Below are 72,089 nucleotides of genomic sequence, written 5' to 3'. Positions count from 1 at the left end.
TTTATCTTTTAAAACCACAGTGAAAGTAGCTAGACCTCTGAAGACTCCTGACATTCATATTATGCCCTTAATTAATCTATGGATCCAAGCTTTGGCAGGCAGTCCACCTGGGTCAGCTGAAAGCCATCCATACAGGCTCGCCTGCCTCCACCCAAGCCACGCAGTCAGCCAAGTCTGTCAGCAATACCCTCTGGGCTCAAGTGTCTTTGGGACTATTTGCCTGCAGGTCACAGCCAGGGAGTACACATTTATTCCCTCTACCTGAGGGAACATTTAGTCTTATTAAATTCTCACTACAGCCTTTATTTCTCATAAGGATATACACACATAGTAGCTCTAAGAATGTTCATCAAATCGTTGTTTTTCATGCCAAAAGGCCGCAAACCATCTGAATTTCTGACAATAGTATACAAATAGATTAAAGCCCATCTATATCATGGAATTATACATAGCGCCCCAAAATGTTCCATAAATGGATCCATGGATATGAAAAGATGCTCACTACAGAATGCTCACTAAAACATAAGCTCCATGAGGGCAAGGGCTTTGTTTTGTGCATCAAGATACCCCTAATGTCTAGAGCAGGGCCAGGCATATAGTGACATTCATTAAATATCTGCTGACTGAATCATATAAGAAGTGGAAAAAGCAGGTAATACAAGAGTGTTCTTCCATTTCTGTAAAAAGAAGCACTACACACATATATGTAGAAAAGGATCTGGAAGAATATGCATCAAAATGTTATCAGTAGTTTTCTCTAGCTGGGCAGACTTTCCTATACTATTTTATTTTATTTTATTTTAAAGATTTTATTTTTGTGAGAAAGAGGATGCACAAGCAGGAGGAGAAGCAGAGGGAGAGGAAGAGAAAGAATCTTAAAGAGATTCCATGCTGAGCACAGAGCGTGACGTGGAGCTCAGTCCCATGACCCTGAGATCATGACCTGAGCAGAAACCAAGAATCAGATACTTAACCGAATGAGCCACCCAGGCACCCCAATACTCTTATTTATATCTTTTTTTTTTTTCTGTGCACAGCTCAAGGTTCTATCATAACATGGACCAAAACAAAAAAGAAACTACTGGGGGTGGGGGATTGGAGGGGAGATCCAATTACAAACTGAGTTCTTGCTTCTCAAGTTCACCTACACTTTGCATGCCAGAATAACCCTACATTACTTACCCACAATTCCGCATGTAACCTGGAACACTCATTTGCACTCACAGAACAGTCCCCTTGGCTTTAACCTCATTATCGGCCTGGGTTCCATCTAGTGCCCAGAGTCATGAGGGACTAGAATGGGGTCCCCCATCACTCTTGATAGACCCCATTCTAGTCCCTCATGACAGAGCTCTGCGGGAGCATCCAATTCCCCATCCAACTGGAAAAGGGACATTTACTCTCTCTTCATAGAAAAAGATTGTCCATGTTTGCAGGACAGTCCTCCTTTCCTTACTACCACAAGCATGAGAGTGTGAATACTTCTCACCCAGTTTCTCCACCAACAGTGAAAAAAAGCACCCAAAGGCATCACCTGATGGGGCCCAGTCCCAGCTGAACTATGACTGCCCTGGGGGAAAACGGGGCAAACAAAACCACTGAAACTTTGTAAAGTCAGCTTGTGTCAAGTCGCCTTGCTACCAGAGCTGGTGCGTATTATCCTATCTGGGCTGAGCTAATTGGCTGGGCTCACTGATGATTTTATAGCCCCAGAAGCTGGTCTCTGATTGCAAGAATGAGAGTTGCCAAATGATCTTAAACCACAGCACAGACGGGCCCAGTGCCATCAAAAGAATATTTGGGGAAAGAGCTATTTTAAACAAACGCTCCTGTGGGTATAAGGATACTTTTCTGTCTAGACTCCTTCTAACACCTGTCGCTCACTCATCCTGCCCCCCAGTCCACCTCCCCCTTGACATCACCGTGGCCAAGACAAACCATAGCCACCCAACCGAGCCCAGGGATATAGCCACGTAAACAGTAGATGCAGGTAGCTCAGGCATCGCATGTTCTGGCAAAGCCTGTTGGGCCCAGAAAGCTCTGCTGCCAGGTGTCCAGGAGCCATTTACAGGCAGAGAACAGTTCTGGCAAGCCATTATTTTAAAGTTTCAGATGGCCAGTGAAAAGTGTCTTCTTCCTGAGTGTATCACAGCTTTGGCTCTGGCATGCAAACCATCATCAAGCATAGAAAAAGAGGATAGCAGCACACTTGCTCAATCCAGTACATCCCTCCATCCCTAAGTCCCCTTTATCATATCTCCAGTATATGGTTGTCTAGCCTATCCTTGAATCCTTCTAGGGACTAGGAAGCTCACTACCTCATGAAACAGCTCACTATTTGACAGCAGTCTTCTTTATACTGAGCTGAATCCCTTCCTATAGCCTCTCCTTCCCCTGTTATACTTTAGAAAGCTACATGGAGGAAAAAATCTCATGGCTCTCTCAACTAAGAGAGGCACAAGGCACACAAAACAGTTCAGATACACAGGGAAAGCAAACTCCTAGGGGAGTTTGTCAGTTCTTGACACCTTAGAGCCTGGGGACAAATGGGTAAGCCTGGGTTTGTGCTGGGTTACTGGTCAGATCTGGGATCACTGCATAGTCAGGATTCCAAAAGGGTAATCCTCAGAAAAAAGAAAAGAACAACAAAAGCTGGTATACCAAAAAGATATTATGTGATTCAAACTATATTCTGGATGGAATAGGGAAAAAATTACTGCCCCAATAACTCCCTAAACACATTTTCACATTCTTTCAAGAAATATTCATACTATATATGCAGACTGAAAAACTTAAGCTGAAATCTTCATTTTAAATGGTCTTTAGTTAGTTGTACAAAACCAAAGTAGATCCTCTCTGGAAGAACACACTTTAAATTCAAGCCTCAGGATTTATCACAAAGATTTCAGAAACATCAGCCCAAAATCAAAAATCATCAAACTTACAGGAAATAAGCTACCATGATCAAGAATTAGAAGAAAGAAAAAATTGCTAAATTAGAGCCATACACATCACAGATAATATAATTATCACACATAAAATATCAAATAAGTACATTTAATGTGTTTAAAGAAATGTTTAAATTTTTAAAGAATATGACAAAGGAAAAAGAAAGCTTATCAAAACCAGTAATTTAGATTGGAAAAATACCAAAGTAGAACCATTACAAATAAAAGAATTCAAGAATGGAAATTACAAGTTTGGTTCATGAGTGAAACTATATAAAATGGAAAGAGAAGGAGTATATTTTTAAAATAGGTTGAAAAGGGTACCTGTGTGGCTCAGTGGGTTAAGCCTCTGCCTTCAGCTCAGGTCATGATCTCAGGGTCCTGGGATCGAGTCCCACATCTGGCTCTCTGCTCAGCAGGGAGCCTGGTTCTCCCCCATCTCTCTCTGCCAGCCTCTCTGCCTACTTGTGATCTCTCACTGTCAAAAAAATACACAAAATCTTTAAATTTTTTTTAAATAGGTTGAAAAAATACACAAAATACAACATGGAAATACAGAAATGAAATATTGCAAGAGGTTAAAAGATACGGAGGACAGAATGAGAAGGTCCAACATATGTCTAAACTGAAATCTAAAAAGAGATAACAGAATGAGGCAGAAGCAGTATGACTGAATGTTTTTCCAGGGAAAAATCTACAGATTCAGGTAGCACAGTAAAGCCCAATGAAGATAAGAAAGAAAAAAGGAAAATAACAAGCCTTGACCCATTATAGTGAATCTGTAAACATCAAAAGCAAAGAGATCTTTAAAATAAGCAGAGAGGAAAAAAACAGATTACTATAAATAATTTAAATCAGACTGACAGCTGATTTCTCAATTGCAACAATATAAGACAGAAACCAGTAAAAATGATAACCTTAAAGTGCTGAAAGAAGATAAATGTCAAACCAGTATTCTCTACCAAATGAAATTTACTTTAAAGACTAAGAGTGAAATCAAGATATTTTCATGAAGAATCAAAACTAAAAGAGTATGTTACTACCTGAAAATCACTAAAGAATCTTCTAAAAGATGCATTTAAAAAAAAATGATACTGGAGCGCCTGGGTGGCTCAGTTGATTAAACATCTGCCTTCAGCTAACGTCATGATCTCAGGGTCCTGGGATTGAGGCCCACAGACTCCCTGCTCAGCAGGGAGCCTGCTTCTCCCTCTGCCCTCTCGTCCCCCTGCTCCTGCTCACTCTCACTCTCTCTCAAATAAATAAAATCTTTTAAAAAGAGAAGAAAATGATCCTAAAAAGTAGGTCTTATGCAAGAAGGACTGGAGAACAAAGTGTTAGTAAACATAAAGTAAACATAAATAAATTTTGGCTATATAAATAACAATTATGGTCATTTGAGAGGCTAAAAGATCAACATAGAACTAAAACAATAGTTATGACAACAATCTTTTTTTATTTTATTTTATTTATTTGACAGAGAGAGACACAGCAAGAGAGGGAACACAAGCAGGGGGAGTGGGAGAGGGAGAAGCAGGCCCCCCTCCAAGCAGGGACCCGAATGTAGGGCTCAATCCCAGGACCCTGGGATCATGACCTCAGCCAAAGGCACACACTCAGTGACTGAGCCACCCAGGTGCCCCAACAATTTAATAATAAAATAAAGAAAAGAAGATTGATGTTACGGCATTTGATTTCTCATACTAAAGGGGAATAAAGATAGTAATTATCTTTGGACACTATTAAATATATCTGTTCTTTATGGGAGGGAGACAAACCATAAGAGACTCTTAATCTTGCAGAACAAACTGAGGGTTGCCGGGGGGAGGGGCGGTCAGGAGAGGGTGGTGGGGTTATGGACATTGCGGGGTGTGTGTGCTGTGGTGAGTGCTGTGAAGTGTGTAAACCTGGCGATTCACAGACCTGTACCCTTGCGGCTAAAAATACATTATATGTTTATAAAAAAATAAAAAAATTAATTTTAAAAAATCACAATACCTAATTGCAAGTGAAATTAGTTCACTTTTAAAGATATCGCAGGGGCGCCTGGGTGGTTCAATGGGTTAAAGCCTCTGCCTTCGGCTCAGGTCATGATCCCAGGGTTCTGGGGTTCTGGGGTTCTGGGATCGAGCCCCACACTGGGCTCTCTGCTCGGCAGGGAGCCTTCTTCCCTTCCTCTCTCTCTGCCTGCCTCTCTGCCTACTTGAGATCTCTGCCTGTTAAACAAATAAAATCTTAAAAAAATATATATATATATATGTGTGTGTGTTAAAATTTCTAGAGTAACCATCTAAGCATTTGAAATAGAGTATATAATTTCCAAACTACTGGTGTTAATCAACACAAAACAAAAGGAAATAAACATTGAAAACACGGGGGAAGCACGCAATAAGATAAAAAACAAACCCAAATCAAATGAGAATAATGATATAATGTAAATAGATTAAGCTCTCCAAGTAGAAGCAAAGGTGATCATTTTTTTAATCCAGCTATATGCTAACTATAACAGAAAACAATAAAAAATAAGAATACAGAAACAGTGAAACTAAAAATATGAAATATGTCAAGTAAATACTAATTAAAGAAAGCTGAGATATTCTTATCAGATAAAATACATTTTCAGGCAAAAAGGAAAGTATTTATTCACTTGGAAGGTATAACACTCTGAACCCATAAGCCCCTAAGAATTAGGGCTTTAAAGATAAGAGGCAAAAGTTAAAGAAACCACAAAAATTGAAAATTTCAGTGTTATAGAGGGAAACTGTATACACCTCTCTTAGTGAATGATAAATCAAACAGACAAATATATCACAAAGGATATGTGGATTTTCCCACTTAACATCTATTCTAATCTTGCTTTAGTATGTCTTCCTATATGTGAATCTAGAAACCTAAAACTATATTTTCCAGGTTTGCATGTATGACCCAGTTTTCTGGTATAATCCTGGTCTCTTTGCCCACTTCCCTGAGATAACGATTAAAAGCACCCCCTTTTACACTCAAAAGCATCTGGTATGGATAATAAATTGTACTGTTACTCCATTTATATGTAAAACACCATAAAAGCAAAAGTTTTTGCAAGCAGTCTATGACTCACATATCAAAAGCCATATTACATTCAGAGCTACAATTTTTCCAAAGAGGTGAACAACTCTTTTGGACAAAATAAGATAGTCTTCTTGGATTTACATGATAAGACATTCCTCAGAATTTGGTATATTTTAGAAGATGAAGACACTTTAGAAAGTCATGCAGGATGTGGGACAATTCTTCACTGTATGAGGCTGTTCTACACATTTCAGAACATTAAACATTTACTACTTCCTGCCCACTATATGTACATAATTATATACATAATTTGCAGTGCTATACATTATTATTATTATTAACCAAAGTTCATATTTTATTCAGATTTCCCTAGTTTTTACTTAATGTCCTTTTTCTGTTTTAGGATCTCCCTTCTAAGATACCACATGATATCTAATAGTCATATCTCCTTAGGCTCCTCTTAGCTGTGACAGTTTTTCAGAATTTCCTTGGTTTTGATGACCTTAACAGCTTTGCAGAGTCTTAGTAGGTATTTTGTAGAATGTTCTTCACTTGAAATCTGTCTCATAGACTGTACTTATATATTCTTAGAAGGAAGATCCTACAGATGAAGTACCATTTTACTCACATCATATTAAGAGTAATTGCTATCAACAGGACTTATCACTATTTATGTTAATCTTGATCACCTGACTCAGGTCATAATTTGTCAGATCTTTCCACTGTGGAATTACTAGTTATTCTCCCTTTCTATACGGTACTTTTCGGAATGTACAGCTCACACTTATATGGGGAGTTAAGCTCAACCTCCTTGAGAACACAGTACCTACATAAACTATTTGGAATTCTTCTACATGGAAAATTCCAACTCTCTCCCATTTATTTATATATTCAATTATTTATTTATATCAGTATGAACTCATGGGTATTTATTTCATAATTTGGGTTACTATCCAAAAATATTTTATTTATCTTGTTTCTGAGATTTTTCCAGCTTTTGCTATTGGAAGCATTTTCCATTGTCTCCTATGTCTTTTTACATACCCTGATTATTGTTGGGGCAGGGTGATTTGGGGCCTTGGGGGTTGGTTTTTTTAAATGTCCTTACTCGCTAGCACTACAAGATGCTCCAGGATCATCCTGTCTGTATCCGCAACCACTCCTAGAATCAGCTGTTTCTTCACTTCTTTTACTGGAGAATTGAAGAATAATGTTAGAAGCAAGATGTACAGCTTGCTATAGGGGTCATGTTGCTTTCAGCCTCCTCAGCTGACAGCAATGAAATACGTGTGCATATAGTAACCCAAGTATATAATCATATCGATAAATATTTCTACACATAATCATCTGTATCTGTATTAACCTAAATATATTATGCTATGAGTTCATACTGGGATCTCCAAATCTCCCCTACAAAGATCAGTCTAATGTCCTCTCCTTGCTTACCTATAACCAGCACTCCAACACTGAGAAACCTGGCTCGCACCATCCATCCATCCATTTACTTAATCATGTAAATCCAGTATTCATTACAACAGTATCAGAATTGTTAATTCATGCTCCCATGGGAAAGTTTATTAACCTAAGTATAATGCTTATGTATATTTGCATTTGCCTTTAGACCCACAGACTGCATTATTTCCACCTTTCCCTCCATCCCATCAGTGAGGTTCTCGCATACATTTGTAATGTAGCTAGACTGTTTTGTCACATTCTCTGTTCCATCCTAGGATCTCCTGAAGTCCTAAATTATTTTTTTATTTGACTACATTAAGGTTCACTCTTTGTACTCTAAAGTTCTATAGGTTTTAACAAATGCATATTGTCATGTATCCAATAATACAGTAACTTATGAACAGGTGGACCACCCTAAAAAAATTCCCCTAAGGTATGATGCACCCTCCTACCACTAAAGTCCTGACCACCACTGATGTTTTTACCAACCCCATAAGTTTTGCCTTTTCCAGAATATCATTTAATTGGAATTATACAGTATATAGCCTTGTCAGAGGGACTTACTTCATTGGCAATATTCATTTACGATTTATACACATCTTTTAATAACTTTATAACTCATTTATTTTATCACTGAATAATATGCCATTGTATGAATATAACGCAGTCTTTTCATCCATTCACCTACTGAAGGACATCTTAGTTATTTCCAGTTTGGGGCAATTATGAGTAAAGCTGTTATAAACATTCATGTGCAGATTTTTTTGAGGGCATAAGGTTTAAATGATTTGGGTGAATACCTACAAGCACGCTTGTTGGATACCATGGCAAACTATAATCAAATTTGTGTGGAAACTGTCATTCTCATTTCCAAAGTGACTGTATCATTTTGCAATGAATAAGAGTTTTTTGTGCTCTGCATCCTTGTCAGCAATTGGTATTGTTAGTTTTTTTGAGATTCTGACCATTCTAATACGTGTGGGATGGTATCTCAGTGTTGTTTTAATTTACAATTTACTAATGGCAAGTGATGTTTAGCATCTTCTATAAGCTTGAAATCTATAAAAAATGTTTTGGCAAAGTGTTCAGATCTTGCTTCCATTTTTTTATTAGATTGTTTTCTTATTGTTGAGTTTTAAGAGTTTTTGCATATTTTAGATACAAGTCCTTTATAAGATGTGTTTTGTAAATGTTTTCTGCCAATCTATGGCTCGTCTTTTCATTCTCTTAACGGCACCTTTCAAAAAGCAGAATTGCTGATTTTAATAAAATTCATTTTGTTATTTTTTTCTTTCATGGATTGTGCTTTTGTTATTGTATCTAAAAACTATGAACCAAACACAAAGTTACCTAGATTTTTCTCACATTTTTCTTCCAGAAGTTTTATAACACTGCAATTTACACTTAGGTCTATAACACATTTTGAGTTAATGTCTGTGAAAGGTATAAGATCTGTGTGTTGCTTCATGTTTTTGCATATGGACATCTAATTGTTCCAACACCATCTGTTGAAAATATTCTTTTCTACATTAAATTGCTTTTTTTTCTTTGTTAAAGATCAGTTGATTATATTTGTGTTAATCTATTTCTGGGTTTTTGTCTGTTCCGTTGATCTCTGTGTCTATTCTTCAGTGGCGTCGGATACTCCACATAAACTTTAGAATCCGTTTGTTCATATCTACAAAATACATTGCTGGGATTTTGATTGAGATTATTTTGAATCTATAAATCAAATTAGAAAAAACTGATATCTTAACCATACTGATCGTCCATGAATACAGAATATCTCTCCACCTACTTAGATCTTTGTTTTTTAACTAGTCTTATTGTATTCTGAGTATAGTTCCTATATATTTCTTTAGATTTATATCTACTCACTCTTTGCTGCTATATGTGGTATTTATAATTTCAAATTCAAATTGTTCTCATGAATAAAGTATGTAGGTAACTTACAAAGAGTATTCCTAACTCATCCCTCCTATTTCTTAGGACAGTGCTATCATTCATTTCTTTTATTCATATGCTATAATCACCCAATACACTGCTGCTATTAATTTTATAAATAAATAGGTACTTTTAGATCAATTAAGAATAAGATAAATAAAAAAATCTTCTTTATTCCTTTTCTAATGTTCTTTCTTTACATCTTTTCTCACCTATTTCATTTTCCTTCTACTTGAAGAATTTCTTTTAACACGTCTTACAAAGATCTAGTGGTCATAAATTTCTTTAGTTTATTTTTAATCAGAAGATATCTTTATTTCTTCTTCCCTTTTGAAGGATAATTTCATTGTTTATAGAATTCTAGGTTGGTAGGGTTGTTGTTTACACTTTAGATATTTCATTCCACTGTCTCCTTGCTTGCATGGTTACTGATGAGAAGTTCATTGTAGTTCTTGTTCCTTTCAAGCAAAATGTTCTTTCTTCTGGGTTCTTTCAAGATGTTTTCTTTGCCTTTGATGTTCTACAGTTTGAATATGACATGTCAAGCAGGTATTTTTCCTGCTTGGTGTTTTCTGAGTTTCCTGGATCTGTTCTTTGATGCCCATTATTTATTTATTTATTTATTTATTTTTAATTTTTTTTTTTTTTAATTTATGAGAGAGAGAGAGAGAGAGAGAGAGCGAGCACAGGCAGACAGAATGGCAGGCAGAGGCAGAGGGAGAAGCAGGCTCCCTGCAGAGCAAGGAGCCCGATGTGGGACTCGATCCCAGGACGCTGGGATCATGACCTGAGCCGAAGGCAGCTGCTTAACCAACTGAGCCACCCAGGCGTCCCTGATGCCCATTATTAAGTTTGGAAAGTTCTTGGACATTACTACTTCTGTTCTGTTTTCTCTTTCTTCTTCTGGTATTCCAATTGTACATATGTTATATCTCTTGAAATTATGCCTACAATTCTCGGGTGATCAGTTTTATTTTTTGTGGCAATTTTTTTCCTATTCTTTCTTAATTTGCATATCAGTTTAGGAAGTTTCTATTAACCTATCTTCAAGCTCAATGATTCTTTCTTTGGTTGTGTCCAGTCTACTAAAGAAACCATCAAAGACATTCTTCATCTCTGCTGCAGTGTTTTTTATTTCTAGAGTTTCCTTTAATCCTCTCCTAGAATTTCCCTTTCTCTGCTTACATTATTCACATGTCCTTGTACGCTTTCTACTTTTTCCACTGGAGCTCTTAACTTATAAATCATGGTTATTACTTTAAAATCTGTATCTGATAATTCCAAAACCTGTGTCATATCTGAGTTTGGGGCTGATGCTTGCTCTATCTCTTCAGGCTATTTTATTCTTGCCTTTGGCAAGCCTTGTGGCATAACATGAGAGAAAAATAGCATCTTATCATCATACGATTAAATCCCATCTTTTAATGGGCCTGTGTCTCTGGATTATGACCTTCACAAATTCTTCTTCTAGCTTCCCTCCATTCTCCCTCCAGAAAGGATGGCTGGAGGGAGCTGGAGAAAAAAAGAATGTCCTTTCCCCAAGGAGCTAAGGCTTTGGCAAAGTATTTTCCCATGGAGAATAGGCCTGTGTTAGGGGACATACTCTTGGCATATCAGACTGATTACCCTTCCCCTCCTTCTGCCAAAGCCACAGCGGATTTTCCTTGGATCTTCACCATGAGAACCTGGTGGTATTCTGGAAGGTAAAACCCACAAAAGCAAGAGGGTCTCCCTAAGACTATAGCACTAGGAGTTTTTCACTCAGGCTAGTCCACACTCAGCTTCCAGTAACTCATAAATTACCACTTAATTACCAAAATTTCCAGCAGCTTCTACTGACATATGTAGTTCTCATGTACGATTGTTTGGATTCACCTGTCTCTCCAGGTTTCATGGTGGTGATCTGCCTGGCACCTTCATTCCCGTGAGATAGGTATGAGAAATGTCACTGATACTCACTCTGGTTAGTTTTTCTTGTAAGAACAGGAGTGATGACTTATAATATAAAGAGGTTTCAGAGCTGAAACTGAAAATCTAAAAATTATTTTAATTTTTAAAAATTTAAGTAAGATAGGCAAAATGTGGTAGTTGTTAAAGCTGAAGATAAATTTATAGGGGTTCTTTATAAAATCTCTACTTTTAAGTGTATTTGAAAACGTCCATAACAAAAAAGTTTGTTTTTAATGAAAATTATTGCTAAGCATCTGAAACAGGTCAGCTTTAATTAATAGGGCTGGGGAGGAAAAAGTCAGTCATTAGTCAACAATATATACTAAATGTTTAATATATGCCAAGGACTGTGCTATTTGAAATAATAGGATGAAAACTATTGTTTTCTACCCTCATGGAGCTTAGAAAATGCTGGCTTAAATAAGTAATTATGAACTAATTACTTATGCCAGCGGCTAGAAAGATAATTTTTTTTTTTTTTGACAGTGCTGTGGGAGCAGATAACAGAAAACAGAGAACCTAACCTGGTCTGGAGGGTTAGAGGTGGTCACCTCAAAAACTATGAAAAAAAGATGGTCCTGGAGGAACCCTTTGACTATGTCTATCTCCAGGTGACCCAACAGTGTGGATCAATGATAAAACCTGATGTTAGACAGGACTGAAGGGCTTCCAAGGGTAGATATAATAATGAGAATGTTAAAGATAAAAAGAATGCTTCCAAAGCAAACAAGCTTTCCGTAGGTTGCAATCCCAAGTAACCACTTAGACCTCTGACCACCTGAATTTAACTTGCACAACAAGGTAAGATTTTCACAACTCATTCTTGATTTCTGTAAATATCAACTTCTTCATGAACCCTCCTTCCCTACACACTCAAATTCTCTTTACATACCAGTAAAGTCTGGTTTAATTTGTAGTTTTGTTCCTAATGTAATCTCGGAGGAGGACTGAGACTTCACGGAAAAAAAAAACAAAAAAAACAAAACAAAACAAAACAGGAGCAAGGCAATGAGAAAAGATTGAAATTTTGGAATTACATGCTCAGGTGTTCCATGTGTTTGGTTGCAACATATAAATTAATGCAAGTTACATGTCTTTTGTGTGTAACAATTTCCTCAGCTGGCAAAATGCTACACACAGAAATTATGCCACTTACCAACTCTGGTGTGGACCATTATTAAGCAAGTTAAACAAAGATGTCTATATAAGTGTTTTCTATTGACTTATTCTATAGCTAATGATAATTTATGATGCTAATTATTAAAAAATAGATTGATCACAACATTTAGAGCAACAACTAAACCTCCCGTTATTATCAATTTATACTTTTTTAAATAACAGCAATTAATTGTCATTATTATTACAGTCAAATGATAATGATTTGTAATATGGTATCATATGTTTGCTCTAAACAATAAGAGGAGCATTAATCTATCATGGTGAAACTAATAACACTAATAATGGAAGAGTGACAACTGTTAATCCCTTCCTATTATTAGTATTAAAATACCCAAATCCTCAAAAATCCAATGAAATAAAATATAGTAAAGGCATATGGGCAAAAAAGTGATCTGTTTTCACCAAGTCAACAAAACCAGGATTATAGGTCAGTGGTCAACAACACCAGCTGCCCATTAGAAAAGATTGGGGATCTTTAAAAAAAAAAAAAAAAAAAAAAAATCAGTGCCCAGCCCCACCCTCCCAGGGAATCAGGGAATCAGATTTAATCAGCATGGGGTGGGCCAAGTTTTTTTTAAAGTTCCCTGAGAAATTCTAATGCACAGCCAGAGTTGAGAACCACTGCTCCAGATGTTTGATTTTCATGACTGGGAATGTAGATGAATTTGCTCCTAGGGGCACATTGAATTCGGAAACCCACTTGCCCAGTCTCTGTCAATCAATCCTGTGTATAGCAGAGGAATGAGTTGTTAGCTTTAGTTGTCAGGGAATTTTCTTCATGGAAGAGAAGTGCATTAAAATACCAAATTACAGTATTTACATATTTCGTGTTTTTTTCCAACTATGTTCCCATAGCAACTAAATCCATTTGCTCCCTACTTTCTTCTGAGTTATTTTCCATCATGAGCCATGCTTTATTAGAGAGGCAAACAGTTTGCCCTCTGAAATGACTGTTTTGCTGTTTACTATTTCTTTGCCAGAGAATTCAACTCGAGTTGCGTCATCCTTACTCCTGCGCTCCCTGAATTCGATCAAGTTGGCTTTGCTGGTTTAGGCAGAGATAGTGACCCTGACCCCTTTCCTCCATCTGGAGCAGTCCCTGGGTTTTTTCCAATGAGCTGGCCAAGAAAAGGCAAGTGGAGAGGAAGGCCTCCCTCAGGGAACCTGTGAAAAAATGCACGCGAGGAATCGATTAAACCCCAAACAGTGACCAATTAGCCTAAATCAGCAGTGGATGAAGGCTAACCCAGCTCCTTGGGACCTCACTATGTTTGGCCAGGCAGATGTACTGGTAGAAAGGCAGCGTGGTAGCAGTTGGCCACCTTCTAGCAAGCAGGGAGAAAGTGAGTCCTGCTCCAGCCACAAAAGAATTACCTGAATGCTCTGAGAGGAGGCCCAAAGGAGTCCTAGGACACTAAGATTTCTTTGTGATTTCACCCAGGCTTGGCAGATTGCAGAGCCTGTTTGTTTGAAATGCGGACATTTCACTTGCTAATGGGGCTCTGCTTTGCAAGGGGACAGGAATGCCAAAGGAGACTGAAGGAGGGAGGCACCAGGCACGAGGCTTCAGGGCAGCTCCCCTGCCTGATCCCTGATGCCAGGATGGACCTGGCCTGCCAGTGCCAGAGGAGAGACAAACAAGTGGCACCAGAGATCAGGCAAGGCTCCGAAATGGTCCCTTCTCACCTGCTAACTCAGAAGCTTCCTTCTGTGCCAGCAACATTAATGGAGAAGACTGGCTTCCTCCCCTCTCCCAGATGGCAAAGTAAATCCAAAGCTGTGGTGCCATTGCCCCCTGGGCAAGGGGGCTTCTCCCCCAAGCAGCATCTCAGGATGCAGCATCAGAAATCACACACAGTGGGTTTCCCTCCCACCTATAGGATCCCAGTGCAACTTACATATGTGCATTGTTACACTGCTTACTGCCAGGCGCTAGGGGTCATAGATAAAGTCCTTCAGGACCCTTCTACAACATGATTGATTCAAGAATAGACCCCAGCATTAGTTAGGGTCAACAGCAAGCAACAGCACACTCAAACTGGGTAATTCGAGGAGAGTTTCATTAAGGGACTACTGGCAAAGGTATGGGCAGAGTATAGGAAAAAACACAAGAGATGGTGTGCAACCTCAGAACTAGGAATGGTAGGACACAGTTACCACCTTGGGCCTGAATGGCAGAATCCAGAGATGAAGCTGGGTGGAGCTGACTGGAGCTGAGACCTTTGGGTGAGGGAGAAAGCCAGCACACCAGAAGCCACACAGGGAGAGGGCCAAAGAAGTGAATACCTAGACTTCATTCTCCTCTCTCTTTTCCATCTACAGCCAAAGTTCCCACTGCCAAACCCAACTAGAAGCTGAAGGCATGGCAGCTTGAGGCACAAAACAAGGTGAAGTGGGGAAAAAGAATATGGGACAGCAGGTAGAGAAATGAAGCACCCTGTGTTACACACTTGAGCTGCAGAGATACCCAGTGACAGAGATATATATGAGCCCTCCCAGATGTCAGCCAACATGGGGACAACAGTGTCCAGGGGTTGAAAGGGAACACCATAAGGGCTTATGTTATGTTCAACCACAAAGAAGGCAAGTAGAAGCCTTCCACAAGGACACAGATCATGATACTGAGAGCACAGACACAAGCATCCTAGCCCTTTTCAGTGGTACATATCAGTCTGGAATCACACTGGACTTGCATCCTATGCTCTTCCTGCTCAATAGGAAATCATGAGCACCCTGACATGCCCACTTCGCATGGAGCATGTGCACAGTTACCTATTTAGACAAGAAAGTGTAAAGGGAAGCCCATTATACTGAAGTTTTTTGTCCTTTGCACTGAGAATATGCAGTCTTAACAATAGTCAGGCTTTAGGAATCTGACAAGATGATACTTGATGATTCAAAGTCTAATGCCTAAGGAAAATCTATAAGACTAGTGGCCCCATTCTGATGGAGCTGGGGGAAGAGCATTTGAAACTGGATGTACAGGGGGATATGGAGGCAACGGCACCTTTGAGGAGGTGCAGGGAGGCACTAATGATTATAGCATCTATCCTACATGATTTTGGAGACACTGTCAAACATTCTGGGTTTTGGCTTCTGCTTTTATTACAAGGAACCTGAAGAGTAAGCACCATGTATGGCTCCAAAAGGAAGGTGTGTTCACATACTCATGGTGACAATGGAAAGTATCACAGCTTTTTAAATTCAAGATTACATACAGACTTGACAGCTCATTCTCTATAGTAATTTATTCATGAAAATTCAAAATTTCATGTCCTGGATTTCAAAGCTAGCCCACATCTCTACCTTATCAGTTCAGCTCTGAAACTGGCCCACTCTCTAAGGTTTTGTTTCTTTTTTTTTTTTAAGATTTTATTTATTTATTTGACAGACAGAGACAGTGAGAGAGGGAACACAAGCAAGGGGAGTGGGAGAGGGAGAAGCAGGCTTCCCGCCACTGAGGAGGGACCCAGATGTGGGGCTCAATCCCAGGACCCTGAGGTCATGACCTAAGCCAAAGGCAGATGCTTAATGACTGAGCCCCCCAGGCACACCTAAGGTTATTAATAAGATGACAAAATTTACCAAACTGCTCAAAGGAAGAGAAGGTGGAACAGGAGAAATCAGATTCTAATTAATTTAGACTCCCCATGCTTTGCACTGCTTTTATTCAACGTTACTTTTTTCCTAATTGCCTGCCTCATAAGGCATTTCATATACTGGTCATCTAGAATCATCTTCATTATACTCCATAGCTATGGTGAGCATATTTTCCCAAGTAAATATTAAAATTTACCACCTTGACATGCGCTAACCTGGAAAACATATGGTCACCATGGTTATGATACATACAGAGGCACTCTAGGGGTAACAGCATCCAAAATAATTGCCAAAAATAGTCTCTCAAAAGCCACTCTTTAACCCATGAACCTGTTCTCCAGGAAACATGACTCCTGCCATCAGAGTGGTTCAGAGTTAAGTTCGGACAAATGGGGACATTTGTCACTTCCTTTGCACTTTCATCCTTCTGCCCCCCCATATCCAACAATCACCTCTGTTTCACCTCGAAACAACATAGCAAACATGCTGAACACAAAAAATACCCTCCACTCTCCTCTCAAGCCATGGAACTTCTCTCACTGTGGTCACGACATGCAAGCAACAGCGTTATTTGGAGCGTGGGAACCCACACGGCCCAGACATCTGAGATGGTCATCATGGAGAAAGACCCTTTAGTTTTCTTACATCTGTTCTCCATTCCTAGTGATATTTGGGGTCTTCACCGCTCTTGTCTTTTTCCCAGACCCAAGTCAGTAACAAGTAGCACCTGGACAGCCACACGTTGTCTTGTGTGACTGTAGAGAAGGTTTGGGGCAGGAGAAATACAACTGGGCCCAACTGGAAGGGCAGAATTGATCATCCTCCATCCATTGAGTTTGTGGTTGGATATAAGACAAAGGATTTGTGTAACCTTTCCTGTCGGTAATGAGGAGCTGTCATCAGTTTTTAAGCAGGAGAGTGGATTAATCAAAGCTAATTTTGATGGCCATGTGAGGGATGAAAAGGGAAGAATAGAGCCATAGGACTACAGGTGGGACACCAGTTGAGCAAAGGTGACAGCCCAACTACGGCAGTGGCTGCAGAGAAGTAGACAGAAACAGAGAATTTCTGAAAAGAAAACTGTTCCACATACTCAAATGCTGTCATGAAGTTAAGAGAATAAGATTTTTTTAATTTAGCCATTTGACTTTGGGGCTGGTGTTAAGAAACTGAAAAGGACATGATCCCTTTTCTCAGAAAACTTTTACTCTGGTAGAGGAGCCCAAAAATGTCACTGCAAAAAGTAGCTAGAACATAGTTTAACATCTTGAAATATTTGCTAAATGACTAAGAAGATACTTTTCCATCTCTTATTTTCCTTCCCACCTCTTCACACATTTCTTTTCTTCCCAGAGAACTATCTTTTCCCAGCAGACAACAGGTCACCATAAAAATCAATAATTTAGTTTATGAGTTTCCTTAACTTAAAGATACTTTTCTTTCTTTGTGTTGGTTTGAGCCTCATTTACCATATGAAGTGGTAAGGTTTACTGTATTTTATTTGTATTTCCTTGTGTTTTACTGAGAGGAGGGATATGGAATGGAGGCAGAATGGGGAAAGATTCTTATACCCCTTTTCTGGTCACTTGAAAAGGCAATCCCAAAGGGTGAGTATTTACTCCTGACAAGGCAAATTCTAACTCCACTGGCACAAAAACACAAATATGCAACTACAAACCAAATCTTTTCCCCAAAATAGTAGGACTATGTGGTCAGCCGAATTTCTTAGAAGACACAGTTCCTCAAAGGGGATCCCAGGCTGCTCCAAGAAGAGACAATAAAGCTCTTGCTTAAATTATTTGCATGTAAGCCCAAAATTCAGAAGTGCCCAAGGTGTAAAGTTATGAAACCATGAGATTGATTCTGCAAAGCACACAGAAACAACCAAAAAAAAGAAACAAATCTGTTTTGATATTATAAAGCAACTATCAAATATCATAAAATCCTCTCAAAGTCTTCGGTTTCCTACCCTGAGCCTCATTTCATTAAAATGTCCCAAACCACCTTGTGGAAATGTTTTACATGTCAACAGAGGCGCAAACAGTAACCAGAGGAGACAAAGAAAAATCGAGCTCAGACTTACAGGTTTATATATAGAGTAGCCAGACATTCTTTTCTTTCTTCTGCCCTTTGCACTCGCATTCTCTAGATCAAATGTCTAATTGCTACGCTGGATGCTCAAATGCCCGTGCATACAATATACCACCTCTTGTTGAAACCCACATTGTCTTCCCTCCACTTTTTGGTAGTCTTCCCACCCTCTATTACTAGCGTAGTGGTGGGTTTTGCTTTCATTCCTCAGCTACATATACAAATTCCATCCAAAGCACTTACTCGCCTGGCTTGTCTGGCATCTTTCCACGTGCGGCTGCATTCCTGTAAGGGTAACATCTTCATCCCCTTCCATTTCCCCTCTTTTCCATTTCCTATGATTTTTCTCTGTTTCTGTTCTTGGGCCAATCCTCCCTGCAGCTACATGTGTTTTCAAATCTGCCCTGTATTTTTAAATTATCCTGGTATTCTTAGCCTTTGGGCTTGCAGGACTCATTCAAACTCTCTCATCTTTCTTTTGCCGCCTTTCCAATTATTTCTGGGTCTCATTTTGCATGGTCTACCCATAACTTCCTTTTAAGTAAAATTTACTTTCTAAACAGTGAGATGCTTTACCAGAATCGATTGTTTCTGTAACCTGTCCTTGAAGCACAAATTCAAGGTCTTCATGATGACTGATCCACCCCATCCATTTGCTTCAAGTCCGGCTTATCCAGAGTTCTATTATCTCCTCATGCTGTTGGAGTGAGGGACACGTTCCACTATTAGAAAATGTTTCTAAGAATTAGAAACTCATGCTAAGAGTGAAACTGTGCCAATGGCCAGTTACCTGCATCTCTTCTAGTCTCCTTTGTTGCTTGCCTTCCCTACAATCTAATCATCCCACCCAAAAGGAATTTCTGAGCCTTGTACAGGCACATACACAGAACACATAGATTCACCCTGGGAGCCCAGTAGTGAAAATGAAGCAGTAATTATCCCACAAACCATATGATCCTAATTGTCTTCCTATTGGTGTTGATGCTCAATAGTCAGAGATGTGAATTCAGTTATCTAGGAGTCATCCTCCTTCTCTCTGTTGTGAGCTGACACAGCTGGATGAAAGCCCTCACTGAGTAGGGATAGTCTTGGCATCTCAGTGAGTACAGTATAAGATCATATTTAACACCCATTGAGTTTTAGTTCAAAACACAAATTTTAAATGCCACAGAAAGCAGATTTATGGATCATTCTGCCTAATGCTCTGCTTATAACAACACTACAGACATATGCTAAGATATTCCTACCTAAAAAAAAGACTATAATATAAGAACATTTGCAAGATGCCCATTTGAACCCATGCATTAATTTCCCTTCCTTCCTTTATTCCAACTGAAATAACCAAATTAAATTAAAATGAGGGGGGAAACATCTATGTCAACCCTGGAGAACAGGGAAAGTTGTGACAAATATTTGACCAAAAAAATCATTGTGACCTTTTTTCTAGGAAACTATAAAATAACAATACTGACCCAAGAACAGATAAGAAATATAAATAACCTAATACCATCAAAGATACTAAAAACAGCACTGAGAAACTGTCAAATCATAAAGGACATTCTAATGCTATTTAATCTGTTAAAGAGAGAAGAAAAAAGATCAAAATTTTCCAATTCAGTTTTAAAAACCAGCTAGTATAACCCTGGCACCAGAAATCTGGCAAATATAGCACAAAAATCTATAGACCAACAACATTTAGTAATGCTCATGCAAATATCTTAAGAAATATTAGCAAATCAAATCAGCAACATATTTTAAAAATAATAAGCCATAACTGCGATAGATTGAAGATGACTCCAAATTCTTTGCTATTCCTCCCATTAGGAAGTGGACCCTAATTCCCTTCCATTAGAATCTGGGCTGACCTCCACAATAGCCAAACTATGGAAAGAACCTAGATGTCCATCAACAGATGAATGGATAAAGAAGATGTGGTATATATACACAATGGAATACTATGCAGCCATCAAAAGAAATGAAATCTTGCCATTTACGATGACGTGGATGGAACTAGAGGGTATCATGCTTAGCGAAATAAGTCAATCAGAGAAAGACAACTATCATATGATCTCCCTGATATGAAGAAGTAGAGAAGCAACATGGGGGGTTAAAGGGGTAGGAGAAGAATAAATGAAACAAGATGGGCTTGGGAGGGAGACAAACCATAAGTGACTCTTAATCTCACAAAACAAACTGAGGGTTGCTGGGGGGAGGGGGGTTGGGAGAAGGGGGGTGGGGTTATGGACATTGGGGAGGGTATGTGCCATGGTGAGTGCTGTGAAGTGTGTAAACCTGGCGATTCACAGACCTGTACCCCTGGGGATAAAAATATATTATATGTTTATAAAAAATGAAAAAAATAAATTAAATTAAAAAAGAAAAAAAGAATCTGGGCTGACCTTAGCAATTTGCTTGACCAACACAACTTTGCAGAACTTCTGTGGTTAGGTCATAAGCAGTCTTGCAGCTTCCATGTCTGTTGAAAAAACAAATTACATGACAATATATGTAGTCTGAGTCCACTTAGATAAATCAAATAAATAAACAGAAAAAAAAAGTATTGAAGCTACTTACCAAAATATCAACTGTTATTCTAAAAGATTATAGAGGGTTTTAATCTTTAAAAATTTTGTATATATAATTTTTCTAATTTTTTCTCCAATAGATGTATGTCATTTTTGTGATTTAAAACAGTGTGGGCATAGTTCTTAAATATACCCATTATAGACCATATATACTTGAGTTTATCTAAGCCCTTCTTGAATACCATCATGCTGTGACCTAAGTACTTCTTAGAATGAAGAATTTCAGTATTTTACTATGTGCAAAACTTTACACTTTCTTTTGTCTTTAAACTACCATTAGTTCCTTATTCTTTCTGAGTTGTTATTCACCTGATTCTTTCCCTTCATGACACTACACATCTTTTATCATACACTACTCCACTTCCATCTTCCCAGATTGAGAACATTAAGTAGCCAGCTCACCCTCAGAAAGAAGCACTCGCTTGCCCCATCTCTGTTTTTACTGCAGAATTAAAATGACCACATGGCCAGAAATAAGCAGTCTAAGGACAGTCCCTGACTTAACGATGATTCAGCTCACAATTTTCAACTTTATGATAGTGTGAAAGCCATAAACATTCAGTAGAAAACATACTTCCAATTTTGAATTTTGATCTTTTCCTGGACTAGGAGTATTTGGTACAATCCTCTCCCTTTGTGAAGCTGGCCATTGACAGCCAGCCGCAGCTCCCATCAGCTCCCAGTTAGCTCCCAGCAGCTACACGAGCATGAGGGTAAACAAGCCATACATTGACAACTATTGTTTCCCACATTCCGTACAGTATTCAGTACATTACAGGAGATTCAACACTTTATTATAAAATAGGCTTTGTGTTGGATGATTTACCCAACTGTAGGCTAATGTAAGTGTTTTGAGCACATTTAAGGCAGACAAATTAAGCTACAGCGTTGGGGAGGCCAGGTGTATTAAATGCACTTCAGTTTAAGATATTTTCAACTTTTGGGGCACCTGGGTGGCTCAGTCGGTTAAGTGTCTGCCTTCGGCTCAGGTCATGATTCCGGGGTTCTGGGATTGAGCCCCACATCTGGCTCCCTGCTCGGCGGAGAGCCTGCTTCTCCCTCTCCCTCTGCCTGCCATTCTGTCTACTTGCACACTCTTTCTCTCTCTCTCTCTCTCCCAAATAAAGAAATAAAAAAAAACTTAAAAATATATATATATATTTTCAACTTTTAATGCATTTGTCAGGATGTAACCCCAACATAAGTCAAGGAAAATCTGCATTCCCAATTTATTTCTCAGTTATTTGTACTATATAAGAGTAATTCTCCCAAATGTGAAATATCATCCTCAATATAATTTATAAGAATTTTAAATTGAGCCAAATATGTTTATGAATTACTTCTGCACTATCCACTGGGAAAGCAAAAATCTCTCTTTAGGGTCAATTTCAGTGACAACATCTATAACACTATAGCTTTTTACCTCCCAAATAGACATAGATATCTCTAGACTGCACAGATGGATCTGTATCTAAATTCACAAGGAAGGCCTTTTGTGAATCAATAAGTGCTATCCTAGTGTCATTTTTCTTGCTGTCAAAATGCCATAGTAAAGGGAAAAGGTCCAAACTCAGCCTGTGTAAATTGTTAGTTTTAGGTTCTTCCCAAATTACTTGGGTACTGGGGGAGGGATGTGAGAGTGTGCACACACATACACACAGAATGTCTGAAATTGTCTCATCCATGTGCAAAGCCATCAGGAAGAAACAAAAAATCTACTGTTTGGTTTTGGATAAAAGAGCCTAGGAGTGGGGAGGAAAACAGGGCAAGACCGCATAGTAGACAAACGGGAAGAGGGCTGAAGGAAGATGTCAGAGGATACAACTCAGCTGCTAATCAAGCAGTTCCTGCGGAGAAGTTGAGGGTGGTGGCAGAGCCGTGAGCCACTCTGACAGTCAGCATGAGGTGGCTCACACAGGCCAGCGACAAGCGCACTCTTCCACGTGCACCATATAATGTCACACAGAAGGATACGGATACCTCACTTCACCTTCATTTCTTCTCACCCAATCTGCTACAGCCTTCCAATACAGTTCCATTTCTCTCCACTTCATCTTACACATGGGTATATGAGTAATTATGTTGAAACAAACAAACAAAAAAGGTGTGTTTTGGTCCTCATTGCTTCCTTAGCAAGCCTTTCTGAATCGAGCCCAAATCCCATCACATAGCATACGAGGTCCTTCCAAAGAGGCCCAGACTCCTCCCCAAGACTCACATTATTACTCCACCTCCCAAGTTCTTCTCTCCTCAAAGAACCCCTCCACTTGTCTTTACTGACCATCCCTCCAACTTTGACCCTTTTTACTTCCTATTCTCAAAGTACTTTAGGTGAAACTCAATAAATCTTTTAGCACAGTAATAAAGCAATAAGCATTCATGGAACATTCATTAAATACAGGGTACGGAGCTGAGTGCTCGTCTTAATTAGAGATCCTTAGGTTGTGGGAAAGAGAAACTTGCTGGAACCAAGAAAAGGGGGATTTATTATAACACATCAAAAAACTCAGGGCATTTATTCAGGGATTTATTATAACACATCAAAAAACTCAGAGCAAGATATATAATCAAACTTCTAGAGGGACTGGAAAGTGATCAGAAATCAGGGAAGTGCTTGCACACTCGCTCACTTGCACACATGCGCTCTTTCTCTCTCTCTCTCCCTCCTATCTCCCTATCATCTCCATCTCTCTCAATCTCTCCTCTGCCCCTCATTTAGCAATGCTTCTTCCTGGTTGCTAGGGTCTACAATGGATAGAGTTATGAAGATCTTCCTTTTCCCTGCCACTGGCCACTAGAGAGCTATTTAAATGACTCCATGTTTATTTAGTACTGTTGAATGAATATTATTTTGCCATGCAGATCATTATGTACAAAAAATGGTTTTTTTGAAAAAGAGCTAAAGTAGATATTTTGTATTGGGTAAACATACCCTAATTAATCAAGTCTAAGAGTCCATTGATTATGATATTCACATCCATTTTTTCTGTATCATCAAGAAAGAAAAAAATGCTACCTTTTGTCATTATTAAGAAGCTGTCAATTTTAAGACTTCCTTATTATCAGAGATGTTAAAATGTTAAACAATGAGTCTTGATGAAATGTTATATAGAAAATGAAGCATGAGCTGACTTTGTACAGCACCTACAATCTCAAAAGGAGAAGTTGTTTATGCCATCTTCCAGGGAAAAGCCCAAAATGACCAGTCTACTACTGCATAGGCCCCAGATGGAGAACCCAGTAGCTGGGGCTCATACCAGAAACTGTCAGAAACCACATTAACTCACCTCAAAGATGACATCAATGATAGCAAGTTGGTTATGAAAAGCCTCTTCGATCAGTCCATATAGACTACCCAAATAAGACCTGCAAAGACCTTGTCACAGGTTTCTGACCCTGGAGCAGAAGAAAGATTCCTCGCTGTCTACTCCTTGATCCCTGAAACAACCTACCCCAAGTCCAGACTTCAAACAAAGGGTAACCTTAACCTCACCACCAATGTAGACATTTTTCCTCCCCATGACTCTCCCTCCCCTTGGGTGATCCATGTGGTGGGTCTGAACAGTGGTGGCTACTGCCCAGTTCTGCTTCTACCACAGCCTGAAACGAGGCTCTTGTCAAGGCCAGTCATCAAACTGAGCACCAGGAGGACGGCGGCTGGAACTCTTCACAGAGCCTGGCTCTCCTTAAAGTGGTTTGACTGTCATTCATTATTGTCTCTAAGATCCATTCCCCTTGTTGCATGTACCTGTAGTCCATGCAACTACATGCAGTGAATATGAATATCATATCCACTCCTGCATAACCGTTCTCTACCATGTGAAGACACCACAATTTCTCCACCTATCCTCCCATAAATAATCATTTGTTTGAATTCCTTCATTTGTTTAATTTTTTCCTGTTACGAACAGAGGTTTGATAAGTCCTTATACATGTCTGCTGGAGCATATACGTAAATGTTTTTCTGGAGTCTATATTCCAAAGTGGAATTGCAGGGTCTTAGACTATGGTCACATTCAACTTCACAAGATAATGTCAAGGCTTCTTCCAATTTACATTCTAATAGGAGATATATGAGTTCCCATTACTTCAAACTTCACCAACTACTTGAAATTGTCAGATTTTCTAACTTTTGCCTATCTAGCAGGATGAAGTAAATGACATAGAGTATATCATCACTTTTATAAAGCTCAAAAATAAACAATACTGAGTAATACATTTTTAAATATATATTTCCTTGTGATAAAACTATATTAAAAACAAAGGAATGACAAATTCAAAATTTAGGACTGTGATTTACCTCTAAAAAGAGGCAAGAAAACTGGGATTCATATATAATGTCCATACAATATATGTATTATATATATATTGATTTTTTATTATTTTAAGTAACATATAATAATATTTTAATTGCTTTATTTTCTGTTCCCACAACACTAAAGCAATGACACCTTTGAAATTAAATTCTTACAGCCTCATCACTGGGGGGAAAAAAAAAAGTTTTTCCCTTTGAGCACTTGACAGAAAAAAAAATCTCAGGGCAGGACTCTGACTGGCCCAGATTAGATCATGTCCCTATCAGTGAACCAATCACTGTGGCCAGGAGTAATAAACCCTAGGATTGATCTATTTTGTGTCCAACTCTGTGGCCAAAGAGTTGGAATCTGTTGCCATAAAGTATGGATAAATGGTATGAAAAGGAAAAGCATAACAAAAACCTTAAGCATTAATTTCTAAATCAATTTCTAAAAGCCACACAGATAATAGGTAGCAGAGCTGGGATTCAAACTCAGATCTGGATGACTCTGGAACCTAGACATTAACCATTTCAATTCCAGCTTCTGCTAGATTAAAATATTATGAGTTTTCTCTAGTGCTAAGCCAAGATTTTCTTAAAGCCTGGGACCCTGTCTTATTTATCTTTGTCCCTCCAGCTCCTAGAAATACTACCTGGCACTTTTTAGGTGTTTTGTAGAATTAAATCCCTGAACTGCAAATTGCTTATTTGAACATATTCTTAAATCAACATGGATGTGACCATTTCTGAGACCAGCTGTGTGGGTCTTATGCTCAGAAAAGAACAGATGGGGATTTGAAGAGTGGGAGGGGGTGGAACATTTTAATTTCAAGAACATTTTAGCACCACAAAAATCAAAAGGGAAATAGAAATACTAGAAATTTTATACTTCAAGCAAAGTTGTCTGATGATCAAAAGTGAGCATAATAAGAGTAGCAAGGAGTAGCTAGCATACATTTTTCTTATTGAGAAAATCATGATGACTTAGATTTGTTATTTCTCTTAACATTTTCTAGTAAACTGTGCGGGAAGAAAAGTGAGATTGGGTGGAGCTAACAAGAGACCTTTCCTTTGACTGTACCACTAAAATTATAACAAAAATATATTCATGAGATTATTTGCAAATTTAAAAATAATCATTGCCTCAATACATGTTTTAAATCTCTTCGCAATAATTACCAGTTTTCTTTTTCTTTTTTTTTCAGTGTTCCAAATAATTACCAGTTTTCTGTCTCCACTTCCCCTCCCAACTGTGCTATGAAGGTATTGTTTAAGAAATGATCTTTACCTTCATTTATTTTCATTTGGGTCATGTTGGTTTTCACCTTTTTTCTTCCATAGAATCATGTATTTTCCTAGCATTTGTCTTTTACGTTCCTTTGTGAAGCCTAAAATAGAACAAACCAAAACCCACTTCTTTGTTAAGTGCAATCTTTTTGTTTCTTGCTATTTATTTTGTCCTGCTTTCGAATGCTTCTAGTCTCTTCTGGACTTTGGATCCACGTATTTAAACTTTTATCTTCATATTAGTCTTTCTTTTGTTCTCCTCTCTTTGTTTCAAAAAAAAAATACTTCTTTTTAAATGACTCACCATTGTATTGCTTCCCTGGCTTGCACGGCCATTAAATGGAATATAGTCTATTAATTTAGAGCTGTGTTATGCTGTCTTGGTCTAGGCTGCTTCCAATTTTGCTGAAGGATCTGTGTGTGGCTGCAATTAATTTATTTTTAAGCATTTTCTTTCTTTCCCTCTGTCCTCTTTTCTGTATTATCCAATCTGATATCCACCAGAGCATTATACTCTGATCCAAACTTTGCCGCATTCCAAATTTTGACTTTTTCTTCTTTTCCCTCCTGTTAGAGTCGTTTTGTTTCTAATTACAATCCAGCTACCCACAGGCTTGTTTCACCAGAGGCCTTTCCACTGGTGTTTATTCAGGTGATTTTGAAGTAAGTTTTGTCCTGATTAACTGAAAAAAAGGAGGAGGGGAGAGAAATTGAAAAAAATAATTGTTTCGATCTTAAAAGCAAATATTCCCTGCCAGCTATGCACACTGCTGGGATTCTCTGGGCCCTTTTTTACTCTTCCTGCTGCTTTGCCTGTATGGACTTATGCAGAGTAGACTCAAAATAGAACTAGAGGGCCCTCACTAAGGGGCCTGACTCAAGGCTTATGGCTCTTTGCCCTAAACCTTTTCCCCTACCTCTTCCCTAGCAAATATTAGGTCCAAATCTACCCTTGTTTGGGGGCAAAAGGAAGAAGTTCCCTTTTACCTTCTTCTCCTCCAGTCTAGTTGATGTAAGCAAAACAGAGTATACTCTAGCTGGGCTCTGCAGATTTTTCCCAGATGACATTACAGTCTTGTCACAGGTGCAAGGTCTTCTAACATTCTTAATTCATGGAAAGCCATGGTGCAAAGAGGAGGAGATAGGTGTTTTACAGAATTAATTAAATCTCCGAACCACATGTTCTTATAAGCAACATGGATGTGCATCTGAGACCAGCTGTGTGAGTCAGGTGCTCACGAGAGAACAAACAGGGTTAAGAGCCCATCCCATGGAATGTAAGAGTGGGTAGGTCCACTGCTCTATCAGAGTAAGTAGGATGGACTAAAATGTGCCCCCACCATGATCCTCTCTGAGCTACTCACCACTTCTGAGATCCATCACTAAATTCATGGGCAAAGTGACTCTTGCTCCCAAAACGAGTTCTGTAGCCTCAGTTATAAAGAACTGAAGTGTACTCAGCTAATCATAATGCAGTGCAATGCATTCTCTGCTTCAGGTACCAGACAAATAGCAACTTGAGATTAAAATCTTCAACAAACTGCTTTTCTCTATGTCTTGTGGAAGCACAGGAAAGTCTATGGAAAAAAACAGAAAAACTCTGACATCACAGAGAAGCTGGGTCTGGAATCAAGAGCTCTGGCTATGTGGCCCAGAAACCATGGAAAAGCCCAAGTGACTCTCTTGGTGAGCATGAGACTTCAGTGGAGGTTGAACTAGACGTTGCACTGACGTCTGCTTCCTGCTCACAAGAGTTTCCACTGCCACCCTACCATGATTCACTAACCCAAGTCTGGAAAGCCGAGGTATAGAACCAAATCTCATAGAAAACCGTGACTGTTTTTTCCAGGAAAAGCTAGGGTTTTCTGTTGGTTAGAACTGAAGCCAATGAAGCCAAAGCTTGGGCAATACATGAGCTAGTTTATCATAGGAGAAAATTCTACCCTGTAGTCAGAGACTAAACGTTTAAGCCCAGCCAGGCATGTTGCAACTACAACCATAATGAAGTCGATTTTGTGTTCAATTATCTACTGTGTTAGAAAAGATACTGTCTCTTTAAATTCTGTGTCAGAACAAATCTCTAAAGAAGTCAGTTGCTGGAACAAAGTAGCCAGAGGCTATCTGTGAAGCATAAGAGAGAAAAAGATTTCTTCTAAGAAAGCATAAAAAAATTAAAAGTAACAAAAGCTGAAAAGCCTCCTATGGATAGAGCATGCCAGACAGGGGTGTATTCAAGTCTCTCTGTTCTATAGATGCAAAGGAAAATTGAGGTGCTTCTGGGTAGCTTCTAAATTCAGGGATGAGAAACTGAATTACACAGATATCAGAGGCAATTGCTGGAGGTGATGCTAAACATGGTAAGTAAAGCTACATCTCTTCTCACTGAAAACCATCTCCCTCAAAACAAACTCATGACGTCCTCACATTAATTAAGGAAATGGATACCTGAGAGAAACTACCAGGAAGTTGAGACCAAGATAAGAAGGGGGGATTTAAGAAGAGAAAATTACCTCATTCACTGTGATAGGCATATAAATTTATACACTTCTGGAAAGCAGTTTTGGAAACATACCTTTCCAAAGCCCTTCAAAATAAGTGTTACCTTTGACTTAATAACCCTACTTCCAAGCATCCACCCTAAGAAAATAATAAGAATGTGGAGAAATATGCATGCCACAGAATTATCCATAATGGTGAAAAAGTAAATCTAAATATACAATGGAACAATCCATGCTATACAATATTATGCTATTATTTAAATTGTACTTTTAAGATTAGTAATATGAAAAAGCACTCATAATATGTTAAGTGAAAAGAAAGGATGTAAAATAACATAAGTATAGTTACTTTAGGTTAGTTCATATATATTTTTAGAAGAAAATACAACATTGATGGTGATTTTCATTCCATTGTGGAATCAAATGTTGTGTCACAAATCTTCTACATTGAACCAGTATTACTTTTACAATCCTCAAAAAGGTGTTTTGTTTTGTTTTTTTTAAGAAAATTTAGAAGATTTTTATGCCAAGGTGTTGGGGAAAGGGAGGAGCAGATTACAAATTTGTAAAGGGGGGAAAAGGGCCTTAAAGGAAATGCTTAAAATATTAATTTTTGTTATTTTAGGATTATAGTCACTGTCTAATTTTTTGCTTTCTACTTTTTGGTATTTTCCTATTTTTCCTTTAAAAATTTATGTCTTTTATACAGGAAGAGGTGTTTTTTTTTTTTAAGATTTTATTTATTTATTCAACAGACAGAGATCACAAGTAGGCAGAGAGGCATGTGGGTGGGTGGGAGAAGCAGGCTTCCTAAAGCAGAGAGCCTGAAGCGGGCTTGATCCCAGGACCCCGAGACCATGACCCGAGCCAAAAGCAGAGGCTTAACCCACTGAGCCACCCAGGCACCCCATGAAGAGATATTTTTAAAGAGAAAGGAATTAGAGAATAAGAGCATGCTAAAAATTCTCATTGACAATTACAAAGCCACCTACGAAGTAAAACAGGGACCTCCTTCTATTTGGTCTTTTATGGGAAGATAAAATAAGATGAGGGCAACTTTTTTTTTTTAATTGGTTTAATTTTTTTTTTTATTTACTTGATAGACAGAGATCACAAGTAAGCAGAGAGGCAGGCAGAGAGAGAGGAGGAAGCAGGCTCACCGCCAAGCAGAGAGCCAGATGCAGGGCTTCATCCCAGGACCCGAACCGAAGGAAGAGGCTTTAACCCACTGAGCCACCCAGGTACCCTAAGGGCAACTTTTTATGTTGCTCCTCAAATGGGTTACCAAACCCAAAGCAAGTGAACCATAAAGATACCATACATCATAAAGAAAGACAAAAAGTGAGGGGAGGGGGCAACCTCCTATGAGAGAAGGCTGACCTGGTTCAGCCAACCCTGTCCTATCACTTGTCTCCAGTGTGTACATGCAGACAACTGGGGGATATGGAGGACCAAAGGAGAATCTTTGTAATCATGAATCATTAGTCTGGCCTAAGGAAGAACGTTTTCGCTGGCAGTTGCTGAGGACATGAAAATACATCACTCAAATTATCTATTGAAGGGAGCATAACCATCACATTGAGCCAAGATCAGGCTTTCCACTGGCTGCTCCCAGACCAATGACTGAGCTGCATCAGGAAAACTAAGGCAGACCCATTCTTGACAGCTTTGATGGAACTTTCTTAGAACTGCACTGAAGTTTAAGACCTTCTTCCTTTCTGCCCTATCCCCTCCACAGAGATCAGACCAGCATGAGAGTCTGGTGGCTCTTGCAGCCTTCTCCAACTCCCACCCCTTCTGTCTTACAAGCATTTCCCTCCATAAAGCCCTTGAACATCTCACCCCATCTTGGCATCTGCTGCTCCAGACCTGGACAAACACAGGGGTACTCCTCCATCTAGTCATCCACCTACAGAATCCAGTAACAGACCCATATACAGAGATTGAGGGTGCTAGCTATATAAGAGTGGATGGGTATCTCATATCCCAGTGGAAAATCTGTTTATGCAGTAGACTGACTGATTGGGTTTTAATGCCCATCTTGACATCAGGAGAAGAAAACTACAAAGATTTGGGAAACACCAAAAAAGTGGGTAGGCTTTGAACCATCTACTCTCCTACCAGTTGGTATAAGTTTCTCATGAGTCAAGAATATTGCAGCATGTAGATGGATTTGAATTGTGTCACTTGTACCCATACAATAGATTTAAATTCAGATTTACTCAGATTTGAAGGTGATGAGAATTCAAAGTAAGGGATCCTGTCACCAGCTTCAAAGTTGTGTAAGGGCCTGAGGAAAGTCTGGGAGAAGGCACCTGGAAAGGAGCCAACAGCAGCCTCCCAAAGATGACAGCAGTCCTGAGCTGACAGCCAGGGAGCTGGGACCTCGGGCCTACAACCACAAGGTTGTCCTGCCAACAGCCTGAATGACCATGAAAGTGGGCTCTTCAAGATACTTTAGTTAAGTGTCCAGGGATCACATTCTTTTAAGCACAAGATCCTAAGCAGAGAACCCAGGTTCCATGCCTGACTTCTGACCTAAAGAAACAATGATAAAATAAATGAGTGTTGTCTTAAGCCAATAAGCTTGTGGTTATTTGTAATGCAGCAAAAGAAAATTAATACAAGGAGATTCAACAGCACATATTTGATAGCAGTAATTGGGAAGAGTAAACCATTTTGCTCGAGCTTCTAACAAGTTCAGAATGTTCAATAAAGTAATTACAAAAGCTCTATTATCAAGTTTGTCTTGATATTACTAAATAAATATGTGCAAGTGTTTTATTAGCAAATTATATCAATTACTATACAATGTAGTAGCTGAAAATTTCATAGTAATCAATTACCTCAAATTATAACTATTTAGGGCACTGGGTGGCTCAGTCACTTGATCATCCGACTCTTGATTACAGCTCAGGTCATGATCTTGGGGTTGTGAGATCAAGATTCATGTCAGGCTCCAAACCAGGCATGGAGCCTGCTTGGGATTCTCTCTTTCCCTCTCCCTCTGCCCCTCCCCCACCCCACTCTCACTAAAAAAAAAAAGTAACTGTTTATAACCAATCTGCTCGTTCCCTACGGTGTTGTGTTTAAACTACCATATAAATGTCTCACCCCAAATTAATGGCACAATATTTTAAAAAATCAACAATCCCCCTAGTTCCTGAAAGGAGGCAAGAAAGAAAGAAAAACAAATACAAGGTAGTCTATTATTGATTTGGCCATAGCCTCATAAGAAAATAAAGCTGGTACTTCTTCATGTAGGACTTCTCCAGAAAGACCACATGGAAACCTGCAGTTCAACACAGTCCTGTGGCAGAGATAGGGAGCAGAAATTATCTGCCAGTTCCTTTCTATCTCTTGTACCTCACTGGACAAAAACCCCTCTACACTTCTGAGTGTCAGCCCCTAGGATAGTCAGGTCCCACGTCACTTTCCAATGATTCTTCTAAGCATGGACATGGTAGAAAGTCCAGAAGGTGGGGTTCCTGCAATTCCTGCCCGGCAAGCATAGAGAAACGAAGCTCACCCTGGGAAGGCTAGGACAACTGACAGTGTTAAGAGATAGGGTAATGTGGTCACTGGTTTCCGCTGAGCAAGTGGCATGGGCCTAGAGGGAGGAGCCATGCACATCTGGAGAGGTGCACTAACTTGGACCTCACAGCCCCAAATGTGATGTCTGCACCGCACCATCCTTCCTTCCATCCACACTATTATCTTGACAACTAGGTAACAGAGAATGGACCCATCCCCCCCCACCAACTGCTTCTAAGAAACAGCTACTTCTTGCCTTTGATCATCACCCTTAATTTAGGGTTCCTCCATCTGGTTTACATTTCTTCCCAGAAAGCACTCAATGCCCTTATTTCCAAACCCCCCTCTGTACATGAAGCTATTTCTTTCCCACCAATTTTTGTAATCCATTCTGGAAAACACACCCAGAGGCCCTGGGCTTCTGCCCATTCTGCTCTTCATTATTGCAATTGCAGTGTGGTTAAACCAGTAATGTCAAAACCATGTGTGTGTGTTTGCAATGCACTCTGCTCCAAAGCATGATAAGAGTGGGCTTAAACACACACACAGGCACACATGGACACACACTTCTCTTCTGGGTAGTGCAGTGTTTGGGCAGAAGGATGATGATATCTCTTGGAAAAGAGGAAAAGAAAGGAAAAGCGTGGGTCTGAAGTATAAGCCTTCAAATTTCAAAATGGGAAATCTTCCAAAACCAGTTGCATTAAACGCTTTTGTGCAGGGGGACAAGAACCTTATGAGGAGCAGGAAAAATTTAAAAAATAGGCCACTAATAAATAAAAATATTTTTTCCCACAGATAAATCAGGCTTTGAATGCTTTATCCAAGGCCTTCTTTTGACATTTCCGGGATTCTTACATTTATATTCAACTCATCAAAAATTATCCCCAAGTGACCACACAATCACTTCTTGTGGTTTTTCTTCTTTCCTCTTGATTAGTTTTTTCTCTTCAGACCTTTGGCTGACTGTTTTGCTACCGTTAGCAGGACTGAAGTTCCTAGCGGGGTTAAAAGAGAGAACCACGAGTAGCAATGCTATGCTCTCAAGTTTTTTCACCCTGAGTAGGAAAGGACCATTTATGGATTGATCTCCCCATCAGAGAACCATGTCACCCAATCTCCCTGTTCTGCAACTTGCCACAAGATTGATGGTAAATATAATATGTATGAAAATGAAGGAGGAAAATGTATGCAAAGCTTCAGTGGTAGTGCAGGGGGCTGGAAACGATGTTGTGCAGTACATCATTTCATCTGAATTTCTCATTTTCAGGACATTGACTCTAAAATTACTGCAGTCGTAGTGTTTAATGTTCCTGTATTGGGATTCCAGGATTTAAAAAAAAATGATTTGAAGCCAGAAAAGCAAGACTGACTTGTTTGGACCTATGCTATGGTGTGACCAAAAAAAATTGCAAAAAAATAAGAAATCCTATAAACACACACATTTATTCTCCTCCTTCTCTCTCTCTCGCACATACACACACATAGAGACTTACAGCGAGTTTTATACTATATCCAGTAGAATACCAAGCTGGCTGCCAATAAAAGAGGGAATATAACATAATAATGAGCTAATGAAGCTTAAGTTCCAAGGCCCTAGAGGGTCAGAGGGGTTTTTTTTTTGTAAAATTTGTAAAAAGCTATTTTAACCAAAATGGTTAATATTGCTGTCTTTCTTCACTCCAATTTTCCTTCCGATTTGGAAGGCATTAGATCGGTCATGACCATGTGGGAGATCCAGCTAAGAGAAAACTGAGTTGAGGATATGCTTCCTCTGTGTTTAGGACAAGAATAAAGTGGATTTAGATGGTTCTTAGTCACTTCTGCATCGGTTATGTAATTGCTAGGGTTCTGATAGAGCAAAGGCTTCCAGGAGCACTCAGCTAGCCCCTGAGTAACATAGAGGTACAGGGTAAGAGATTTCTCCTCAATATAAACGTGTATTTCAGGACCAGGAGTGCACTAGGTAGTCCAGAAGAAGCCAGGTTTGAAATGCACAGTACCAAAAGCTCATCTATGGACAATTCTCACCATCAGATCTACTATAAGGTAAGTAGAAGACTCAGATATCATTGATCCTCATCAAATCACAAGTTTTCTCCTTGACAAAGATTTTTCCAAATTGGATAACAATTCTAAAAAGTTATGTGATATGAGCCTAATAAGCTGTGACACTGAAAAAATACATTTCAAGTCTATCAATAATTTTTTTAAAACTTCAACCCTGCTACCAAAAAAAAAAAAAATGAGTTTCCTTTCTATTCCCTCTATGAAAAGGATTTTGCTAAATTGGTGTCATATGAAGAGGCCAAGATTATGAGCCAGGAATGTATTTTTGTTGTTTGTGCTATTTGTCAGATTTTTTCGAATATGTAATTGGTTATGATTCTTTTCTCATTCTAAATAAATGTTCTCTTATATCTAATTTAGTATATATGTTTCCTATTCTCTTAAAGAATGGCATCAGCTTCAGGCCCCTCCAGATCTGCCCTCTATCTGACTCACAATCTCAGCGCCAGCTCAGATCAGGCTTCCACCCACGCAGCTTCTAACATCCACACAGATGGTGAGGCTCAGTGCCTTCCTTCACCTCCTGAGATCCACGGGCTTCCATTCTGCATCCCTTTAGGGATCCTGGACTGTGGCCACATCTTGTTCCTTGTCCTCATGTGGAACTACTCCATCTCTAAAGCCTGAAATTCCAAAGTGCTTACCTGCAAGTCAGTTCATGCAGATCAAACTACGTTTTTTCCAATTCCTTCTACATGCATATCTACGCACACATCCCATGGAAGGTCTTCGTGCATGGTATTCTCCTTCCTTGCCTGCCTCTTCTCTTCCTCACCTTCCATCCTCATCCCTACTGCTCACTCCAAATTCTCCATGTTAGGTAAACCTCTCTGAATTTTGTTCTTCCTACTCTATACTTCATAGAAATCCCTCCCAAAATCAACCTAATTATGTTTAATTGCTGTGTAATATTTCCCAGTGGAGATACATCGGTATAAAGTCAATACTTCCCTTTTGATGTCCATTCAGTTTGTTTTCTGTTTTCTTCTGTTTGGAGCAGTATGAATGATCTTGCAATCGAGATTCTTACCTATATCTCAATGTTATTATATCCATAAGATTCCCTGTTCTTGGACTGGTGGTTGAAAAGGTACACTTATATACATATATATATTTTTTTTTTTTAATTTCCATAGAGGCTGCTACGATGCTTCCAGAAAGACTGTAACAATTCACATTTCTGTGAGCAGAGTTTGAGAACCCCTTCTCCTTGCCTCCTTCACAGCAATATTATTGCAGATATTATTGCTCTTTTGAATGTCTGCCAGTCTGAAGTGTAAGATACTTACACTCAACCTTAATTTTCTTTTCTGTGACCACTAGTAAATTTGAGCATTTTTTCCTGATTAACTAAATAGACTTAGATTTTGCTCTTCTGTGAGTTTGACTATTCATATCCTCGATCAAATGTGGGAGGTCATTCGTTTTTCTTCTCATTGATTCTCAACCCTATTTGTACTTCATAAATAATTACACTTTGATATGCTTGTTGCAAATATTTCTTCTAAATATACCATATTTCTCCTGTGTTTGTAGTTTTTATGTATTTAAATAATCTACATTGCTATATAACATGGTCTCAGGGTTTCTGGAATTGGTTTTAGAGGTCTCTTTTATTCCTTGGTTATATATAATCTCTTAGATTATCTTCTAAAATGATGACATTTTATTGCTTATTGAAATCTTCAGGCCACCTGGAATTTGTATTTTCGTACTTTGTGTTATAGGGTCCAACTTTATCTTTTTCTGGAAGGATAGCAGCTATCTCAGCACTATCTGTTAAATGAATCATTCCTTTCCTACTGAATTGAAGTACCACCTTTATCATGCAGTAATTCTTCACATATTCCAAAATATATTTCTGATTCTCTATTCTAGTCTACTTAATTTATTCTTTGTCAATACCATACTGGTTTTTAATTTAGTAGTTTTGTTGATTATATTGATATCTAATAAGCAAAGTATTCCCTAAATGTTCTTTTTCATACTTTTCTTAACATTTATTGGGCATTTACTTCTCTATATGAAATCTGACATGTTTTTATTAAGTGAAAAATGGTTTTTATTAAGTTAAAAATGGTTTGAGGGTCTACCAAAATTATACTAAATTTAGATAATCATTTTAGGATATACTTTTTCCCCATTCAAGAATGTGGTATACACTTTTATTTGTTCAGATTTATTTCATGTTTCTTCATATAGGTCCTCTACTTTTCATGCCAAAGGTATTTCTAAATAGTTTGTAAATTTTTTAATATTTTACAATTTTATGTCACTATTTTGACTGAAATACTTTTCCCACTTCCATTCCTAGGTGTCATTATTAGTGCAGAGGGGAAAAAATCTCCTTCATTTTCAATTATTATTGAACCCAGTCACTTACAAAAACTGTATTAATTCTTATGAGTTTTTATTAGAGTCTACTGGGTTTTCTGAGTATACTATTACATCTGCAAAAGGGAAGGAAAAAAAAGGTAGCATCAGTCATCTCAAGTCATGTAGCACCAAGTAGTGTCTCATACTTAGTGAGCACTTCATAAATGCTTTAAAAATGAATGAACAAATGAATGAATGAACAAATGAAGTGGGTCAGAGGTTATCCACATGGAGCATTTAAGGTTCTTTCTATTGTAGCACCATTCCAATGAATTCCTGATCTTCCTTTGGAAGGCCACACCCAGTTCTTCGCTAGAAACCACATAAGTTTCCAAAACAGTCAAACCCACGATGAATAAGTCTGATGGCCATAGGAAATATGTTCCGATTAGAGAAGCATCTTCCTGAGTGAGTTGCAGTAGAATTCCTTTAAAGGTTCTTGAGTTCCTCTTTTCATTTGAGCTAAGAGAAGAGACTGCATGGGGAGGCTTTGTTACTGTGACCAGGAAAGAAGCAACAAGCGGTCTTTGCACCTGAGAGTAATTACAAGGCTTAAGGAAGTATACTAATGCTTTTGTTGGCTGAGGGCAGGCAGTTAGCAAACGTTTACCTGCAGGAGCATTTCAGTGAAGGGTCCAGAAACATAGACCCTCCCCCTTGCCTCCAAAAAGGCACCCTGGGAAGCTTTCTAAATCTAGGAAGACAGTCAAAAACAAAGTCTGCCTTGGTAATTGATGGAAAACCAAAGAGATGCCAATTTATGTATAGATGATTATGTTCAATTTAGTCTTGATCCACATACTACCTCAGTAGTTAGGCCTCACAAATATTGCATAATGGAACTAAAAGCATGTGCTCTCTTATCTAACCTCTGTAGTCAACCATCCTTACGAAGAGCCAAGCCACTAGGCCTGTAATCTCAACCACAGTGATTCACCTTATGGCAGCTATTAGAATTCCAGGCATAATTTATTGCTGAGGTAATTAACCATTATCTATGTTGCATACTTGAAATCCCAACTCAACTAAGTGTCAATGTGAGTCATAATAAATAATAAATAGGCCCCAAATGTTAGAAGCTTCTGATTTGATGCTATAAGAACATCACTTAATCCTGGAAGAGGTTTTCCATCAAACCACAATAGCTTCCTGCTCTTTCACAAAATTAAAATATACATACACAAATTTATGAATGCACATGAAGAATTATCCACTGTGAGAAACACCTCTGTTTTGGAAAAAAGACAGAAATGATGATCACCAGGCTGGAGAGCAGGATGCAAAGTGCTCTCCATAAATTACCAGCAAGAACACCAAGTACTAAGACAATGAGAAGAAAAGGGTATGTTCAAACCATGGAATAAACACAAACTCTGGCATGCATTACAAACGATGGTTACCCAAAGGGTGACCAAACTGTTCTTCTAGGGAAAACAAAATGTTTCTATTAGAGAGTCTAAAGGGAAATCCCTTGAGAGGAAGACAGAGGACTAGTGTAGTAATTGGCTAGATAATCCCAAATACTGCATCCGAGCTAACAGCACAAAGCCAAATGAGGAGCATCAGCTTCCACGCACACACCAGGCTACTGGGGAAGTCTGATGCTTTGAAGAATCTCTTCACATTTTTAGTTGATGAAAGGTTTATAAAGAAATTGTATCCCTCTAAATAAGCCTAGTCCTGCAAACACACGGGTGCATTGGTGATGTGGCTCAGGTCTTTAATTTGCTTTGTGTAGCAGCTGGCACCCTGATGTTTAGCCTTTGCTGACAAGGCTAGTCCTGATTGAAGGGCTCCTGCCCTTCTCTCTGAGGATCTGCATCCTTCTCATCTATTGTGGGTCTGCCAGACTTAGAATCATTTTCTTGCCTGCCAGACCATGCTTCAATTCTTTTGATCACAATGACACAGAATTTGAAGACACCAAGAGACAGACCTCTCAGAAAGTGTCACATGACCTTAATTCCCTATCAAAGGCAATGCTAGGAAGAGCACAGATATTACCCATACTGCCACCTGGCCTCTGCCCAGCAGTGAGAATCTTCAATCATCCAAATGGTCCTGAGTCCCCGAGCTTGCCTCTTCACTCAACAACCAGGATAAACAACAAAGGGTTCTTCTCTGCAGGCCAGAATAGGGCCCCTGAAGATGACCAAAAGGTCACTCTAGCAAACAGAAGGGGTGCTCTTTATTTTCTCCAGAGCAGAATTGTGATTTCAGATTAAGGAAAGCCAATTACACATCCCTGTGTCTGTAGAATGACCATTCAGTCATGTTTCCCTCCAACAATCCTGGTTTACAACTATTGTCCCTGAGTAATTATCTAGAGCACACCCTTGTACTCTCAAGAGTATTCCACTTTGGAAAATAAGTTATATCGTTGACCTACTAATTGAGGATGTCAAGGACAAATTCCTCCTCAATTTGTCCAAGGTAGCTCCTGCATCAACAAGGACAAATGGTGCCTAAGTCCAGAGATTTGAAGCAGCAGGTTAGGGATTTAGAAATAGTAATCCTCCTTTGGTGCAGATTGTGAGCTTATCTTTCTGTAAGGCTGCATATTGCTGAAGAAAAACAGCCATAATCTGGAGGTTTCATTTGTCCCCATTAAAAGGAAAATTTGTTATCTGACTCTATCAGTCAGGATCCCACCAGGAAAGAGATGACCCCTGAACTAGAATAATTCAGAGAGATTATTTATGACAGTGTAATGAAGCAGGACCACAAGGAATAGTACAGAAGCCAAACTGTTATCACCAATGGCTACGGGAAGGAGGGAGAGAGAGAGCATCTTGTAGAGCTCCTTGAGAGAAGGAGACTCCTCATGACATAGTTCAAACCTACCCTCTCTTATGAACCAATCCCCACTATAGTCTGGCCCAGAGAATGCCACCCTAAAGCCCTAGACCAAAATGCACCACACCTCCGGCACATATACATACTATTTCGCTTCCTATGTACCTTTTTACAGTACAACTATGTCCTGTCTCTTCATCTAGACCATAAAATCCATGAAAGCAAAGACCTTTCTTACCTCTTTATCACAAGAACTGCCACTCCAGGGGTTCTGAAACTTCTGTTTTTCCACTATAATACATGAAATCAGTGACATTCACATAGAAGACATTCCCTAAAGGCACTCACTGAATTACACATAATTCCCACTGTGCTCGGCCATTTCTCCACCACTTGAGAAAGCATAGCAGAATATAGATGAGCAGAGCTAGATTATTTTACAGAAAATCTTGAGTCTACTCTTTTTGATATAAATTATATGTACATTTTGATAAACTGTTACTATTAGCTGGTGTCTGGCACATCTCACAACAGCTCTTGAAAGCTCTGTGTGATAATGGCACCAGTGCATGATCTATGTCATGGCGAAAGAACAGAAATCATGGATGAACAGGCTGTTGGCATCATTTCAGACACAGGTGTAGGACCACAGAAGAAACCCCAATCCCAATATGCTATTGTTGGATCTTGAGAGCGATCATCCATGTATAAAACCAACTAAATGTAGCTAAACTTGCCTTACACACTACCTAGCCCAACCAGGAATTTTACAGATGATGAAATCAGGATATGTGATCTTCCCAGGATCACACAAGATACTAATCAAGGTCGTATTGGGAACCCAAAGTAAATCAAAGACCTCAAGGAAAAACTACAAACTCTATTCTTGCCTGGGAATTAATAGAGTTATTTATACTTACTAAATGCAGATATTTACTAGGTGCCTACCTTGTGGCAGGTAATGGGGATACATAGTAAACCAAACCAAACAAAACAAACGTAAAACCCTGTAGTGAGATGAGGGGAACATCTTATCTAGGTCAGGGAAGACTTTCTTATAATGTTTAAGCAGAAATGTAAAGAGAAGGAGTCACGTTGGTCTCTACGGCAAGCAAGTGTTCCAAGGCAGATGCAGGCAGCCGAGCAGTGTGTCCTTGGCACATTCCAGGGGAAAAGGCCGTTGTGAGTGCCCTGGAGGGGAAACGAGGGTCAAGAGGCTGGCAATGAGCTGAGAGGTTTGGGGTTTGGGAGGCACTTCGCATAGGGTTTTAAGATGGAAAATTACTGAAGGGCTTCAACAGAAGAGGACCATAATCTATGTTTTTAAACTATGAGCCCAGCTAGTATGTGGAGAAGAGACTTGGCAGAACAAGTGAAGAAGCAAGGAGGGGGTTAGCAGAATCATGTAGGAAAGAGATGGGGAGCAGTTTGGACTAGGGTGATAGACGTGAGGCAAAGAAAAGTGGTCAGATGCCGAGCATATTGTGACAGTACTGCTGAGAGGATTTGAGGACTGATTGGATGTGAAATGTGAAAGAAAGAAGGAACTGACAGTTGATGCCCAAGCTTTTGGCCTGAGTAACTGAAAGATTGAAGCAGACATTTACCAAGAAAGAAGAATGAGAGAAGAACGGCTCTGGAGAAGAAGGTCAAGTGTCTTTCTGAACATGCCCAAAAGATGAGCCTCTAACAAATAGAAGTGGGATGTCCTACAGGCAGCTAGACTCAGAGGTGTAGGGTTCAGAAGAGAGATTGGGGGTCATCTGCACAGAGGTGGCATTTTGAGTGGTGGGGATAGAAGGGCAGACAGAAAACAGTGCCCTGGACTGAGTCCAAGTTCAAATATTGTGTTGCCCTTTCCAAACATCACATTTGCACGTTCACTTAGACTTTGCACAGATAGTGTCTCTTACTCTCCAACAACAACTGAAGGACAATTTGCTGGTAGAATGTCAATGAGCCTCTCCTTCCTGCTTAGGGAAGCAGCAACCTGTTCACCAACCTCAGCAAGCAGGCAGAGGACTTTTAAAGAAGCCAGTCCAGCAAGAAGAATGGTGAAGGGGTCAAAGAAAGCACCCCAGAGACCAAGGAGCACTGCTACTGCGTGTTGGTTGGGTAGGAGAGGCGGGACACCTCGAGGACCTTTCCCAGACATCGTTCACTAGGCTGACCCAGCATGGAGTGTGTACAAGGAAAGAGGCAGAGACAAACCAAGTCAGCAGCTGAGCAAACTTCCTCATTTGGGGCACAACCTGAAGAGGGACAGAGTCTGTTCATGCCCTAGGCCATGATGATTATGCCCTTCATGCTATAAAGGGCAAAGACCAGCTAAAGTGAAATGCAGGACTGAGAGTTACAGATGTTTGGGTTGAACCATTTTTGTTGCCAAGGACAGAATGACAGCAGCAGGCCCTGACACTCAGCTGAAACATTTCCAGGAAAGCGCTTACAGATTATTTCATTTCTCAGAGACCTCCTCTTCACTCTGAATCAGAAATGGTTAAATGGATCTCCTTTATGGAGAAAAAAATTCAGAAATAACTTAGGAAGAATTATTTTCTGAGTAAAAATAGCACCACCACATTAAATTTTAGACAGTTAAAAATAGGTACACTCCCATTGTGATGAACTCAAGGAACTTGCCAATTATTTTAATTAACTAAATTGGTGCTAAAATTAACACATTGCTAGAAACCAGGTTCCAGGTTGAGGGATCGGGAGAAGAAAGAATGCCAACATCCAGCTTCTGCTTAACAAATCCACAAGCAAAGGGAATTAAACCCAGCAAGGGAAAAAAATGTCATGAATGCACAAACACATATATACCCCCTTTTCACTCATGAGATTTCTGGGCTTTTGTTATATATGGTTTATTGTAATTAATTATTTGGAATATGGGTGATGGCACCCAATTAAATGGCTCGTTCTTCTAAGCAAAGTGTATAAATTACTGAAGAAAAAGCACTTCTACTGGAAGAACAAACCAACTAAGAAGAGCTCAGTTAAATTTACTCATCCACAAAGCAGGAAGCACACTATCAACTTCTCTTATTTTTTCAGAGACTATAATCTGGACAGTCACTCTATCAAACTATTATTGCACATAACTGACTAAACCCAGGACAACAAAGCCCGGTATGCAGGGTATAACACAACAACCATAAATAATCATTTTGAAATTAGACAGAGATACAGTTCCATATCCTAGCTCTACAAATTTCCAGCTGTGTGACCTTGGGCAAGTTGCTTTGTTTCTCTATGTCTTTGTCTTTTCTGCTAGAAAATAAAGATATAACACCTATCTCATAGGGTTAGGAGAACTGAATGTCATGATAAACATACAGTCTTTAGTGCATACTGAAAAGTAGCTATTAACCATTCATATAATGAAGGATCCAAAACATGGATTTAATTTTATTGTCTACAAAGGTTTCTTATAATGATATTTATTGTAATGATATTCAAAGAGAAAGACAAGCAAAAGACATCTAGGATCCCAGTGGAGCTATCCAGGGGGTTCTCTGATAAGCTCAGATCTCTCTCTAATGGGCATTTAAGAAAAAGCAAGGATACAGAAGCAGAGCAAACTGTTTTTAGCAGCATTAACCAAGTTCTTGGTAAGATAACATGCAAAATGAGTTGAGGTTTGCAAAGAAAAAGTGACAAAGGCAACAGAAATAATTTTTAAACTTTTCTCATTGAGGAAAAAGCATATATGAATCTGATTAAATACTCCAAGACACCTTTGATATTCTGGTTAAAAATTGCAACTTGAGGGACGCCTGGGTGGCTCAGTTGGTTAAGCAGCTGCCTTCAGCTCGGGTCATGATCCTGGTATCCTAGGATCGAGTCCCACATTGGGCTCCTTGCTTGGCAGGGAGCCTGCTTCTCCCTCTGCCTCTGCCTGCCACTCTGTCTGCCTATGCTCACTCTCGCTACTCTCTCTCTGACAAATAAATAAATAAAATCTTTAAAAAAAAAAATTGCAACTTGAAAATTTAAAAGATTGAATGATACCTAAGAACAAAAACAAAAAAATGAAAAAAATCAGTTCAATGGCAGAACTTGGATGAATGTGTCTTCAATGTCCTGAGGGAGAGTGAGGCCCTTCTGTCCTAAAAACACTGATGACACCTGTTCCCTTATCCATATTCCAGCAAGGAAAGACTTCTGGCTGCTGGGAAGGCTGTGCATGGTAGGCCAAAGGATTAACGTATTCTGATATATGTAGCCAAGATGTGAGAATTTTTTGGTCAATGTTTAAGAAAATTATTACATTGGATCCACTTACTACTTTGTGATGAAGTATGCATTGATTACAACTGCCAGATTTAGAAAAGAAAAATACAGGGTATTCAATTAAATTTATATTTCAGGAAAACTGGGAATAATTTTCAGCATAAGTATGTCCCATGCAATATTTGGCAACCCTAACAGTGGGCTATCAGTAACTTACCACTTCATTTTTTTAAAGATTTTATTTTATTTATTTGTCAGAGAAAGAGAACACAAGCAGAGGGAGAAGCAGGCTTTCTGCCAAGCAAGGAGCCCAATGTGGGACTCGATCCCAAGACCCTGGGATCATTACCTGAGCCAAAGGCAGATGCTTAACCAACTAAGCCACCCAGGTGTCCCACTTATCACTTTAGCAGAACCTCCTATGAGGAAAAGAATGACTCCATTCAGTTTTGCCAAAGAGCACACATTTTGGGGCATCTGAATGGCTCAGTCAGTTAGGCATCTGCATTTGGCTCAGGTCACCATCCCAGGGTCCTTGGATTGAGCCCTGCATCGGGCTCTCGGATCAGCAGGGAGTCTGCTTCTCCTTCTCCTTCTGCCACTCCCCGCCCCCCACCACGTTCTCTGGCTCTCACTGTCACATAAATAAATAAAATCGTTTTAAAAAAAGAACACATGTTTTCTGTGGCATTTTTCTCCTTATTTCTGAGGAAGGCATTCGTCATTGATCACTGTCACAGATCTACTCTACTGCAGTGGTTTTCACACACCACACACACACACACACACACGTCTTTAAGAAAGCAACTTTTGATGTGAAATCCTAATTCATAATACAGGCTTTGTTTCTAAAAGAAGAATGTCTTTTGGTTGAATGGGGAATTTAAGGGTAGGATGGAGGAAGATGGAGGGTCTACATCTCTGCCCAGTTGGCCTACCTGTCCTCTTTGCCCTTACAGTGTCCCCAAAAAATCTTCTTGGCACAAAGAGACTCTAGAAAACAGATACAGAACATCAATCATTTGATCAGTCCCACCAAGTCTTATTCAAAACAGAATGCCCAGATCAACTTGATGTAGGTCTTATCTGTACATCTCCTTTCCCATGCCAGGGTTACTTCTCACTGCAGAAAATATCAAACTCCCACAGAAGATACACTCAAGTTCTATTTGACTCATTTAAATCCTTCTTTTGCCAGAACCAATCTATAAGCTGTTTTTTATTTTACAGGAACTGTGTCTGTGACATGAAATAAACTCCTAAAACTAGACAAACTCACCTCCACCATTTATCTAATCACCTGATAGCAATAATACAGGAATGGAAATAAACTTCCAAATGCTAAAATATCCAGGTATCACCTAGATATTTGCTATGATGTAGACATAGCCAATACTCTTCCCACTTCAGTCCTTTTCCTCAGGGTTGGCTCAGAAAAATATTCTCATCGGGGACAAGAAACAATGCTGTCATGCAGAAATTTTTTCACTCATTCCTATGACCATTTGCAAGGGTGGCATGCCATCTCCTGCAGACCTACCTCCATCTAGTATGGGTGGAATGTCTTTGGACATACTTTTCATGTCTATTCAAATCATTATTCTTTTTCACCACAGAGTACCTTTAATGTACTTCCCCTGACCTCTGTCTGGGAGTAATCATTCATTATGATTTTACCCCAGCCCATTCTCTACAATGAAGAAGCACCACAGAGTCATTCCCAGAATACATGGAGAGCATCCATAACCATCCTAAAAAGTCAACTGCAGGGGCATCTGGCTGGCTCAGTCTGTAGAGCATGTGACTCTTGATCTCAGGGTTATAAGTTCAAGCCACCTGTTGGGTGTTAAGGTTACTTAAAAATAAAATCTTTTTTTTTTTTTTAAAGCCAACTTCAGACCAATTCTGTAGGTTATCTTTTGCCTATAGACATGTGCCTGTTCATTTTGCTCATTAAAAGTTATTCACATTTAAAAAAAAGCTCCTATGGGCGCCTGGGTGGCTCAGTGGGTTAAGCCTCTGCCTTTGGCTCAGGTCATGATCTCCGGGTCCTGGGATCGAGCCCCGCATCAGGCTCTCTGCTGGGCAGGGAACCTGCTTTCCCCCCTCTTTCTGCCTGCCTCTCTGCCTACTTGTGATCGGTCAAATAAAATTTTTAAAAAATAAAAAATAAAAAATTTTTAAAAAGCTCCTAAATGTAATGTGAAAAATTGATAGAACATTGCTGAAACCAATTTCAAAAGACCTCATTAAAGCCATGTTCATGGGTTGGAAGACTCAATATTATTAAGATGCTAATTCTCTCCTAATTGATCTAGAGAGTCAATGCAACTCCAATCGAAAAATCAAAAAAATGAGCCAAATGATTTTAAAATTCATATGAAATAAAAAAGACAGAAGAATCCAAAGAACCATAATAAAAGAAAAAATGTTGGAGGACTAACCACACCTCATCTCAAAACTTATTATAAAGCCACAGTAATCAAGATGCTATGAGATTCGTATAAAGGTAGACAAATAGATCAATGGAACAGAATAAAGATTCCAGGAATGGATGTAGAGATATATGGATTTCTGATAAAAGGTAAAAAGGTAATTCAGAGGAAAAAGAATAATCTTTGCAAAAAATGGTGCTGAAACAATTGTATTGCCATATGCAAAGAAGGAGAAGAAAGGGTAGAACTTTAATCCATGCTTCATGCTTATATAATAGATATACAATAGTTAACTCAGAATGGTTAGTAGACCTAAAACAATATGAAACTAAACCTGAAACTACAAAACTTCCAGAAGAAAACATATGATAAAATCTTTGTGGTCTTGGGTTAGACAAATTAGATCCAACACCAAAATCACAATCCACAGAAGAAAAAAAAATTGATAAATGGGACTTCCTCAAAATTAAAGACATCTATTCTTTGAAATATACTTTTAGGGTAATGAAAACACAGGTCCCAGACTGAAAGAAAATATTTATAAATCAAATATCTGAGAAAGAACTTAAATCCAGAATATATAAAGAACACTTAAAATCAATAGGAATTAAAACAATTCAGTATAAAATGGCCAAAAGATTTGAGCAAATCCTTCACCAAAGAAGAGATACAGATGGCAAATAAGCACCTGAAAAGATGTTCAGCATCATTAATCATTAAGGAAATTAAAAGTTAAATCATAATGAGATACTACTGCATACCTATTTAAATAGCTAAAATTAAAAAGACTGAGCATATCAAGATAATTCTGGATTATTTATACACTTCTGGTAGGAATGTAAAGTGGTACCATTGCTTTGGAAAACATTTTAGCAGTTTCTTAAATAAACATACACCTACTCTGTAATCCAACCATTTCATTTCGAAGTATTTGCCCAATAGAACCAAAAGCACGTCCATACAAAGACATGAACACAAATGTTTATAGAAGCTTCACTGCAGTAGCCAAAAACTAGAAACAACTCAAATATCTATCAACAGGTAAGTAAACACTCTGTGGTATACCCATGTAAATGGAGTACTATTAAGCAGTAAAAAAAGAATGAACATTAGTACATACAAAAACAAGAATACCTTTCAAAATAATTAATCTGAGTGAAAGGAACCAGAACAAAAGAGTAGATACTGTAAGATTCCATTTACATAAAATTCTAGAAAACGCTAATCTATAATGACAGAAGGCAGATGAGCGGTTCCTGCAGACAGTGGTATGGAAAGGATTACCAAAGGATTTGAGAAAACTTTTGGGAGGAATGAAATGTTCATCATTTGGATTATGGTGATGCTGTCATATCTGTATACATGTCAAAACACATAAAACTGACTGCTTTATGTATAGTTTATTGTATGTTGATTATACTTTGATAAAGCTGTTTGAATGAAACTAAAATTTTTTTTTAATTAATTAGGAAGAAGAATTAATCTTATTTGGTCTAGTGTCTGCTCGGTGACATATTTAAACAACTGTTTGGTCACCAAGAATTAAGTGCCAAAAGTCTTAATCTTTATGGAACCCATTGGAAACATTAGATGGGGCCCATTTTACAAGTGACAGCACAACACCCAAACCTAAACATATTCAGGGGTCAGGTAATATCAATGAGTGAAATGGACCCAGACACAAGACATCTCCACCATTTCATTTACCTTCTACAGTTGCTCAGAACAGCCCCCAAAGACTCTTCCCTTTTCTCTCTAAACTCCCCAAATCTTCTCATCCTCAAGCCCTGCCCAAGAAACTATTTATGATCTTTTTCCATTCTTCCTCTACTTGCCCAGATACATTCTCCAATCATCTGCCAGCCCTCCTGCTGTATTTTTACAACTTCTCAACTCTGATCTCCCATTCCTTCTAATTCAGCATTTTTCTATTATCCTAAGTGGCATGACTCAAATCCCAGGAGCCAAAAAGTAAAAATAAGCCCCCGTGGAAGGAGAAAAAGTAGAGAAAGAGAGGCATGCTCATACATTAATAATTTCTTAATTCTAATAATGGAGGGTAGAGGAGAACAGCTTATTTCAAAAAGAAAAGATTGGTCCCAAGATCTGGACCCCTCTGTGCAGAACTTCTCTCCTAGATCCACATCTCGAGTCATTCATTCTCCCAGGCAAAGACACTCGGGTTGGCTTCATTCAGCCTTCCATTCTGACCCTCAGCTGCATCCCTGGACCTGACACTCACCACCCTATTAACCCAGTGTTCCCATTTGCTGTGGCTAGCTTGTCTCTTTTTCTGAACCCCTTCCCCAAGCCACTCAACAGGAAATGACCGATTTCATCTTTTCTAAACACACTACTGCCACAGCTCCTTCTAAAGTGTCTTTTGGTTTGTGTACAATGCAAATGCTTTGTGAACTTAAAGTCTCTATTTGTTAGATACTCCCCCATTTTTTGCATATAACTAACACGGTTAACCTGACCGCCTGCATCACTGCTCTCTGTAGAATCTGTAAAGTCCTAGAGAACCAGGGATCCATCTGTGTAATCACTTTTTTCAGCCTTCTTCTCCTGGTCAGCTATGACACTGCCCTGCGGACATGCAAGTATCAAGTATCGTTCACCACTCTACTCCGTCCTCCCATCCCTCCACACTCCTCCTGCTTCATGTCCTGATGTCATCAAACAACTCACAGTGCCCAATGCCACATCCCCAGCACACCACCATCCTCCTTCATTGTCCCAACCATTACCATTACCCGCTGCCTAAAGCAGAGGCTGCCAAGCTTTTTCTGTAAAGGACCCAATAGTAAATATTTTAGGTTTTGGGGGGCCATATGGTCTCTGTCCTTCTATGATTGTGCCATTATAGCACAAATGCATAGACAACACGCAAATGAATGGGTGTGGCTGCATTCCAATAAATCCTTATTTCGAAAAACAGGCAATAGACGAGATTTGGTCTGCAGGCCAAAGCCTGATGTAAAAAAATCCTCTCTTCCAAACTCCATCTTGTCAGCTCCTGGTGTTCCTACAAGACTCAGCCTGAGAGTGCTTTCTCCTATTCCTGGTTAGGTGCACTTCGTTGGTACTGCCATGGTGTAGATACTGATTGTATTTTGCAGGGACAGGAAAAGTTTCTTCCCCCAGTCTGACGCTTCCTTCCGTGTAAGGGAGTTCTGCTATCATGACAGTGCTGGCTTCTCTGTACTCCCACTTCCTCCTCCTGTGGGAGACGGAGCAGCTTGGGGTGGGAGCAGGGTACACACTGCCCACAAAGAACATGTAATTCCTCCAGCTTTCCTGACACCATATGGGCCACACTGTCACTACTGGAAAGACCTGTCTGGCCAGTGCCGCCTGAGCCCAGGGGCATAAATCTGTCTCATTCCAGAGTTCTCCATTATCAGTTTAATCGGTAACAACAGTGATGTTTTTATCTCTATCTTACTTCTTGATTAACTCTTAATTGCTTCAGAACTCTAGAGGGAAACAGGGGAGCTCTTTATTAGGCCCCACTGAAGCCTAACATAAACCGCTAGCCATAGCACTCAGCGTGTTGCGTAGAAATGTTCTTTGTGTACTTTCTTTCGCTTTGGTCAGTGATTCTCAGAGTAGACCTCGGTCCTCCAGAGAGCCCTTCCAATTACCATCAACATATCGAGAAATGCAAGTCATTCTTTCAGACTGAGAGCAAATGACATACTTCCCAATAGCTTTTACTTTTACCTACAACAGGATGTTACTAATAACCTCTGAAGTGAATTAGCAGTAGTTTCTAAGTTGAATGTATGAATAGTTTACTGAATCTTTAATTCAGTATTCTGTTAAGCCTGGCAGCCATTCTTTTGGAAATACTGCAAAACTTATATTGGGCATGAGCCTACAAGACAGAATTTCAGTAGTCTTCAGAAAGACAATTTGTGAATAATGTATCAGTGATGAGGATCTTCAATCGGTCATGGTTTTCAGTCACTGCTTTTTGAGTTTTGCTTTTACCCTCTAAATTACCATTAGTGTAATATCTTTGTCAGTGTAGTTTATTCCAGATCGTTGGGTAAGCTTACAAGTGTATAGTCATGAGTACTTGTCCATGCAGAGGACAAGGATAGGGTAGAGCGGGCGCTGAGAGTATGGGCTCTCAGGTCAGATGGCCTGGTTTGTGTCTCAGTATCACCACATACTAGCCGTGTCACTTTGTGTAAGCTGTGCAACCTCTTGGCTCAGTTTCTTCACCATTAAAATGTGGAACAGTACCTACGTCATCGTGAACTGGGAAGATTAAATGAGGTAATCCACGTAAAGTACTTAAACCGTATAATTAGCTATTGTTATTTTATTATTACTAGGCACACAAATAGGACTTGTGGCCTCGCGTTTCCCAATAACCAGGACTTAAGCTATGTATAAATGCTGTTCAAATACAAATCACCCATAAATTTGTTGCTAATGCAGATATTATTGTTAATCCTCCCCAAAATTTTTCACACCGTGTGTTTCACTAGTAATGTTTGAGAGCTCTTATTTATTGGTTTGGTATTGCTTATCTTCTCCACTGGAACTTAAACTTCGTAAGGGCAGAAACCTCCCCTAATCTATGAGTTCTCATAGATAACATGCTTGGCATACAATGGGCTCTCAACAATTTTTTTTTAATGAACTAATATGCTAACTCTGAATTTACACTATATAACCTGCAGTATAATATTGAGGTTGGCATAATAAATTACTATATTACTAGCTTTCTTAGCATTGCTTTATATCTCAAAACCATGTTTAAGTTCATATTGTCATTATATTAATAATGAGTGATTTGTATATATTCTAATTTAATTATTTCCTATTGCTGAATTATTTTTCACTCAAAACACATGGGATAAGCGACCATGGCTTTTTGCAAGTCCTGAGTGGGCCCAAGCCACATAAAGAACTGTATTTTTCCATTCAATAATTCAAAAATATTTTAAATGACCCAGCAGTTCGTTTATGCCTTAAAGAAAAGTCAGTCAAAAGACATGTACAAGAATGTTCACATTGGCTTTGTTTGTAATAGTGAAAAACTGGAAGGATGCCTAGGTGGCTCAGTTGTTAAGCATCTGCCTTCGGCTCGGGTCATGATCCCAGGGTCCTGGGATCGAGTCCCACATTGGGCTCCTTGCTCGGTGGAGAGCCTGCTTCTCCCTCTCCCACTCCCCCTACTTGTGTTCCCTCTCTCACTGTGTCTCCTCTCTCTGGCAAATAAATAAATAAAATCTTTAAGAAAAAAATAGTGAAAAACTGGAAACAATGCAAACATCCATCCTAGAGGGATAAATAAATGGTAAACCGTTACGCAATGGAGTATTGCACTACAATAAAAAAGAACAGAACACTTTTCGGTACTCTTACGTGCAGCAGCATGGATGAATCTCATGGACATAGAGATGAGCAAAAGCAACCAGATGAAAAGATAACGTAGTGTATGATTCCATTTACAGGAAAATTCAACTTAAGTGAACTTATATGAAGTCTATTAGTTACAGACAAAACTTATCTGTGGATATAAAAATCAAAATAAAGGTTATCTCGGTTGGGAGAGCAAGAAAAGGCAAAAGAGAGCCTTCTAGCAAATGGGAAACATTCTATATCTTGATTTGGGTGATATTCATGGCTGAATGTGGCCATGTGAATGTATATAAATTCAGTGAGTTGTACAGTTAAGGTCTACGCACTCTGAGGTATGTATGTTATACAATATATATATAGTTGGTTTGTTTGAAGACAGAATAATATCTGCATGTCTGACATTTACTAGGCCCTGGAGATATACCGATGAATGAAACAGGCATGCCTTTCCCCTTAGTATGGAGGATCTCTGCTGCTAGCTCAGTATCTACGCTCAGTAAATTGTTGGTGACTGGAACTGAGCACTCTTTTTGCACACTAACAATTAAAACTTTTAAAAAATACTAGTGCTGGTGTTAATGGCAACAGGGTACTTCATATTTCTTTGACAAACATGTCTTGTCTCACTTTAGGCTTTTTCAATCCAAGGTCATCACGATGCCTCATTATGGAAAAATCCCAGAACCTTCTCCTCCCTCCAGCAAAAGAGCTACGTGCACTTTCATCCTGCAGATTTCAGAATTGATTCTCTGCTGCTAGCATTCTCCATATTCCATGGAGTTGTGCGCTAAACTCCAGAGCAATGAACACACCTATGAAAAATGATGCTTTCGAGCCTGCCCCATGGTGCAGTAAATTTGAAAGTACTCTTAATAATAATAAGGATCAACATTGACTTTAATGGTCCTCAAATCCATCACGTAATTTCATTAGCCACCCAGCACAGATGCAAGCAGGGGTGATGTCATACTTTTTCCCCTAGCTCTGAAACCTGAGTCAGGCGCCAGAGATGGAAACCAGTTTTACAGACTCTAATCGGATTAAAGCTCCAGGCAGCCATTGATCAATATATGGTGGCTGGAGGAATCCCAAAATGTGCAAAGCCTTCATACGCCCCTTCAAGCAGAGTTGGGAAGTTCAGGTGGTCACCTGGTGCAAGAGGGGAAATTCAAGCTGGTGTGTCCTGAGATACTAGGTGATTTTCAGTTTTCCCAGGATCTTGGTCCACATGGGAGAGAGGGGTCATGGTTTCCACAGCAGCCTCAACTACTGCTCTCTGATCTTACCCAAAGGGAATCTCTAACTACTCACACGCCCTTCGTATAGAAAAGCAACACTTAAAAATCATGGACTTTGGAGTAAGATGCACCTTGATCTAAAATCTGGTTCTTCTATTGACTATTTCACCCAGAGGGACCAACCCTACCTGTCTGACTCTCAGCTTCCTTGTCTACAAAGCAGACATAAAAACACCTACCTCGTGGCGGCATAGTCAGGATAAAAGGCTCATGCTTATGATAGTCCCTGGGCCCATGTACTTACATACGCGATAAATGAGAGCTAATAATGAAAAAAAAATCTATGATTAATAGCTACCAAGTATCATTGTAATTCATAAAACTCTGAAACACCCCCTCATCAGAGAGGAGAATTTTTTTGCGTTCATCATTTGACTTACCTCAACTTTCCCATCTCTGAAACTTAGCACAAGCAAGGAGCCAGTGGCTAGATGTGCTTATAACCTCCAGGTCGCTTTAACAAGAACTTCAATAACGTGGCAAAATACAATGACCTCATCATCTCAGTGTTGCAGCAGTAAAAATCAATGCTACTTAAAAAGCCTGACAATCAATCAAGGTCTAGCCAGATATCTTTGGAAGTCGAACAGGCCTGTATAAAAAACTGATTCACCTAGGGATCTCATTAAAGCTCTACAGCAGTATTTCCCTGATGTAAGCTGGGAGTTTTCGTTTGGGTTGCCTTTTTTTTTTTTTTTAACTTTGGAATCCTTGTGAGATCAGGGCTATATGTCTCCCCAGCAGCTGGCTCAGGAGCACTTTTATTAGTTGGATGTCCTCACTTGCATCACCAATGCAGTCATTCATATGTCAATGTCATTCCACCCTCCAGTGGTAACTCAGAACTTCTCCTACTGAAAGCACACACTGCTTTTGTCTAGAGTAAGCTCTTGAAAGTCTTATAAACTCACTTTTTTCTTAGGGCATTATACACAGTGGTGCGAAAGTTATAGAAAGCATAATTTGAAGAGAACACCTTTGTATCCTATGGTTCTTTCTTCTAAAACCTCATAATTCAAATGTTAATATAAAATAACTTTCCCTCTTCTCAGGTCATTTGAAGAAATAGCACCTACTATGAACCAGGCATTCTTGTAGACACTGAGGATACAAAGATGGATGAAACATGAGCCTTCTCTTTTCCAAGATCTTGTGAGACCAGCAAGCACTTATCCCACTGACATCAGACCCAGTTCCTGAAAAAAGACAAACAGGATGTGGCACCTAGCACTTTTCTTTCCTCTAGCTGGGAAAAAAAACGACTCTGGATTATCCAGTCCAAAACATCAACTTAGAGTGGAAACTTAAACTAGTATGAAACATGAGTGGAGCAGAACAAGAAGCCCCACCATTGGCAGCGGCATTGGCAGCCTGTTCGTTGAGAAACTCAATAAAAGCCAATCCAGGACCCAAGTGTTAGCCTCTCCATATCCCATGCATAGATAGCGGGAGGGGGAAGAAATTTAAATGTTATAAACCATTTATTCCTTAATTCCTCAGGAGCACTCCCTACTTTCTTGAATAAGTCTCCCTCTCTATAAATAAAGTATCATGGGGTTGTAGTGAGAGTTAAGTGAGGAGACAGAGACAGAGATATAGAGCTACACTGCCATATCTTTAAAAGCAGCTGGCTTCTATGACATATTCACCAAAGGATACCTATAGGAAAATTCACATCTGAGATACCATACCAAAAGGAGTGTGACCACAGATGCTATGTCCTCTGGCTCCCTTCCGGTTTTTGCTTTGAAGCAGGAGAAGCAGATATTTTCTTAGCCACAACAGCCTAGAAAGATCTAAATTTAGCTACAGCACTAGAAGGCCCCTGGGACAACAATGCATACTTGACAAGAAATCTAGAAACATACCCAACAGTAAACACAAAGAGGACAGGAATACCAGTAATAACAGTAATCCCAACAATTGTTAATAGGTTAACTTCCGTTATTAAAAGACAGCAACTTGGGGCCCCTGGGTGGCTCAGTGGGTTAAAGCCTCTGCCTTCAGCTCAGGTCATGATCTCAGGGTCCTGGGATTGAGCCCCACATTGGCTCTCTGCTCAGCGGGGAACCTGTTTCCCTTCCTCTCTCTCTGCCTGCCTCTCTGCCTACTTATGATCTCTGTCTGTCAAATAAATAAATAAATAAATAAATAAGACAACAACTTTCAGACTTTTTAAAAATAAAAGCAAGTTCCAACTGTATGCTGTTTACAAGAGATATATCAGACACAAATAATACTACAAAGTAATAGAAAGGTTGAAAATATGCAGATGCCCACAGACAGACCAGACAAATACAAACAAAAAGAAAGCACTATAATAATATTAACATTAGCTCATATAGAATTCAAGGCAAAAAGCTCTATATGGGATAGAGGAAGCTGTTTCATATCAATAAATAATAGATACATCAAAATACATAGCAACCATGAAATTTTTCACTCTCAATATTATGGCAGCAGATACATTAAAGAGTAACAGAACTCTCACAATATGTCAGGCACAGTTCTAAGCTCTTTACGTACAGTAATTCATAGAAATCTTCCCAAGAGCCCAATAAAGCAGATGATGTGATTTTACAGTTGAGGCAACCTGTCAAGGTCTGTCAGCTTGTGAGGACAGAGCTGATATCCAAACCAGGCAGATGAACCAGCATCTGGGGTCTTAACTTTTTTACTATACTTTCACCAAAAAGTAAAAAGAAGTGTTAGAAATAGGGGAAAAAAAAAAAAGTCAAACCCATAGATATAGAGGGAAAGGTTAACAAACCATTCCCAAAATTTGTCATGCCAAGATGACAAAAAATATATATACAAAGATGTGAATAATACATATCACAAGCCTTACTTCATAGAAAAATCATGATCTCTCTAAAAAGGGTCACTTTATTTTCAAATGCCCATGGAACATTCATTTTAAATATATAGAAAGATCACTTAATAAGCCATAAAAAATTTCTCAGTAAGCTTCTAAAAGAAAAACTCTTATAGGACTGACTCACTGATTAAAATGTAATTAAATCTAAAACCTCACTCTCCTAAATAACTTTTTGTCAAGGAGTAAATAAAAATTTAATTTATAAATTACTTGGAAACGAACATATGTTGAAACACGACATGGAAAATTCTATGGGATGTAGCCAAACCTTCCTCAGGAGAAAATTATATCCTTAAATAACTTTTTTTTCCAAAAACAAGAAATGTCTAGAGTAAATATTTTTGGAACATAAGACTCAGAATCTAGAAAAAGAACAAAATAAACAAAGAAAACCAATGGATTAGAAAGTTTAGAACAAATAGAATTGTTGAGTAAAACTAAGACCAGTTTCTTTTAAAAGTGCTTTAAGAGATGTTTGACAAATCTGATAAAAGGGAAAAAGGTTTGAGAACACATATACAACACCAGCAATGAAAAATTAAATATAACTACAGATAGAGAAGAGACTATTTTTAATAAAATAATACTACTTATAACCTTACATTAACAATGTGGAAGCCAAAAAAAGATAAACAATTTTTCTAAGAAACTACCTGAATTATTTTTAAAAGAACAGAAATTGAAATAATTAGCAAACACAACTCTACCAAAAAGTTCCAAATGTTGGCTTAAGAAAGTTCTATAAAGCTTTCAAGAACCCATTTCACAAGGCTAATATAATTCTGATATCAAAAATGACCAAGATAATGGAAAAAAGAAGTAAACTATAAATCAAATTTACTTATGAAAATATATATACAGGCACATATATACATACCTACACAAACACACACACACGTGCGTGTGCATACACACACACACGCGTGTGCACACACACACACACACCTAAAAATACTATTAATAAATAGAACCAACAACACATTAAAAGAACAACATAGAATGTCTAACTAGGATTTATTTCAGGAATTCAGGGATGGATCAACATTAGAAAATCTATCGGTCTCATTCAGTAGATTAATAGACTAAAATAAAAGACCAAATTATCATTTTAATAAATGCAGAAAATGCAACTGATAAATTTCTATATTCATTTCACATTAAATCCATTGGTAAACTAAGACTAGAAGGAAACTTATGTAATAGAATACAGAACATTTTAAAAAATCAATAACAGTCTTTCAAAAAGTGAATATTATCTGGAAACAAATTTTGAGTGACTGTTCTCTATTAAAAGAAACTAAAGGTACCTAACAACTAAATACAATGAGTGAACTTTTATTACATTCTTAGTTTAAAAAACAATTACAAATAAAAGCAACAATAAAATATATTTTGTGAAGAAAACAAGTATCATGTAGAGCAGTAAAAATGTTAGTATCTCTATTTTCTGAACTCTTCTTACTTATCAGTTAAAAACAAGACAAGTATTGTCTCTTTCCCCCAAAATAAGCAGACTCATGAACAGGGCAATTTCAAAAGAAGAAACACAAATTCCTAAAAAACATATGAAAAGTTATTCAACCTGCTTAGTAATCAAAGAAACAAATTAAAATAACAACAATCTATCATGTCCCACCTTAAAATTAACAAAGACTAAAGAGACTTATAATATTCAAAGTTGGTGAAAGCATAAATACTCCACTGGTGAAGTATAAATCAGTTCAACTTTAGGGAGGTACCAAATGAGACAATATATACCTGTAAGTATTCCTGTTGACCTAGCTGTTAAGCTTGTAGAATCTACCCAAAAGAAATAAACTAATGGACAAAAACTAATGTACACAATTTCTTTTTGCAGCATGACTTATAAAAAATTTTTAATCACATTTTAATTGACCAATTAAATAAATTATACTATAACCATATAACTGCAAACTATTCAACATTGGAAAAGAACAAGAAAATTTCTATGTATTCACATTAAAAGATATCTGTGAAATATTTTGTTAAAAATTTTTATAGAAGAGTAGTTTTGACATTATTTTATTTATCTAAAAGACATATATGTGCTGACACGTGCTTATAGATGCATCGAAAACTTCTAGAAAGGGGGGTATCTGGGTGGCTCAATGGGTTAAAGCCTCTGCCTTCGGCTCAGGTCATGATCCCAGGGTCCTGGGATTGAGCCCCGCATCAGGCTCTCTGCTCAGCAGGGAGCCTGCTTCCCCCTCTCTCTCTGCCTGCCTCTCTGCCTACTTGTGATCTCTGTCTGTCAAATAAATAAATAAAATCTTAAAAAAAAAAAAAAAACTTCTAGAAAGGTATACAAAAAATTGTAACAATGGTTATTCTATAGTGTTAAATCACAGAGACTTTTGCTTTCTATTTCATTTATGTCTAAAAGTTTTAGCATTTTATAGTCAGCACATGTTAGGTTTACAATCAGAATAATAATCATAATCATAATCATAATAATGGTGGCTGGGTGGCTCAGTCATTAAACATCTGCCTTCGGGCTCTGGTCATGATCTCAGGATTCTGGGATAGAGCTCTACATCGGGCTTGCTGCTCAGCGGGAAGCCTGCTTCTCCCTCTCCCTCTGCTGCTCCCTCTGCTTGTGCTCTCTCTGTGTCATCTCTAGCTCTCTCTGTCAAATAAATAAAATCTTTATAAATTAATTAATAATAATAATAGTACATCTGGGGGAGAGAGAGGGATCCTCTGCCCCAGTGAAGGTTGTTAAGTCCATGCCCCATCTCAGTGGGCTCAAGACTATTCCAGGCCAGGCCACGGGGATTGGGCAAAAATTCTCTCAGCACTGTGAAAACCTTGCTTTGTAAATTTTCACAAGTCTGAGCCTTGAGTCACGTCAGAACCCTTTAAGACCCCTCTTTAAGGTCACCCTTATTGCTACTGAAATAACTATTGCACATCTGGGAACACAAAATAATTTCCCCAAGGAAACCTCTGTTTCCAAATCTCCACCCGGGTTTACCATCAGTTTAGGCTCCCGGACTCTGATGGACCATCTGCTCGGCATGTGTCTTTCTCCAGTTAACAGCCCTCGTTATTTTTAAACTATCTTTAAGCACAGATTCAGAGGCAAGGGCAACAAGAATGTCCCCTAAGTTTCCAAAATAAATCAGTCCCCGTAATCTGCTTCCCATCTCCCCTCTGTGAACATGAGCGTGATTGGGAGTGTCATAATCATCCTCAAACCTTTGCCCTGAGAATCAGTACTTCAAAGCAGGCACTTAGCACACACTATCTGCCAGGTCAACCCAAGCAAAGACTGGTTGGAGAAAGCTAAAATGATTCCAAGGGGCGCAGAGTATGTCTGGTGCTCCACACGCCTGAGGAGTGTTTAGGAAACAAGTCAAGACACTGGGCGAGCAAGAAAAGAGAGGCTCTGGGTAATTACATTCATACCTGGAATACTGTGTGTGGGTAATTAATAATCTATAAATGTCCTGAATGAGTGCACATATTGAGTTATTCCATCATTAAAAAGGGTGCCAGTGTTAATGTGGTTCCTCCGTGGGGTTCATTAACTGGACAGAGTATCAAGGCAGGGTGGATTTATTTTTTCATTTCTTCCATTTACTCTTTATTTTGTTCCCTTCCATTGTTCATAAATAGAAGTGGTAATTATTGGAAGAAAAAAAAAAGCATTTCTCATTTCTTTTGCTGGATATTACAGGGAAAGGTAGAAATTATTTACCTACAATTATCTTGCCAGGTCTGCAGAGAACTAAGTGGAAATAAGCAATTAGCTGCACGATTTTGGATTTTAAGTACTTTGAAAAGTATAGCATTCTAAATATTAGTAAGTTGTTGTTTTTTATCTTGCACTGTGTCTAGCTGACCTCAAAGTGATCTTCAGGCTAGAGAAATCATTGTACAGGGCAATTCAAAACCCCTCACTTGCCATGGAGGGCTGCACATACCTTGAAAAAGTTCTTTATTCCCTAGCTTCACCTCAGAATGCCACAACCTCCCACCCCCATCAATGGGGACAAGCCATCAGAAGGACCAAGGAAATTAGGCTGGGTTCTAAGAAAAATTAAACATTCAATAGATAAATCCATAAGTGGAAAGATGGATGGATGGATGAACAGATGGATAGATGAGGAGGCAGAAAGATATATAAATTATAAAGATTAATAAATAGGTAGGGTCCTCTCTCCCTCCCTCCACACCTGTATATCCAAGCCAGGACCAGTGATGCCCCCTACCTCAGAGAAGAGATAAGGTTACTTCTTCCCAGGACTGGGTCGTCTTCTGTTCTCAGACCCACCTCCTTCTGCCTTCTCCCAAATCTGCTCCAACATCTATCCCCCCCGTACTGAATCTTTAGTATATATCTCCACTCAACATTACAGACATCTTCAATCCTTCCTTGGCTAATATACACACGTATATTACCCCAACCAACTTCCCCTCAGGCTGAATTCCACGCAGTCCACTCACATACTTCTCTGCTCTGTCACCTCCACTGCACCTCTTAACCCTTTGCAACTGGCTTGGCAACCCTACCCCACCACACCTCCAAGGCCTCAGCCTCTTCCCATCCCAAATTCCATCACTTTTTTTCCCTTAAATATTTGGCCATTTTATTTTGCTTTGCAACCTTCTCCCCAATCTTCCATCAGAGCTGACTCCTCCATTTCTTTTTTCCACCCTCTCCAACAATCTCCCTTGACCCAGTCACTCTTTAATTTATTCAATAAATACTTATTGAGAACTTATCCTCTGCCAGGCACTAAGCTAGGTATGCAGGGAACAAAATGACTAAGAAACACACGAATTACAACAAAGCACAGTAAATGTAATCAGTCATTCATTGTTTCAAAAATATTATGAAGCACCTATTACATGCCAAGCACTATTCTACATGCTAGGGATACAACTGGGAACAAACTGATAAAAATCAAACCTTTGTTAAGTTTATACTAAAGGAAGAAAAAAGTATATATAAGTAAAATAAATAGTTGATTAAAAAAATTGTTATGGAGAAAAATAAAGCCAGGGAGGAATTGGGAGGGTGCTCAGGGAAAGGAGAGTTTGCAGTTTTCAATGAGACAATCAGTGAAATGCTTGCTAAGCAAGAGACATTTATACAAATATTTTAAGGAGATGAGAGAGTAAGCCATGTGGATATGTGAGGGAAAGCATCATGGGTAAAAGAACAGCAAATGCAAAAGTACTGAGGTAGAATCACATCTGCAATGTTCGGAAAACTGAGGAGACTGGTGGAAGATGAGGTCCAAAAAGTACAGTTGGGGAAGAGTAGACCATGTAGAATATCAAAGGCATTTGAGTGAAACAGAAACCACCACATGGTTTGAACAAAGGAATAACATACTCTGACCGAAATGCTAAAGGATCCTTCTAGCTACTATATGTAAGAAACACACAGGCAGAAGCAGGAAAACCAGCTAAGAGAAGGCCACCGTAAAAATCCAGGAGAGAACTGGTGGTGGCTTGGAGCATGGGGCACAGTGGACGAGAAACAAAATGGTGAGATGTGGCCTATTTTTTGAAAACAGAATTAACAGATTTGATGATGGATTGCAAGTGACAGCTCCTAGAGGTGAGGATACTCAGATAACCCACTAATGTGCCCCCCAGTCAATTCAGCCCACCTGTGGAGTCAGCTGCCATGTGATGACAGCAGTAGGAAAGGTGATATCTTTCCTGGCTACATCCCTTTCTCCCCAGCCCCTCCTATCTTCTACCTTGAAGGTGATCTGAAATAGTGGCCTTTCTCTCAAAAGGGGGGTGGGGCGGGTGGTAAATGTACATTGAGGGAAAAGAAAAGAAGCTGACCAGATCCCCTTTTGCTCAGTGCTTATGGCCAGCCTTCAGTAGGCCTGACCTGAGGAAGGAGGAAAAGCACTAATCTTTAATGAAATACACTCATCCTAGTATCACACTGCCCTGGCCATACTACCAGGTTGACCTACTGTTAAGTGAGCGGCCAGATAGTAGCTACAGTGCACCGTAAATTTTATCTTTCATCCGGGAACAGGGAAGAACTAGCTCCACACAACAAATGGAAAGGGTCAGGGGAAGAAAATAGTAATACTAAAGTTATTTTACGGTTATAAAGTCATGCTTGTTCAATAAAACATTTACTTTAGGAGGTCAAGACTAAAGTGCTCAACAAATGCTCTTGATGGCAAAGGCCAGTTAAAGAAGCAAACTTCTGTCCCATTGATGACAGACATCTCCCACCCGACGCGGAGCCTGCAGGAGCCCCTCTTAAATCTGCAACTAAAGACACACAAAGACTGAAAAAGCCTGTCTCTTTGACACAGAACTCTTAGGCGCTGAAAGGAAAATAAAGAGTTTATTCTTGCTGGGACTAGGACTGCTGTTAGTCAGTAGAAGCCCTTAAGGTTTGGGAAAGCAGAAACCCCGCGCTGGACTTAAAATTTAAATAGATTCTTCACAAGTAAAGATAATCTTCATTTGACATTTCTCCACTTAGTTGTTTTTTCTGTATTATTCCCATCGAGGCTTGCCAGTTGATTTATCCTTACCATAATGCATTTGTACATTTGCTGTTGTGATTATTATCTCCCATTTCAAGCTGACTTGGCACTTTCTTCCTGCACCCTTATTTGCAGCAGCTTATAAATTTTATGAACAAATTACTTTTTATTTATCAACCTCTTCCTCTGCCTAGGAGTGAATTTTTTTGGAAGGTTGGCAGAAGCACAAATACTACTTTTTAATTAGGCATCCTAAAGAAGAAAACTATTGTCTTTGGGGGGAAATAGAAGCCAAGATGGTGCTTTCTTTTAAATTATTGCATTACTTAAAAATAAATAAATAAATCCATTTTAGGAAATACAACATAAAGCAAAATATACGTAGTAGCCCTCCAAAAACAGAATTATTCCTTGGAGGAGGTATTTTGCCAGAATTTTATTTCTTCTGGTGTATATCTTCTATGCTGGAATATTTCCAAAATAGCCATGATTTCCTAATCCCATCAAGTTATGCAGAAAAAAGTTAGAAAGTTCATTGTGATTCTAGGAGTGACACTGGATGTACATAGGAGTGAGTGGCTGTCAAACTCTAGATTGACACTATCCTCCATCAGCAATACTGTAAACATATTAAAGTCATCACAGGGGGAATAGGGTCAGCATACATTAAATAAACTCCAGAGAAGGGATTCAACATTTACTGAATACTTTCTCTTATAACTGGCAACTTACCTATTTACCTCATTTAATCTTCAAAGGGAATACAAAACAAGCATTATCTCACTTTGTAGAGAAAGACATTGGAGGTCAGAGAGGTTGATTATAATGTGCCCAAGTTCACATAGTCATTGGTAGAACCTGGATCTGAACCAAATCTAGTTCTTTAAAATGCAGCATTATAATTTTACATCATGCTTTTGAACATCTTCTTCCTACTCATCATTATCTGCTACCAGTGCTTCTAAAAATCATAAAAATAGGGCACCTGGTGGCTCAGTCGGTTAAGCATCTGCCTTCCACTCAGGTCAGGTCAGGACCTAGCTCCCTGCTCAACAGGGAGTCTGCTTCTCCCTCTCCTTCTGCCTTTGCTCGTGTGCTCTCTCTGTCTCTCGTTCACTCTCTCTCTCTCTCATTCACTCTCTCTCTCAAATAAATTTTAAAAATAGTTTAAAAAATAAAAATCAGGGGTGCCTGGGTGGCTCAGTGGGTTAAGGCCTCTGCCTTCAGCTCAGGTCATGATCTCAGGGTCCTGGGATCGAGCCCCGCATCGGGCTCTCTGCTCGGCAGGGAGCCTGCTTCCTCCTCTCTCTGCCTGCCTCTCTGCCTACTTGTGATCTCTGTCAAATAGGTGGATGAAATCTTTAAAAAAAATAAAAATAAAAATATTAAAAAATAAAAATCATAAAAATAGCTGATGGGCAGCTGTTATAAATACTGACAATGCTTGAAGGTCAAGAGCATAGGTGGTTGGATTTCTGGATGACCCTCTGGGAGGTAAGAAACATGGCCAAAGTGCCAGTGCCATGGAGAAAGGATTCTAGCCCCATTTCTGCCTTTTCCCTTTATCTACCCAGGAGTCCAACCCTAGCAGGGTCACTTCCATTCACACAAAAGTAAACTGAGACAATCATCCACATTCACACAATGAATCTTATCTGAACTTCTTCAGAACTAGACAATGGTAAACCTGAATTAACCTACATCCAGAACAAATTTCACAATTACCTGATCCTAAGGAAATCCAGAACACAGGATGCCCAATTATGTCAGCAGCTGAAACACCACTGCCTGTCTTTAATAGACTAATAGGAGTAAATATCCTGAAATTCTAAAAGATGGCAAAAGACAAACAAAAAACCAGGAAGGTAAAACAAATGACTCTGGATGCTAAAATAAGATGTTTTTAACAGTGTCAAAGAAGCCAAACTTCAAAGATAAAAATATTAAAGAACTTAACTGAGAACAAAAAAAAAAAAAACATACAAACAAACAAACACGCTCAGAGATTCTGATTCTGATCCCACAGATCACACAGGCTGTCCCCACTTCCCGGAAACAAGGAACCGTGCTCATATCAGGACATAAGCAAAGTTATGAGTGTCAGCAATTGTCCTGGAATATTACATATTTAACTAAAGTGGGCACCTGACGTTCATCTTGGCTTCCCTTTCTTTGTTGGGGGAATTCCACACTTTGTGAGTTCCGATGGAGGGTCTCCTCCGGTGGACAGTCTCCCCCTGCAGGAGCTGAAAGTATCAGCCATCCCCTCACCACAGGGCGCATCCACGAAGCCAAGTTGTAATATCACACAAGTCTTGGTACAGAAAGGACACTAACACTGAATGTTCTAGCAATTCTCTCTCTCTCTCTGTCCTTCTCCTTTCCTTCTCCCTCTCTCATACCAGTGACCACAGAAGGAGCCGTAAGGGGAAGTTGCTGACAGAGAATTTGCATTTAAAACTATGCTTCCAAGTAGTCAGTGGCTGCAGTGATAGTACTTTCCTTACAGAACCAGATCTTTGGCCTGTCTTGGGGCATTATTTCTAGAAGCCTAGTCCCAAAATTGAATGTCTCCAGTTTGAGTGCCCTCTGTCCTTAATAAACCAAAGTCCATTAACTGTTGCTTGCAACCAAGATTCTGAATCAAAACCCAGCTCTGAAAGCACTTACCTGTACAACCCACTAATGTTCTTTAACCGATGACCTACATCATTAAGAAAAGTGTTAGTTATATTTTATATATTCCAATTACTAGGATGTAGAGTATAGACTTTTAGACATTGTCCATTTCAAACAAGAAAGTCTGTTACCCAAATCAAGTTATCCAAAACAATAATCATCCAAACACTTTATGCCAAACCATGCCAGCCTCCTGAGGTATTACTGTAACATGACATATAATACAGTGCACAACATATATTCCATATGAAAGAAGTGCTTAGAAATGCCAAGAAGCTATATATGTGGCATGCATTTTGCATAGCAGTGTCTCTGCATGTGAAGTGGGAAGGTGTAAGAAGCAGAAGCAAAAAACAGCCATGAACACCTCCATCCCTGATTTGAGGTCACATGAAGGATTTCCAAAATTTCCAAATTCAGAACTCTGAAGTGATACCACACTGTGACTTATAATTACTGATAACTAATATAAAGGCCAGAGTAGGATGGGGGTTGGAGAAAAGATTATGAGATGTCTCTTGTTACCATTTATACCTACTTTTTAAATAGGAAGTAAGAAAAAAATTTACCAACAGTAAATTATGTAAGAATAACTGGGCCATGGACCCTAACTTGATACTTAATTACATCAAAATGCCTAGAGTTCAAGTACAGACACACACACACAGGCACACACACAGAAAAGCCTTAAGTTTTATGGACTTACATTTATATAGCATATTATAGCATATATTAAGAAATACACCCTGTTTTTTTATTTTATTGCATTCATTTCTACTAGACAGAGGTCTAGAAACAAGAAAACTCTTGCTGTCCTCTCAAGAATAAGAGTTCATAATGCAATCTAGGGCAAATAAGCTGCTCCGGTATTCAAGAAAAGCCTGCACCTCAAAAGGAGCTCTGAGATCACTTTAAAACTAACAGAAAGAGAAGGCATTGAATAAAAAGAAAATGAAAGTTGGAGTAAAGGTAAATTTCTCTGAGACAGATGGCAAGTCACCACTGATGGCTGTTAAAATCATTTGGACTCAGTTCATTCATCAGATCGATCAAATAGTTCAATGTTGTCAAAAAAAAAAAAAAAAGGATTTCATGTTTTCAATAGAAGTGACCAGGTAATTAATTAAATAGATGGTCAAATCACACAAAATAGTCCAAACATGTGTGTGTAGGTACAGCAAGAAAGCTCAAGGGAAAAGATCTGAGGAATAGTGGAAAAACCACATGAATTCAGAATGAAAAACAATGCAGAAAAAAAAGAAGGCAAGTGATGGAGCAATCCCCCCTCATGGGCTGTGAATTGTGTCGGCCAAATGAAGACTTCTGATTAGCTCCTGGCTGTGCTGTTAATAAGGTAGAATTCTTTGGATTACCTATGATTGCAGCAATGTTTGAAGCATCAGAACATCCATAACACAAGTGAGTGATAGTTCAAGGGGGTGAATGAAGAAAAAGACTCTGTAATATATTTTTAGTGAAAAATGAAGGTGGAAACCAGCCATGAAATAGTGTCACTAAATAAAAAATGGGGTGGCAAAAAGGGCACCCTGCAACCCTGAAAGGAAATACTCCAGGTGGCAATAAATAGGCTGGTTCATAAAACAGAAAAACCCTCCCCTATCGTTCCCCAGCTATATTTCAAAACAAACCGCTTTGAAATACATAATTCTATTTTTTTAATAAAACATGTCACAAAGATATTTTCTGTGGCAATGACTAATTACGTGAAGAGGGAGAGATGGTAGTGTGACTGCTTCTGCTTTTCTCTACCTTTCTTCTGCTACGTCCCTAATAAGTTGCTCATCCTCCTGTGTGGATCCACACAAAAGTCCCCTGTCAGCAGTCAATAAATACGTACTGGTACCTACTGTGTGTCAGGCACCCTTACAGGTGCTATGATTATTACAGTAAATAAAACCAACAAAACTCTCTGCTCCAATGGACAAAATACCCTAGCTGAAGGGAGAGAGAGATAGGCAGACAAATGAGTAATATTTACAGTAGGTCAGGATTGTTGAAGAAGGAGTAGCTTTATGGTCATACACACGAATGGGGGTGAGCCTACTGGGGGCTGAAAGATGAGCTTGGTTCCTATGCTCTTTTATTTTTTTTTAATTGTGGCAAACACACATAACATAAAAATCTACCATTTTTAAGTGTACAGATGAGTAGTGTTGAGGACATTCACATTGCTGTCCAACTAATCTCCAAAACTCTTCTCATCTTGCGAGACGGAAACTCTCCATCAAACTACTCCCATACCTCCATCCTCCCAGATCTTGGTGACCACCTTCTGCTTTTTTGCTTCTATGAATCTGACTGTACCTCAGACAAGTGAAGTCCTACAATATTTGTCCAGCTCACAGCTTCTCGCAGTGACTAACAGAAATTGTGAGGCAATACACGACGCGACTAGTCAAGATAAAAAGTGGCAAAGCTCTAACTGTTGAGGGGAGAGTGGACTGAGGGGGTTTACCAAGAGTCCACAGAATTCTAGGACCCCATCACTCCTGCCCCTGTGGTATAGTCTGGAGGACTCAAAGCTCCTAGCCTTTCTCTCAGCAACAGCAGATGGAAGTGTGGAAAGACAAAGGATCATCTTCTTATCAGAAGCTGCTGGGACTCTCAGGATCCCTCTTGCCCGCCCAGAAATGCAGCTACAGAGGGACAGACAAACACCCTTCTAGTGGAGCATCTCCTCCAGAATGCTATACAGAGCCCTCAGTTTGGTGTGCTGGGAAATAATGCTGTCCCAGAAGGAACATCACATTCAAGCCCTGGTTTCTACACTAGATTCTTTATGTCCTTGGGCACATCCCTTCATTTCTCATGGCCTAATTCTCCTCATCTTTAAAATGAGTTGTTTTTTTTTTCATTGTCCATCTTCTCCACTAAAACGTAAGCTTCTGGTCATGACACTCTCTGTTTTGTTTATTATTCAATCTCCAGAAAGTAAAATAGTACCTGGTGCATAATCTTGTCCTCAGTAAATATTCTTTGTGTGAATTAAATGATCCCCTCTTATCTGCTTAGCACTGTGCTAATTCTTATGGTTAAAAATATCTGGTTCATCTAAAACACTTAGAAAACAATGCAGTTCCTAACTAAATGGTACTATCCACAGGCCTTACTTGTGACCACCCTAGGTTGCTATCATAAACAATTGGTAAGTATGATAAGGGAAAGAGAAATGTGGCTATTTCATAAAGATGGTGCCACAGAAAAATGAGATTTGAACTGGTCTCTAAAAGACAGACACACTTTGAGGAATAAAGAGAAGGAAGAAAGTCCTTTCAGATTGTCAAAAATATAATTAAGCTTAGCATGAAAAAATGGCAGTGAGGAAGCCTTCCCAAAGGTCTGGTTTTTAATCTCTCTACATTCTCTTCCTGGGAGTTCGACTTGGGACATGCTGGATTTGAGGTGCCTACGGGAGATGTCCAGCTTGTGTTTGGAAATTTCAGTTTGGAGCTTGGCCTAGAGATCTAGAATTGGAAGTCATCCACTGAAAGGTAATAAGTGCCATGGATGCCATCCAAGAAATCACAGCTCTCCTTAAAACGTATCCTAATACCCAACAGCTTTAGATCTTGCAAACAGAAGATGGTATTCATGTTGAAAACAATCCACATATTCAATCTCACATTCAGCCATGTAGCCATATTGCAAAACCAAGCAGATCCAGACTGTTCCTCGGGTTTGTGCATGCCCAACCTTACTCAAACACAGGCAGCAGAGACCAGTTTGGACCATGAGGCAGGGACACAGAATGGCCGTACATCTCAGTTTGCCCAGGAGAGTTCTAATTTATATCTACTGTCCCAGCATGATTATTAACAGTACCCCTTTCACTCTCAAAAGCATCCCAGTTTAGGTGATAAATCATATAATCTACTAATCCCCCAAATAGTAATTACTTGAATGACTTCTTCCCCAAATGATCAGTTTGCCTAAGATAATGACGTCTTTTAACTTCCTAGTTCAGTTGATTGGTTTTCATTTTGCTTTTATAATATCATCTTAAGAAATATTTTCTTTCTTCTCCACCTCCCCAGCACGTGAGCTGGAAACACATTCCTTTCCATCTGTGCCTCAGTTTCCCCCCCTCTGCCTCTAATTCTGTCTCTCAGTCTCCAGTAGCAACAGCAAGGAGCTGGAGCAGAAAAAAGTTGAACGTATTCTTATGAATATATTCTCCTCATAAATACATTGTTTTCTGAATATATTCAAAGAAAATATTCTTTTTATGAATATATTCCTTATAAATAGTGTCTTCTTGCATATATTCTTAAATGTGAAGAGTTCATATAAATGTATCCTTATGAATAAAGATAACTTAATGAAAAATACATTTATAACAATTCTTCCCATTCAAGAGTATATCCTTATGAATACATTTTTTTTGTGGTCCTCTGTACTCCCCAAGCTCTTGACGCTGATTAGGGAAAAAGCAGTTGAAAAGTCCTTAAAATGTTGGTAGAAAATCAAGATGAAAACCAAAACTAAATAGTACAGATGACACAAACAACCTTAGTGAGTTATTCCTTCGATGAATTTGGCCATGCAGTGAATTAGCATTCAGCAAACTGGTTTTCAATTAACTGACTTTTAACAACCTGATATATAGCCTTCCTGACCAGCCCATCTAAACCAATCCTGCCATTACCCTACCCATGATCTCAACTCCACCAAATTGCTCTCTCAGATAACTTGTTTCATTTCTTCATAGTTCAAGCAAAACCAAACATAATTATGTTTTCCATTAGCCCACTTAGAATATCCTCATGGGGGCCAGGATCTCTTTGATTCTGCTCACCAGTTATTCCACAGTGCTATCATAATCTCTGGCACATAAGTAGATGCTCAATAAATATTTGTTAAATAAACCAACAATGAGTAAATGAGTGAATGAGTGAATGAATGCACAAGAGATCCCAAGAAAGTCCCTAGATTCATGATAGAAACAAGAAGAAATAAAAACTGCGTACTAGGGTGCCTGGGTGGCTCAGTGGGTTAAGCTGCTGCCTTCGGCTCAGGTCATGATCTCAGGGTCCTGGGATCGAGTCCCGCATCGGGCTTTCTGCTCGGCAGGAAGCCTGCTTCCCTCTCTCTCTCTCTCTGCCTGCCTCTCTGCCTACTTGTGATCTCTCTCTGTCAAATAAATAAATAAAATCTTAAAAAAAAAAAAAAAAAAAAACTGCGTACTAATCCCTACCTCAGTTTTGATAACCACCATCCCAAACATCCTCCTTTTCCCTTGAAAAATAAACAGAAGTTATTAGGCAAAACTTTAAAACTGGGTCTAAAAACAAGGGGGGAGGGCAAATGATTGAAAAAAATGAGCAAGCTTTAAACCATCGTTTAATCAGACAGAACCTGTTTGACCATCTGAAATCAGAATGCACCGAAGAAAATCTCTACCCCAGATGTTACAACATTGCCCATTTAGGACAGCAGGACTTGAGAGCAGATGGCGGTGAGTCAGAACTTAACAAAGACCTTAATGGCTCTCCTGCCAGCCCCTGGGCCATCATTTGCATAGGAAGCAGATTTGGCTTGGCTGCTACTGGTGATCGCCTCTCACCCACTTGGACATGACCTCATTTTCATGTCTCCATTTTCCTTATCAGCCATATGTAGTCATATCAGCAAGTCTGATATTATTAACTGTACTTTCTGAGAGCAGGAGTTCAAGTGACACAGCAGGAATCTTGGAAAGTCTCCACTTTGTTCCATAATACTGTGCCACAAAACAGAAAATAAAAGCAAGTCCTGATCATTTGAAGCACTATTTTAATTGTGATTTTACTGACATACCTCCTCATTAGAAATTCATTTTTAATCATTCCAACACATCTGAATTTGTGTGACGTGGTTTCCTTTTTTACGCATTTAATACCTCAAGTCAGAAGTTTACAGCATTGCATCAGGGCAATTATAGGAATAGAGGCCATTTTTAAAGATGCATATAATTTTATTGTGGATTCACACTGTTTATGAGTTCAGTTTATAGGCCTCACCTTGACTCTAGATGCACTTTTCATCATCAGAAGGAGAGAAGAAAGATATTTCACAAATGAAAGCATAACCTCTTTCCCATTTGGAAACAAATCACCCAACCCTAACAAACGCAAAGGCATTTATTTGCACTTAAATGATTTACCTGGGGGGTGGGGGGGACAGGAACAAGGTCTTCATTTATCTGCTATTTCAACTCACGGAGGTCCAGCCAACAACGTATTTCCTCAGGAAAGGAAAGGAGACAGAAGGGCTGGAGAGTGATATTATTAACTGTACTTTCTGAGAGCAGGAGTTCAAGTGACACAGCAGGAATCTTGGAAAGTCTCCACTTTGTTCCTCTCCTCTCAAGTCCCTCAGAATTACCCAATCCAAAGTTCCAATAACTGAGGCCCATCATTTTCCAGCTCTCAGATACCCAAAGTTCAAAGCCAAGTCCTTCAGCCTCAGTCTACCTCCTCTTTTGATTCTAGAAATCCTGAGGGTGAATTAATTTATCAAAGGAGGAAAAGTAAATCATATCATAAACATTTGAACCAAGATCCCCTATTTCATAGTACTGCTGCTTAGAGAGATGCTCACAGCTGTCCATAAGACACTACGGACAGAAGTGTAATTCAAACCTTATTAGAGATGGTGAATTGTATGTTTTTAATGAAATAAAGTAGAATAGTATAAAATAGAAAACATCAAAGTGTATTACACTAATCAATTTCTGCTTCAGATATTATGTGTGTGGAAGTATTTGTATACTGGGTCAAATACAAAGTTACTACTAACAAACACTCATTTAATGCTTACCATGGGCCAGGCACTGAGCCAGCGGCATTTAAACACATTGACTCATTTAATCTTCAAGATCATCGGATGAGATGGGACTATTTCTTACCCCAGTTTTATAGTTGAGTAACTAAGGCTTGGGGAATTTAAGTAACACACCCATGATGGTCCAGCTAGCAAGTGGCAGAGACAGGATTCAGACCTGAGCAATCTGGCCCTAGAATC

This window comes from Lontra canadensis, unplaced genomic scaffold (genome assembly GCF_010015895.1).
Source record: "Lontra canadensis isolate GAN:19392208 unplaced genomic scaffold, GSC_riverotter_1.0 scaffold4, whole genome shotgun sequence".
NCBI classification, from domain to species: Eukaryota; Metazoa; Chordata; class Mammalia; order Carnivora; family Mustelidae; genus Lontra; species Lontra canadensis.
The sequence above is the reverse complement of the archived record's forward strand: the minus strand, read 5'-3'. Positions refer to the sequence as shown.